A 60,948-nucleotide genomic window follows, 5' to 3' on the forward strand; every position below is an offset into this window, starting at 1 on the left:
CGTCCGTGGCTCGTCCTGGAACGTACGTATTTCGGAATGTCCGCGAGGTGGCCACTCGGACGTCCCTAGGACGTCTGGTGGAAAATAGCTGATATCCCACGGACATCCGCATGTCCGGCTTCGGATATCCTGTGGACAACCGTGGGCTTTTTATTTCCGTCTGGGAGAACGCATGGCGTCTCCGAAGCGGTAGCAGACGCTCCGGCCTGCGCGATGTTGCTCACCTCGATCATGTGATCCTAGGTCCAATGGGGAGCGTCCTCACCACTTGCGTCACATGTGACGCGTGTGGTGGGGCTCATCACGTGCCTATCGTGAAGGCGAAGGAGGGTGTTTCGCGCACGGGAGGTTCGGGGGGCTATTTCAGGCGTCCCAATTTCGGCACGGTTGTACTCATTGTGGGAAAACTCTTTTCGGCCGCCTAACATTCCATACTGACCAAAACTAGAAACAAAGTTGTGGGCCTCTAGACTGCTCCTTTAATAGAAGAATGCAACAGGAATTTGCTTGCGCTTCCTGAGAAGCCGGTTGTGTGTGTGTTGTGTCGTGCGTTCTGTGTTCCATGCCATGTCGTCCATCGATAGGAACCAACTCGATCGCATCAGCGCTCTCTTGGATTACCACAAGACAAGCCTTCTCCTCCCAAAACGGTAAGTTGTCTTGCTATAAGTATTCGTGCCGCGATTCCGCTTAGTGACTTCTTTCTCTGTCTTCATGTGTGTGCCTGATTTGCAGAAGTCACTCAGGCACACAGCGTAGGACGGGAGGAATGGAAGGCGTCGCCCCGGCTCTTCTGAAATCTATTGGGACCAAATTAAGTGAATTGCAAGGCAAACGAAACCATGGAAATAAAATTGTCGACTGAATCTTACACTTTGTGTTCCATTCATGCACGTAGTATGTAAAGGCACGACAAGGGCGCATGGTCAAGCAGCCCGATTTCAGGTTACGCACTAATCCTGCATGCATCTCTTGCTGGTCTAGTCACATTTTTGTCGTTTTCAAATAGATCCACTCGAGTAAAGGTTTATAGCAAGCGAATGCATGCACCGCCATGGATTCAGCATTTCTTCCGAAATTATTCAGGCGCACTCCGTTTTCATTCAGGGATCATCCTGTATTCTATCAGGCGCATATCCGGGTATGATCAGATAAATGGCGAGTTTGTTCCGGTTACATTCAGTTTCGAGTTCAGGACCCATTCAGTCCCGGAATAAATTACCGGAATAGATCCTGATACCCCATTCCTGAATAATTCCTGATCGTCATTCCCGCCCAATTTTGGGTTCAGTCCGGAATCAGGTCTGATCGAAGAAACCTGATTGGTTTCGGATTCAGGAATTTTCGTACCGGTAGCATTGCTGTTGGCGCAAGATGGGCCCTTCGACAAGGGTTCTATAGTCCTGTTCAACTTAAGAAGGAAACGAAATCTAGTTCGTCAGCTCTCAAAGTATTACTGCACGACAGATAGGATGGTTCGATGCAGAGAGGTTACACTGAATCGCTGCGCCAGCTAATGTAATTGTATCTATTTCACTATTGCACTATTGCATCTTATTCTTGTGTGCATTCATCATCTCACAATAAAGTTGTTGTTGTTCATTCTTGTGCGAGAAAACTCTAAGTTTTACTATTGCAGCTCCTTATCTCCAACGGCACATGTCTCAACTCAGCTACGAGATACAAGCATTCTTCTGGATTTAATCTAAATATACACGAGTATCTGTATAGCTTATAGGCATACTGTGGAAAATATGACCTACGTCTCATGCGCATGAGATTTGGCGAGGCTGTGGCTGTGACTGTTTTTTGTACTCCTCACTAGACAAGGTGTATTCAGATATGAGATCTGCCGGCACAGGGCTTGAACTTGCTTTTCAGTGTCTGAGCTCCCAGTTTTTTGGGAAACTGAGAAACACAAACGTAACATGAAAACGGTTAGGAACAACTCAACGTTGGAGTTAGGAGCAACGTTAGGAGCAACGTCATGTTGCTCCTAAAGCATGGTTCACACTAGTGCGTTTTCATGCGTGCGTACGGCTGCGTACGGTGGTTACAGTGGCAACAGGTGTGAATGAGACCTTACGCAGTCGAACGCAAGGAGTTCGTCTGAGCTCAACTTTTTCCAACGCACGCTTCAACCCGCAAGGAGTGAACCAATCACGAAGCCGCGTTCTGGACATGCGCGCTTCTATCCTGCTGATGTTCTCTGTTTCAACATGGCTGCCGTAAACATGGATGCCTGTGTGGAGCGAGTGGAGAATCCACAAAAAGATACGCATGGCTTGCGCAACACAACATTTCGGACACACGAGCTCATCTGCATCGAGGTGGAGAAGCGCCCGTGGCTCTATGACAACTCCCGGAGTGATTATAAAGATACAATCAAGCGCGATAACTCTTGGGAGTCCATCGGTCGTGCGTTGTCAATGCCAGGTAAGTAGGCTTCTGCTTTGTTTTGTGTGTGTGTGTGTGTTTATACAATACAATTTCGCTTGTTATTCCTTGCAGCGTGCGACTGTCAGAAATTATGGAGAGGGATCCGTGACCGGTACGCCCGGGAACTGAGAGCCTCGGAAGCCAAGCGGAGCGGCATGGGCGCAGGGGAAGTCTACCAATCGAGTTGGCCACTGTTTAATCTACCAATCGAGTTGGCCACTGTTTAATCTACCAATCGAGTTGGCCACTGTTTAATCTACCAATCGAGTTGGCCACTGAATTTTTAAAAGAATTTATCAGACCGCGCAGGTAAGGAATCAATCAATGTATTGTGCAGCTGGGCAATGTTGTATATGTACGGTATGTATCGTGTATATCACATGCGTTGCGGAAGGGCATATACGTCGTGAAAAGATTTCGAAAGCAGAAGTGGACAACATATTTGTGCGGTGGTTAAAACTGCAAACGGGCAAAGCGATCTTATACAGCTACCGTTATCCTTTCCTTTCTGTTGAGTTATTGGCTTGCTGTATTACGGAGACAAGAATTGCTCAATCCATGCTGTGTAAAGTATTTTCATTTACCTTACTGCTCATGCGTTATTATGCAACTGCCATAATAAAACGTGGACATTGCCATGGCATTACCCATCAGAAACAAGTGAGCACAACGAAATTAAAGATTAATCTCATAGCATCTGAATTCAAAACCCTCAATTCTGCTCCCCAAATGCACTAGCATGATATTACTATGCTCACAGGTAATTAATCCACCTTATTCTGCTTTCAGGACCAAGAAGCTCCCTGCTCCTTGTTCCTCCACATCAGCTGTGTCCAGGCAGCAACCACCGCCTGCCCCTCACCCAAATGGGGAAGTTGTGCATACACCGTCAAGAGACAATGAAGTGTCTAGTGAGTATACGTAATGCATAGGAAAGTTATGATGGCCATGCCATGCCAGTCAGCAGCAAAGGCTAATGCTGTTGCTGTCGACAACAGTGTAGTTTGTCACCTGTCTTTCATCTACATTAATTTCATTTGGTTTTGAATAGGAATAATAAGCTGCCGTGTTGGTGGTAACCTTTCCCTCCCCCTTCTTTATGCCATTAAATATATCCGCCCCAATACTTTCAAATTCATTTGTTTTGAAAATGATCATGGCACTTGGAAATAAATGAAGATATATTTCGGTCTGATGCTATGTGGGCAGGAAGGTCATTCCAGTTTGATACCATCAGCTGGTGTGGAGAGTAGAGGAATTTTTTGGTTCGCGTAGGTAGAGCAAGTACTTTGTACTGGTGATCAAGTCGTGGAAATAACTTGTGAGGGGGTTGGCAGTAACTGGGGTGGGGAAGGGGGTGACCATAATATAACTTATGAAAGAACGCCAGGCCTGATACCTTTCGTCTGGTAATCAAATCGTCGTCTGCATACAACCTGATTGTTGATTGAACAGAGTCAGGTAAATCGTTTCATAAGTAACATAAATAGTGCATTCACATCATCTGAATTATTGTGTGTCCCTTTTTCTCAAAGAAAAGCTTATGCATATGACACGAAAGCTGTGCTTGTCATAGCAAGCACATAATGCGCTGTAATTGCAGGGCTGTTGCTCTCTTGTGTGGAGAGCCACACGGACAGCAACATTGAAGAGAAGGGCAGCACGCCTGAGGCTTGTTCAAGCCAGGTATGTAGACCGCTATTGTAGTATTACAGTGTTGTAAGGTGCGTCAAGTTTTTTCAGATACCTTTTGTGTAGCTTAAAGCCCCAGGACAGATTTTGTCTTCCGAACGTACAAAATATTTGGGAAACGCGAACCAGTGACAAAACCAAAAGAACGAGAAAATGAGCTGACCAGCCAGCTTTGCGTACATTTAATCGTAGCAGTCAAATGTAATTAACCTGTGGAAAGCATGAGCAAACATTATGCCTTTCATTTGGTATTTTTACCACATGGTAGCTAGTCACTGGTGACTCTGTGAGAGTTCACTTATGATGGCAGTTGTACCAGTTGACCACAAGGAGAACTGCTCAATCTATCAGTAATAAGCAAGGGAAAAGCCTGAAGTTGGGATTCATGGATACCTTGAACAAAACACAATTATAAGCTCAATGTCAAATAATATGCCTTGTCTTTCAGTATGTTGAATAAATACTGCAGTCTTTAGACACGCAACGACATGCCTACGATAATGTGTTACCTAGAGAGGGGTATGGTAGCGATGGCATAGTATTTACGTTTCTTTTATTTGGTAGGGGTATTGCCTTACTCCTTCAAGTTTGTAATGACGCTAGTGTTGCCCTACTTTTTGTGGAGTAGCGGCTAGCGGTATTGCGTTACTATGTTTTGGTAGTACCACACTGCAGCAAATTAAAACTGTATTCTCAGATCCTAACTACAGCAGCAACAATACAATGAGGGATGGTGGAATGAAGTGTGAAGTGTGGTGAACTAAAGCCTACACTACATAGCTAAGTAGCTTTGTATTTAATGTCTTCACACTTATTAGTCACAGGACAGTATGGATGGCCCCTTTCTGCCATCTGAGACGTTTTCTCAGCTACGCAGCCAAGAGCTGCAAAGCTTGGAGATGACACCCCCAGCCGCAAGACCAGCGCCGAAGAAAAGGAAAGCATCTGAGGAAAGCCTCGCTTCGATATTGACACAGGCAACGGAAAATATGCAACTTGGGGGACGGTGCACCAGATCTCATTTGGACATGGATGACGAAGAAACTTTATTTTTATTAAGTCTTCGGAACAGACTACGGTCCTTGGAAGTGAAACAAAAGCGTCTAGCATACATGCAAATGCAGAATGTATTTTTCAATCTTGAATTTGATGAATGAGCGAATTAAATCATTTATGTTGCTTCATAGCCAGTTGCAGTCTCAGTCAACGCGTGAGCCCCTCAGCACTACTCTATACTGCCATGACAGTTCACCAGATGCAGAGCAGAAATACTGTGCAAGTGTGTCACGGACCTCTTTTGCAGATGATCTCGAATGCATATTGGACCCGACTCCCTGCATGTCCCTCAATGCATCACCACTAGCCACACTCTGTCGCCATTGTCCCATGTGCACGCTGCCAGACACATCTTCATAGTCTGAATACCCTGGAGGGCAGTACACATGCCTTCCTTCTGTTTCGTCACAGGTCCTTAGATAGTTGTGCAGACAGACAGTGGCATACACAATAGCATTCACTGTCTCGAGGGAGGCATTGATGGGCTGTCGGTAAATTCTCCAGCGGCTCGAGAGAATCCAGAAAGCATTTTCAATAATCCTTCTTGCTCTGGAAAGTCTGTAATTGAACACTTTGCAAGTGAGTGGTAAGTGTCTCCCAGGGTATGGCCGCATTAGGTTCTTCATTAGCGGGAATGCCTCATCGCCTAGTAGGACACAAGGCATGCTTACAGATGTTCCCGAAAGGCACTGTGGGTCAGGCAGTTTCTCACAGTCGTTCAACAGATCACATATATAGCTGTTGCGGAAGATGCCTCCATCACTTGTCGACCCACACTCTCCCACATCAACCATAGTGAATTAGTATGTTGCGCCACAGACCCACATTTTGCAGGGGCTTGGGTTACTACATGTTTGCCATCCATTGCGCCAAAACAATTTGGAAAGTTCCACAAAGCCCAGAAATCTTCTGTTATCTCTGTGAAAACGTCCTTGGATGGTGTCTGTAATTGAAGGTGCTTGATGTAATGCTACTGATAAATGGGGTACAATTTTAAAGAATAGTAGCGTAATTGTAACATACTGGCAGGTAGATAGGTTGCAGGGTAGTCATGATAGCTTCACAGGTCTCCCGGATGACAATGCTGGATGTGGACCTCCCGATACGGTAGTTCGTTGCACATAACCTTTGCGACGATCCGTGTGCCACGTATCTTTAACAATCATTGTACAATATAACATTAGGCTGAATGAAATGTGTACAAGACAAAATACGTATGAATACACATACTGATGCACGTAGAATAATATGAACAACTCATGCTCACCTCAGTGTTAAACAGAGTCTTTCAGCCGGCGATATTGATTGCCGGAACGATGTATTCTGTCTCTCGATCAGAGGACTAACCAGTGACAGCAAGTGGTCGAACCTCGAATGAAAACCAGCATATAAGTATCGTATCCAACGAAATGCAAGTCCGAAAAGAAATGTGTGCGCGCTAATAACCATACCTCTCTTTCGACATCCGGAAATAGTCACTGAAGTCTTGACCGTCACCTTGGCGCATGTCTCGCACGAGGTGGTGAAATTCACCAAACTGATGCCGCGGCACCAGCAGATCTCTGACCCAGACCCGTCTTCGTCCGCGCTGCTCCAAAAGCAATGCTGCTGAGGCAAACTGTGCAACGAGTGCCCGATCAACTACATCGGCATGTTCTAAATATGCCGTGACACATTCAAGAGCCTTGTTTGATACGCTTTCATTGGAGTCCTCGCTTTCTGTCACATCGCACTGAGACGCGGCTCCCAAGCATTCCGCCATTTTTGCTTGTCACAAACGGATGTGACGCAAGGCGCTCATTGGCCAACGCTTTCTGTGCCCGCATGTATGTGAACAGTCTAGCGGAATGGTCTGTACGTACGCGTACGCACGCAGCCGTACGTACGCATTGAAACGCAATAGAGTGAACCCTGCTTAACCGCTTTCATGTTACGTTAGTAGTATAGACATAGACTGTATAATTTTCGAGCGGCATAAGAACCGAGCGGCATAAGAACCGAGCGGCACAAGAACCGAGCGCTATAACGGCCTCTTTTTTCTAATCCAAGATGGCCGATTCTAAGTCAACACAATCCAGTTCTAAGCCAACACAAGCCAAATCCAAAGCCATCTGATTGGCCGCCATTAGCTCCGCCCACTTCACATGTTGATTGGCCCATGCTAAGCCTACTGATCTTTGATTGGTTGACCGTAGCTCCTTCATGCTAATTAATTGGCTCCGCCCCCACTTCACACGCTGATTGGCTCATGCTAAGCCTTGACTGAGCATTGATTGGTTTACCGTAGCTCCACCCCTTCATGCTAATTACTTGGCTCCGCGCGCGCGCCCCCCACCGCTACTGATCGCGCGCGTGTTGATTGGTTCACCATAGCTCCGCCCCCGCCCGTTTATGTTCATTACTTGACTCCGCCCCGCCCCCACCGGGCTTCACGCTGATTGGCCGGCGCGACCGCTGATTGGTCCAGGCGCGGCGGCAGCGACACCAGCTGCGGCTTTATCTCAGATGTCCAAACTTACCCATCTGATTGGTCCATTCTAAGCCACTCTCCCAGCCCCCCCATCTGATTGGCCGCCGCCACTACCTTCACCGGCACCCACCAGACGGCCCGTTGCGGCCCTATCTCAGATGTTCAAACTTATACCGATTGGCCTGCCACCAGACGGTGCGCGGCGGCGGCGGCTTCAGATGGTTCTAACCTATCTCAGATAGCTCTATGAGATCGAACAGACAGGGAAAAAAATACCTTTCAACTAAAACCTATCTCAGATAGCTCTATGAGATCGAACAGACAGGGAAAAAAATACCTTTCAACGTTTATTGAGTACATGTTTGAGGAAAAGCATGGCAGTTTTGGAGAGGTTGATTCCCTTGATGCTGGGCATGGTTCCACGGAAGTGACGGATCATGTAGACGTCTCCGGGACAGCGGCTGAGAAAAATTTCGTCCTCCGTGAGTTGGCACTTCCGCGTGCACTGGATATCTTCGTAGCTGTCGCTCACGTCCAGCGAGTGAAGGCACGTACGCAACGATCCAGTAGCGTTCCTGTCCAGGTTAATGCCGGACCGCATAGGTACCACGTGCCACTCTCTGATGGCCAAGATGTCGCCGGGGCATTCGTGCGCGTACGTGTGCTTATCCTTCTCCAGCTTGATGCTCGCAGTGCAGTTGCCGGCGTCCAGCGCCAGTGCGCACGAGACGAGCGAGAAGAGAACGAGGTACCACATCCTTCCAGTGACGCAGGTCAAATGACGCTACTCCTACTCATCCTCTGCATTATCTGTGCGGCGGAGGAAAGAATGCCGTGTGAAATCCCGCTATCTACGTCATCCACTCGAGCTTACCATATTCGCAGCTTCCGTACGGGTAGGAGTCCACGTCATTGTAGAGGTACCGTTTGTCGTCGTACGCCATCAGACTTCTTTTCACGTTTCGGATGGTGTACATGCACTGTTTCTTTCCCACTATTGACACCTGTTCGTGCGATACGCTGGCGTGCTTGAATAGGGTATCGCGGTACGTGTCATGGAGGAGGTGTTTGCGCACAATGTTCTGTTTGACCCCTTTAGCTCTTGCAATTTGTTTTCCCCCGGCTAATTTGATGGAATACATTTTGGCTTTCAGGCATATTACTTCCTCGATGGGTACGCTACCCGTTTCACTTTTGAACGCGCCAAGTCTACCGCGATTCCTCTCGCTGTACAGTGGATGATCACGATCGAAGGAAGACAAGTCTAAATGGTCGTCGGCGATCGCGCGTAACTGATCTTCGTAGTCCTTGCAGAATAGGCCGAGGATCAGAGAATCCGTGTCAAAGTAGCAGGTAATCACCGGACAAGTGAGCTTGCTCAGCAGGGTTTCATAATAGAACGAGTACATGGTTAACTTACTCAGTTCTAAAATCGTGAAGCCAATCTGCAGGGGGAAATCGCATCGCACTTTTCTCTTGCGCATTTCGTACATGACACAATCGGGGGACAAAATTTCCATTCGCGCGCATTCCGCCCGACTCCCGAGGCGACTCGCCGTCTCCTCATCGAAGGCTACTCGAATGTCTCGCATATTAAATTTATTTAGCAACGTACGCCCGAAGACCGCATTATTTGAGATTTTATAGAAATTTTTCTCGAACGTCGTGCTCGATGCGACGCGTCTGGCAACATTGTCCTCAATGTAGGGACGCAGGAATGGTGCCTGACGAAATTTTAGAATTCTGTGAATTTTCGTCACCCGCATGCCCAATCTACAATAGAGCGCGAGCAGCGCGTAATGAACGACGTACTCGACCTTGTCCTTGCACGTGAGCAGCAGCTTTTTGCTGTTCGCCGGCTGATACATTAACTCTTCGAGGAGCCCTCGCTGGAATGGTGAGAGCCATTCCTTCGGAACGACAGCCTTCTCGGGAGCCAGGGGGAAGTACCGCGTCAGCGCGTGGATAGATTTTGGATACTCCAAATCGCACACGTACACGTATCCCACGTCCGAATCTGTGGGATGACCCATAAAATCCACGGAGCTAAAATCCTCGACCCATTCGAAATCGCCGACTGGGAGGTGCTTTATCATACTGAATCCGTAAAGATTGTTGCAATCTATGTACGATATGTACACCTCCTCTTTATCGGGATCGTAGCCACTGCACAGCGGGTTGTTAGCCCGTAAATGACGCCTGCTCGCCTGACAGAGTCCACCTCTAACACCCGATTCGATGGTCCGGTACATGTCCTCGGCGATGATCAGCTCCAATTTTGCCCGCGTGTAATTTAGAGCGCATTGCCACGAATAGGATGCCAGCGAAACACAATGAAGCAATTCCAATCCGCGCGCGTCGTAGCACAGGCGCCGGAAGTGCTGCATTACGTCAGCATGTAACAGGGCATCCGTTTTCAGGTACAATGCATTATAATCCCTCAGATTCGAGCATCCAAAACGTTCAAATACGTGCAGCGCGTACTGATAGTCTTCGTCGCTTATATCCTCCCCCGTCAGATCGTTTCGGAAGGCTGATTTTGCCGGCAGAGCCAATTCGTCGTAGACCGCGAACGAGCTAACGTGGCTGTACGGGAATACACCTTTACGAAGCAAAATTTCGTAGTCGTCTCCAAATACCTGCTTCAGGCATTGGAACGCCTCTGCGCCCCCCATGGATTTGACGGTTTCCATGAGCTCTCCCAGCGACGAATTTAGGTACTGCATGGTATCTCTGAATAGGAAGGTGCCAATTTCGAACGATCGGATTTTTTCCATGGAACTGGCCACGATGAAGGGAGCTCGCTTCCACCCGAGAAGGTGAAATTCCCGCAGTAGTCCGGCCAAATCGTAGGCCAGATTGTGCACCATGATGGGCAGTTTTTCCCGCGTCGTGCACGCTACGTTACAGGGGTTGCACAGCGTTGCGATGTAATTTGTCTCGCCAGCGGTACAACGCTTGGAATGGTCGTGGTGCCGGACACGGGATACATCTTGCGCGAACTCCCGCCCGCAGTACGCGCAGTGGGTGGCAGCTCTGTGCCGCACTCGTTGCTCATCATTCAGCACCATTTCCGCGGGGCAGGCGTTCAGGGCGATCATCTCGTCCCGCATTTCCATCAAAGCTCTGACGCACTGCCTCGCAGAATCTTCACCGTGGTGCGTCCTGATGCGCATCACCTTCGAGTCGTGGGTGCGTACGAGCACGGCACAAAAGCTCGAGGTGACGTGACGCTGCATGCCAACACCACTGGGCGCGAGTACGCTCTCCGTGTCCAACGCGACGACGTAGTTGTACTGCTGCTTGTACTGTATTTTAGTAAACTCTACAAAGTTTTTGCCCGGTTCGCAAAATTCCAATATGATTTCGTTTACGTCCGCGCACAGGCGACGATGTTTCGCCATGCTCTCTTCCTTGTTAAAAGAGCGCGTGCAACGCTCGCATACGAAACGCCTGTTGTCTCTCATCAGTAAGCGCTCGAGAGACTTGATTCCGAAAAAATGTTCATCTACAGCCAATAAGTGAATTTTCTTTTCATACTCGAGTTTTGGGGATCGCGACACGTGCACTCCCTGATCGACGTACTCGTATACGTACACGGATATCTTGTTTTTATCTTCGAATTCGTCCAGATCAGAGTAGGAAACGGGGAAGCAACTAGGCCACCAGTACTCCGCGGCATAGTTTTCACATTTTTTCCACGAATTACTTTCCTGCGGGTGCAGGAGGGCAAGCGTATTGTATTTAAAACACTCACCCTCCTTATGTGCCGGTAAATGAATATTCGTCAGCACGTTCCTGCGTTTAGCCAAATGATCGGGAAGTGCCCCTTTGCATCCGAATTTTTTAGTTTTCACCGCGGAAATGCATATTTGAACCTTTTGGACGTCGGTGGACACGGACCCGCTCCCTTCCCGCTGATAATTTTCTACGCGTCCCGTGGACTCCTGAATCGCGTCCATTAGGGTATTCGCGACGGCTCCGTCGCTGTGGACTTCGCGAGCAAACGCCATAAAGTGGGCTATGTGCGCGGTTATCTCCCCCCGAGTTCCAGTGAGGATTATGCGATCCGATGTTTTCTTCAGGGCATGCGCGGAACCATACATACAACACACATCAACTCGTTCCCCCTCACCATTAAAACATCGGAACAAATGCAAAACCTAAAGGGTATTCTTTGCGCTCTCAATATGGCGAGCATATCGTGAAAGTGACTCATTAAATATTGTCGCAAATCCTCTACTCCCTGATCGTGAACAGATGCCAATAGCGTGAATCTTTTGACGATACCTCTAAATGCGGCGTCAGTCTGGAAGAAGGGCAGGAAGGATGTATCCACGTCGGGGTGCGATCGCATCACGTGAGCAGACAGTGTAGGAGGTGCGCCGTCCCGAGAATCGTCGTCGTCGTCCTATTCATCCTCGATATCGTGAGGATCAAAAAAGCAGAACACACACCGAGGCACTGAAAATAAACGCGCATCAGTAAGAAACGTGCAACAAGTAAAGGAGGGAATAACTTACTTGTGAAGCGAGTGAAAGCAGACTGTTCCCCCCCTGAGGCGATCGCGCGGCTTATAAACCGGCATCCACGCTACATGCGCCAACACGTCGGGGCTCGCTTGTTTCCACGCGGTCGTAAATCATGTGGCACCTCGAGGATGAGGCCGCGTTGGGGGCCATCTGTTTAATATCAGAACGCGCGCGCGGCCGCAATGGTGAGCATTCACCGTCGAAGAAAATGTTGCGTCAAGGTAATGTAAATAGGTCTTCTCCGAGAAATTGGGTCACCTTGAGTCGGTTGCATGTTCCAACACGTTGGGGTCGCCTGTTTTATATCAAAATGCGCTTCATGGTCAAAATGAGTTTATACTATAGAACGGTGAGCTTTGTTTTATTCTCGGGGAAGTTGCGTCAAGGTAATGTAACGAGAAATTGGGTCACCTTGAGACAAGCCCCAACACGACGGTGCCATCTGTTTAATATCAAAAACGCACTTCCACCCATCGTGGCGGGCCCTAGTGAAAAAAATGTTGCGTCAAGGTGATGTAACGAGAAACTGGGTCGCCACGTAAATCATGTTTTCCGAGGCCACGCGTATTAAAACCAAAAGTAAACTGTTGTGCTTGATGAGACAAGTCTATCTGAAGGAAAATATCCCTATGAGTCAACCAACTCATTGCCGAAACAAGCGCCAAAAACAAAAGGGTTCGCTTATGCAGTTTCCAAATGTCCTTCGCGCGCGCATCATATATCACATGCTGTTCCCGTGTGATTGTGTAAACAGAATCGCACCACCCTTGCGCTCCTCCGGAGGTGCTTTATATAAAAGTCGCGATATATACAACTCATTTGAGGTCTGTGAAGCCGTCGGTCGACTCCTCGTGAAGCGCACAACGAGAAAGGTATGTTTCACTATTGTCTTCAAGATGAGGAAAGTTAGGTAATAGTCGTCCTCATTTTCAGTTCATTTGGCGTGCGTAGAAACTTGCACTGAGAGATATGTCATCTGTTGTCGAGAAGCTGGATAAACTAAAGAAACCCGGTGATGGAGACATTCAGAAAATGAGCATTGTTCCAAACAACGAAAAGCTCGACGTGTTGGACTTACGCAAAGTGGACACTATCTATGGGGAGTCCGTGTACGTGGAACTCCTGATGAACAACGATAAACGCGTGAAGGTGTACCTACCCAGTCGTTTTAGGCGACTCACGGATGAAGATTTGCAAGAAATGCGAGAATTACCAGATCTGAAACTAGAGAAGAAGGAGAGATTCGGGGATGGTAAAAGAGCCGCATCGCCCGACATCATCTTTACTCACGCGAAGAAGAGGTGACCGCGACGAAAGTCCGCGTCCCATATGTAATCAGCGGGAAAAATAAAAATACATGTATTTCTGATTTTAAATGTTGCGTTGTTGTGATGGATTAGGAAGATAGGCTGATATGATGGGAAGCTCTATTGATAGAATGATATGATAGGGAGCTATAGCGCGTATTCATTGACTAAGCAAGTGTAGTTTGTGGGGAGCTATAGAGAATAAAGGACGCCAGGCGTTTTTAAGCGACAAACAACTTTTCTAGCAGCTTTATTGATTTTAGGTCATTAGCGGCGAGATTATCGGAAAACAGGGATACAATGCTCTTCAGTGATTTCCCTTTCGCCAACAATGTCGCCGCGATACAACAGTACACACCACACATTGGAGAATACAGGCTTTGGATACAGACATCATTATATTCGTCGACGGTGAGGCGTTTCAGCTCGGGTTCGATGGGCGGCAATCCGAAGGAATCAAAGTAGATGAGGTCATCCTTCATTTTCGCGTACAAAATCCAGTGCTCCCCAGCTTGCTGTCGCCGATCGGTGTTCACCACGATCATACCCGGTCTATCCAGTGCGGGCAGACGGTCGTCTCGAGCGTATACACCGCGGAAGAGTGCCGAAGTGTAGTCGTTGTATTTCAGGAGTCTCTCGATATCTTGCTCGAACATCGCTAATCCAGTGTGACGTTCCTGTTCTTATCGATGGACATAATTCGCACACTCTCGGACAGTATCAATACGGTTGTGGGTTCGGCTAAGGCACGTCGGAACTTGAGCTGCAGACGAACGTTTCCACGCCTGATCGGTGACAGGTGGACGGAGGATTGATCCGGATCCAGGTCGTAGTACAGTAGGAACTTGTTTCCAACGTAGTGGTCGTATTCGTAGGAGACGTGCTTCTCACACAGCTGCTCCAGGAGGTTGAAGTAGCTTCGGTGGTTCAGGTTATTGCTGAAGTCGAACGTGTCTATTCGCTGCGTCCCGTTCACGGTGAGCGTCGCCGACTCAATGTCGCAGTTCACGAATCGGTACGGGTCCCGATTGAATGCTCCCTGGTAGGCTGGTAGGCTGGGCACGAATGCGACCACCACCTTAGACGGTATCTTCTCAGGAAATAAATCTTCCAGGCATGCATCCAGGTTGCCAACTGGTAGCGAACGAATACGCGATTCACTTCCGGCCAGTGTGTAGAGAGCCTTGCGCTTCTGCAATTCCGTTTCGTGTCCGAGGAATAGGCTGGGAGACACGGTGATTTTCTTTATGTACAAGGTGGCACTCATGATTTCCACTTTATGCGCGTGCTGCTCCTGATCGGTCTTCATAATGCGGAACGCGTCGGAGCCTTGATAAAAAACAAGCCTAATTTCCACTCCCGATATGAGTAGCTTAGGCTGCAGGAAAATGTCCGAGTTGATCTTGGAAACCAGGTCGATGGTCTTGCCGCCGCGTGTGAGGTTGTATCGTTCGGCCGGTCCACGAGCGCGAATGTTGTTTTCCGTTTGACGCGCTCCTTCTTGCGTGTACAGACCTGCTTTATGCACGGTATTTTGCTCCGTGGTGCTGGCGTGAAGCAAAATATCCAAGTAGCTTCTATAGCTATACAAATCATTATTCGTAATCATGGTCTGATTCAAGAAGACGGCTACGTTCTTGAAAAGCGAGCTGGCGAACGCATTGACGGGGTAGACCTCGTCGTAGGTCGTCCGATCGCCAGCCTGTGTTTCCGGTAGCGAACCATCGTCACGTACGATGCGGACTTTCGTCACTATGTACGCGGAGTTCAAATCGAGATAGTGGTGCCCCAAATTCGAAAGCTGGAACTCTATGACGGAGGATATGTCAGCGACCGGGTAGAATACCTCATATTCCCCCTTCAGTATATGCCACTGCGTTCCCGGCACGGAAAATAACTGTGTTTCCGACTTATCCAACAGAGGAGTGTCGGGATGTACGACGTTAATCGTGTCCATCTCGCAACTAAATTGTGGCCGCGCAACCAGCGTGATTTATGCCGTCGAAGACGTCCGGTTTTCTCCTCTTTCTTCGCCCGCCAGCCCCTCCGAGGTCGCGGAGAATTTCACGGCCCGTATCTTTCACCGATCTCTTAAGCGCACTTCGGAAAGAGTCTCCCTCCGACAGATTTTTGGCCACGCGCTTAGCGGCCGCAACAGCCGTCTTTTTTAAGTATGGCGATACGCGTTTAAAGAGTGGAATAGCGAAACGCCCGAGCTGAGAAAAGAAATTGCCTCCCCTCTGGTACAGGTGCGACCTGTATACCGTCGGAACGCCAAATCCGTAGATTGGTACCGCTTTAGTGTACATGCTTAAAGTGCAGCGTCAGCGTCGATCTACCGCGATTTTGTAGCGGTAGCTTGCGACCCGTGTCGTCGCGTATAGAGACGGTGATTGAGGAAATTTCGCGCTGCACTAACTTAAAATACTGAACGGGTAGAAAGCTGAAACTCAGTTGTTCTTTCGTTCTATCGTATACGAATGGAATTAATTTCAGTATCGGATGCCGCCCGTTTCCCACTACGGAGGGCGTGACGAGATCCGTGTATATCATAATACAGTTAATGGGAAGATCTATGGTCACTTCGTCGACGCCCGTATCGTTTTCCGTAAATACGGTTTTCGCGCCGAAACCCAGTAGGTACGCAAAGTAATCAGATAATGTAAGCGACACGTTTTCCCGCAAGCTCAACGAACACTTCCTCGCCCATGCATCGTACGTGAGGGAAGCCTCCGGCTGCAGACGCTCATGGATGGCGCTCACGAGAGCTTCGGGTGTTTCGTAGTAATTCGGTGGAAGTGAAATGCGCCGACTTTCCGTCTCTCGAGTGTTTATGTGGACGCGGTACGTCTTCACTATGGGATTACACGTGATGTGCTTTCGGGATCCTTCAACGTGGATGTGCTTCACCTGAATGAGGTCCAGGAACTCGGTCGACAAGTTGAAATTCGTCGGGAGAGAAAGCGAGTAAGTGTTGTCTTTGTATTCCACCCGTGATTCTGTATCGTTCGTCGCTCTGAAGAATTCGTTGAATGTGTCGGTAATGAGCGATCGGGGTTCTAAAATTAGATCGTTATTGATCACTATCACCCGGCGAACTCGCATCATAACGGCTCTTTCCTCCGCGAGCGGTAACACGTTTGGGACGGCGCGTACTTTACCGCCCTCCCGGTGATCTCCATCGATGTCGACGATTCCAAAGGCGAGATGCAGCGGTCTGTCGATTAGTTTCGCCGAGCGCACGCGCGACGGTAGCTTAAACACGTAGTGATCTTCCTCGTAAGTCCACTCTATCCCATATTCGGGGAATATTTTATTCAGTAGCGTGTCCGTGTCTTCGAACGTGAGCTGTTTTGTTTGCCACTTCTCCGTTGATAGCGTTATCAGGTTATCAGGCGCTTGGTTCACGTTCAGGAAGCTGTTGGGAATGGAAAATCCCTCTAGACCGACGACGTACGAATCATCCAGGTGTAGTGGCTTATCTAACGCGATCGTGAAGTCATTCAGCGTATTGGACGGGTACAGGTCCATGCTAGCGTTCGAGAGCAGATACACGTAAAATTCATTTTCTGACATCGCTGGCGGGCACCCAAGAATCGTGATCTTTGGCGTATCCGAACCAACGAACCCAGTAGTGCAATACCCCGTTAATTTTCTTCTTTCTAATCACCGCGGATATGAGTCGCTTATCGTACGAGGAAAGATGGTGGGCGGGCTGCAGCTCCTGCTCGTAGAATGATCCCAGTATTTCTTTTCCCGTCGAATCTTTCACGTACACTACGGGCGGATCGGTCTTTCTCGTTCGCGACACCTCGAACACTTCGGCCGTCCACCTTTGATCGTAGCCTTTGGCGAACACGCCGCGGTCTAACGCGAGCCTCACCTGGTCCCCTGATTTATACTTGCTCTCGCGCGGGGTCGTCTTACGATTCAATCTGTTGAACAGAGCTACTTCATTTCCGGCGTTCACGTTTTTCGGCTTTTCGCCCGTGACGGAGTGTACCGAGTCGTTATAGTCGGCCACTATCTTCGGCAGCGCGTTGATATAATTAAACTTCCCCGTACTAGTGAAATGCCTGGCTATTCTTTCCCTAATTGTTCTCTGCACGCGTTCACAGGAGGCCGCTTTCATTCCGCTTTGTGTGCTATAGTGATTTAGTAGCGACTGAAAGTACTGACGAACGGGGGAACCCCAAAATTCGCTCCCGCGATCCGTGAGCAAATTCTTCGGAATTCCGTGACGGAAAACTCGTTGGAAGGCTTTCTTTACGTCTTGCGGGCGCTTTGTGCGAATGGGGACCATGTACAGGTACCTCGATAGCGTATCTATGACCGTTAGGATGTACCTGAAGCCCTTGTTAAATTTCTGATATTTGCGCATATCCAGAAGGTCTGCCTGATATAAATCCCGCACGTGAGTTGCGATGATGGAGCGCCGCTTAAATTTTTTCTTCACTGGCTTGTGAAGGGTGTAAGCATCTTCTTTTTTCAGCTGTTCCACGGCTTCTGCGCGCGTGAGCTTGTGATAACGTCGGTACCGATCCACTCCACCTAACCCTTTCTCCTTGATCTTTCTATAGGGCCCCATATTTGCTCCAGCGAGCAATGCGGTGTATTTTCAGAGCGCTTATAATTTTCGATACTTTTTTGTACCAGCGGGGTTTCTTGATGAGCGCGCTACGACGTGCTAAGTAGCTCACGAGAGCCACACTGTTTGAGCGATTGATTCGCTTCCCTCTATATACTAGCACATTATCCGCCTGCCAGGTGAATACTTTCTTCAATTCTTTTAGCACAGATTTCGCGCGTGCTTTATCAACGCCGGAGGGCAGAAGATTAAAATCGAATGGATTGGGTTCTGGTTCAGGCTCCGAATGGACAGGTTCCAGAGGAGGAGGAGGAGGAGGAGGAGGATGATAGTGAGCTCGCTTCAGCAAGTAATAGAGGGCTTCCAGTATTTTGCCCACTTTTACATCGTCCGAATCGTTAGATTTCAGAACTTCACCTATTTCTATTCTATGAGCCATGACCGATGGCTTTGGATATCGCTCGCCCGGCGACTCCCGCCACGAGACTTGATAGCCCTGAGAGGAGCAGTGGAAGTATGGGAATGAGACCACCTCGTTGTCCCCTAATATATTTCTTCAACTGCCGGGGGCACTTATGAAGTGACTTGTAGGCGAGGAAGCGGAGGATTTTTTTGTGTTTCTTCAGGTTTTTATGAAGTTCCCTCGAAAGTGGGATATTTCCGCGTAGAATGTTCAGACAGATTTCCGAAAGGATTCGAATGTCGTCGCAGCTGAGCTCTTTAAGTAACTCTGCGCGGTGCGTCGGTTTGCTGGCGGCCAATACTTTGAGGAGCGTGAGATGTCTTCTAAGATCGGCCGTCATTTCGCGGGCGTAAACAGGAACTGCCGGTCGTGCGGTAAAATACCCGTTCGCAGGCTACGAGAGGGAGGTGTTTGCGCGTGCAGATCCACAACTAAATAACCGTGCGCCTTCTCCGTCGCCTGGTTATATGTGTCGAGAAAATAGGAGAGCCCCTGTTTCCCGAATACCTGACGTCCGAAGGTTTCGATCTGTTGTACGGACCGCGCGTTCCGGAACAATACGATATAACTGGCGTTCAGCGATATCGTTCGAAAAGCGGCATTGTGATAGAACAAGGCTTGTGTGATCAGGATCACGGACGCATTCTTATGGTGGCTACCACGTACAAACAGCGACTCTACCTCCTATAGAACCCCCTTTTCCGTGATTTGATCGTCAATAACTATGAGAGTGGGATATCGCTCATCCCAATCTGCGGGTATCCTGTCCATAAACTCCACACCGTCGAAATCCTTTTCCCAACCGGCTGCATACTTTCGTACGTAGAGTATCTTCTGCGGTGGAATGCTAAATAATTCGGGGTGTCTCATTATATTCTGCGTGAGCACCGTCTTCCCACACATGGACGCGCCGGAGATGAGAATTCGAGCAGGGTGCTGGAACTGCATGCGCATCGTGGAATAACTCGAGCAGACTGTGTACCGAGGTGTGATGCATCTTTATTTTCATCCATAGCTCCTAGAGCGATTGATGATCGTCTCCAGGACTCTTATTTCTTCCTGACATAGTTCCTGAAGCTCGCGCAGTGATTGCTCCCTGTAAGCCGACTGGTACTCGTCCAAGATTTCGCGTATGATTTCCCGCAACTTGCTTGCGGTGATACGGGAGCGCAATATGTGGCAGCACATCTCGACGAAGTTCTCTCGCTCGTGTGACGCCTCGAAGCGGAACCGCGTGGAGTTGATGCACCTGAGTCGCGCCATCTGGTGGCACGAGGTAAGTTTGGTTGTATGAGATAGAGACATTGGGTTAGAACCATCTGAAGCCGCCGCCGCCGCGCACCGTCTGGTGGCGGGCCAATCGGTATAAGTGTGAACATCTGAGATAGGGCCGCAACGGGCCGTCTGGTGGGTGCCGGTGAAGGCAGTGGCGGCGGCCAATCAGATGGGGGGGGCTGGGAGAGTGCGCGGACCGGCTTAGAATGGACCAATCAGATGGGTAAGTTTGGACATCTGAGATGGGGTCGCTCCCGCCGCGCCTGGACCAATCAGCGGTCGCGCCGGCCAATCAGCGTGAAGCCCGGTGGGGGCATGGGTGGAGTCAAGTAATGAACATAAACGGGCGGGGGGCGGAGCTATGGTGAACCACTCAACGCGCGCGATCAGTAGCAGTGGCCAATCAACGGGCGCGCGGAGCCAAGTAATTAGCATGAAGGGGTGGAGCTACGGTAAACCAACCAATGCTCAGTCAAGGCTTAGCATGAGCCAATCAGCGTGTGAAGTGGGGGCGGAGCCAATTAATTAGCATGAAGGAGCTACGGTCAACCAATCAAAGATCAGTAGGCTTAGCATGGGCCAATCAACGTGTGAAGTGGGCGGAGCTAATGGCGGCCAATCAGATGGCTTTGGATTTGGCTTGTGTTGGCTTAGAACTGGATTGTGTTGGCTTAGAATCGGCCATCTTGGATTAGAAAAAAGAGCCCGTTATAGCGCTCGGTTCTTGTGCCGCTCGGTTCTTATGCCGCTCCAAAATTATACAGTCTATGTCTATACTACTTACGTTTGTGATTCCCTCATCGTGGGCCCCTTGACAGTGTTTCTTCTCTTTTTTTGTTTCCCATTTCGACGTATCTATTCGCCATGTCAAGTCCCAACGGGGTGCAGCACCTTCCCCAGTTGCTCCTAACCGTTTTCATGTTACGTTTGTGATTCCCTCATCGCGGGCTCCTTGACAGTGTTTCTTCTCTTTTTTTTGTTTCCCATTTCGACGTATCTATTCGCCATGTCAAGTCCCAACGGGGTGCAGCACCTTCCCCAGTTGCTCCTCACCGTTTTCATGTTACGTTTGTGATTCCCTCATCGCGGGCTCCTTGACAGTTTTTCTTCTCTTTTTTTGTTTCCCATTTCGACGTATCTATTCGCCATGTCAAGTCCCAACGGGGTGCAGCACCTTCCCCAGTTGCTCCTAACCGTTTTCATGTTACGTTTGTGATTCCCTCATCGTGGGCTCCTTGACAGTGTTTCTTCTCTTTTTTTGTTTCCCATTTCGACGTATCTATTCGCCATGTCAAGTCCCAACGGGGTGCAGCACCTTCCCCAGTTGCTCCTAACCGTTTTCATGTTACGTTTGTGATTCCCTCATCGCGGGCTCCTTGACAGAGTTTCTTCTCTTTTTTTGTTTCCCATTTCGACGTATCTATTCGCCATGTCAAGTTCCAACGGGGTGCAGCACCTTCCCCAGTTGCTCCTAACCGTTTTCATGTTACGTTTGTGATTCCCTCATCGTGGGCTCCTTGACAGTGTTTCTTCTCTTTTTTTGTTTCCCATTTCGACGTATCTATTCGCCATGTCAAGTCCCAACGGGGTGCAGCACCTTCCCCAGTTGCTCCTAACCGTTTTCATGTTACGTTTGTGATTCCCTCATCGTGGGCTCCTTGACAGTGTTTCTTCTCTTTTTTTGTTTCCCATTTCGACGTATCTATTCGCCATGTCAAGTCCCAACGGGGTGCAGCACCTTCCCCAGTTGCTCCTAACCGTTTTCATGTTACGTTTGTGATTCCCTCATCGTGGGCTCCTTGACAGTGTTTCTTCTCTTTTTTTGTTTCCCATTTCGACGTATCTATTCGCCATGTCAAGTCCGAACGGGGTGCAGCACCTTCCCCAGTTGCTCCTAACCGTTTTCATGTTACGTTTGTGATTCCCTCATCGCGGGCTCCTTGACAGTTTTTCTTCTCTTTTTTTGGTTTCCCATTTCGACGTATCTATTCGCCATGTCAAGTCCCAACGGGGTGAAGCATGTTCCCCAGTTGCTCCTAACCGTTTTCATGTTACGTTTGTGATTCCCTCATCGCGGGCTCCTTGACAGTGTTTCTTCTCTCTTTTTTTTTGTTTGTTTCACATTTCGACGCATCTATTCGCCATGTCAAGTCCCAACAGGGTGGAGCATCTTCCCCAGTTGCTCCTAACCGTTTTCATGTTGCGTTTGTGATTTCCTCATCGCGGGCTCCTTGACCGTGTTTCTTCTCTCTTTTTTTTTTGTTTCCCATTTCGACGTATCTATTTGCCATGTCAAGTCCCAACGGGGTGGTGCATCTTCCCCAGTTGCTCCTAACTGTTTTCATGTTACGTTTGTGATTCCCTCATCGCGGGCTCCTTGACGGTGTTTCTTCTCTCTTTTTTTGTTGTTTCCCAATTCGACGTATCTATTCGCCATGTCAAGTCCCAACGGGGTGGAGCATCTTCCCCAGTTGCTCCTAACTGTTTTCATGTTACTTTTGGGATTCCCTCATCGCGGGCTCCTTGACAGTGTTTCTTCTCTTTTTTGTTTCCCATTTCGACGTATCTATTCGCCATGTCAAGTCCCAACAGGGTGGAGCATATTCCGCAGTTGCCCCTAACCGTTTTCATGTTACGTTTGTGATTCCCTCATCGCGGGCTCCTTGACAGTGTTTCTTCTCTTTTTTGTTTCCCATTTCGACGTATCTATTCGCCATGTCAAGTCCCAACGGGGTGGAGCATCTTCCACAGTTACTCCTAACCGTTTTGCTGTTAGGTTTGTGATTACCTCATCGCGGGCTCCTTGACAGTGTTTCTTCTCTCTTTTTTTTCTTCTTCTTCTAGGCACCGTCCTCATCATTGGCATAGTATTTAAAGGGTTACCTAACCCTTTAAATACCATGCCAATGACGAGGACGGTGCCCAGAAGAAGAACAGTCCCTGTTCGAAATATCAGCGGCCCTTGTGCTGAGGCATTCCCTTCAAACATCAGCAGTAGTATTGCAGAATGATTATGCTTCTACAACATATGCTTCACCATACCACGTTGACTCAGCTGTTACATCAGGATCTCGAGGTGCTGGTGTGGAACAGCGGATATCGCCAAAGGACGCCAGTTGCACACTTTCAGCTGTGCTCGTCCCTGCACCAGAGGTGGGCAAAAGTCCTGACGGTCTTTGCCCTCACCCCAGATTTTCCGAACGGAGCTTTGTCCTCACCTCACCTCAGAAAAAATTTTGGAATTTTTCCTCACCTCCCTTCACCTCAAAATACAGAAGCCGACACTGAAGATTTTTGTTTAAGTTTAATTTGTAAAAATCTTCAGTGTCGGCTTCTGTATTTTGTTTATGTGATCTACAGGACTTGACTCCCCTCTTCGTATACACCTCCCCTCACCTCAAAAAAATTCCAGAAATTTTTCCTCACCTCTCCTCACCTCAAAAGTCTTTAAAAAAAAATTCCTCACCTCACATCACAAGGGTTTTGAAACTTTTCCTCACCTCACCTCACCTCAAAACTGTTTCAAAAGATTTTTCCTCATCTCATCTCACCTCACAAGGCTTTTTGAAGCTTTTCCTTACCTCACCTCACCTCAAATATTTTTCAATTTATTTTCCTCACCTCACATAAAAACTTTTTTAAATATTTTTCGCATCTCACCTCACCTCAAAAAAATTCAGAAGCTTTTCCTCACCTCACCTCACCTTTTCTTCAGGAAGTTTCTTCCCTCACCTCAGAAAGTTTTCTAAAAATGTCCTCACCTCCAACACCTTATTTGAAAATCTACCTCATCTCACCTAAAAAAATTACTGCAATTTTCCTCACCCCAGCCATTTTTAGGATTTTTTCAGCTCTCCTCAGAATATTACCTGAAATGTTTGCTTGCCCTCCCTGAAGGTATTCACCCAATAGTATCTTCAGCCTATTCAGGTCTCAGTCATGTACTGAGAACGTTTTTAACATACAGGCATAACTTTATTTTCACCCAGAGAATATAAACAAAAGAGCATGAAAGTACACAGTATGAAAGTACATACATATTGTTCTCTGCTATTGGAAAATTATCACAACGTGAAGGAAGCTTTGACAGCTTGAAACCTCCCGTGGTAGTTCAAGGGCCTTTCTGACTAGGCATTGCACTCTTAGATAAGTATCTGCTCATGTCTGCGCACGATTCACTGCTCGGACCGTTATGGAACTTGGAGGCGAGCTTATATCCACGGCCTCATGTTTTCTATCGAGTTGACTGGCCAGTCATCTTATGGGAGCTTTCAAACAGTCAGAATGCCGAAGCAAATAAGACTAGGAGAATGGCAGCTAGGCAATAAAATAAAGGAAAGGTGGCAGACATACATTGTACCTCCTGTGTGCCACCAGTACTTAATACTTGATACATCACAATACTTAATATATCACAACAAGGTTTTCTCCATGACTTATGAATAATCAGCAGTGAGACCTATGTATTGCTCTACTGCAAAGGAATCGTGCTGAGTTTCACTTCTGCCCCAAATTTCTTGAGATACTGGGGATCCTATGCTCCCAATATAAGAGCATTTCTGCAACCTTAGCAATTGACAGGCTCGCCCTCCGCGCTCTCTTGAGGGACCCTGCGATACAAAAGAGCCTCTCAACATCGCCTGACGACGCGGGCAATCCCAAGAAGCATTTTGCGGTCTTTGAGAGTGCTGGGAAGCGGGGACTGTTTTTCTTCCAGAACTGGAGAGGGTCCGCATTTTGTGGGGGCGCTTGAAGATACTGCTCTACCTCTGTTTGACAACTGCTCATGGGTCGTGCAACTTCATCCAAGAAAGCAAAGATGCTATTTGCCGACGGTGCCTCCATTTCTTCTGATGCTAGAACGTAGTTCAACGAAAAACAGTTAACACAGCTCGTCAAATCACTGTGTGGCAGTCTGTAGCTTAGATTAACAGACCCATGTCGTAAGCTCAACAATTCACCCCATACCTGAATTTTGGTCGTTCTCGCAGTCCTCAGCATTGAACTTCTCAACTGCCGCAGACAGGAGTTGCTTTGCGAGCTCGCTCGAGCACAGTTGTGGCATGCTGGGGGTGAGTGTCTTTCTGTCGAACAGCCGTGTCTTGATATTTGGGTGGAGAAGAGCTGACACAACATATGGTGTTTCTAGGAGAACATTTCCAAAACGTTCTTTGACTTGCGCTTGAAGCTGCTGTCGAAGGATCGGGAACCTCCTGTCGTCAACTGCCTGGATCTTCCGCAGTGCTGATGGTGCAAAGTGGAAGATTAGTCCAGTGCATACTGTTTAAATTTGTGCACTGCACTGCACTTTGGTAAAGAAATGTAAACAATCTATTGCAAGAAATGTCTTTCAAATAAGCTGTGCAGTAGTGCACTTAGGACGCACTTAAGCCAATGACGGAAAACGTGCATATCTGCTCCTAACACACATGAACGAGCTTAGTGCACTTTATATAGCATGGTAAATTTTCCAGCTGTACCCAGGGTTTTCCTCGTCATTCTAGGCTCAAACTAAAATACTGAATAATGTGTGGTAATACAGTACACAACAGTAGCACAGTGTACACAGGGCTTGACTTTTGGGTTTAACCGGAATCCGCCTGATATTTAGCCCCCAAACGAAATTTCCAAATATGGGTTTAGCCAGAATTTACCCCAGAACAAATTCCTTAAACTGGCTTGTGTGCCACCGTACGGAACGAAAATTGCTGAAAAATTAAAATTACAATTCTAAAAACGATGGAGGAGCTGAAATCTGTGATGTTATTGTTAAAAAATACGCGTGACAGAGCGTTCGCATGGTTTTCGGAGGCCATCGGCTTTCCTTAAGGCGGCTTCACCGCACTACGCCGAAGCATTAGGTGAACCCCACTTTAATGCACCGGCGGGGTTGCCCGATTGTGTGTATGGTTTCGTCTGATTTCCAATCGACATGCTATTGACGGCAGCGCTAATCTGGCTTCAATGCCATAATGATCCAGTTTAATATTACGGGGATTCTATGTACTTCACTTGAGCAGGTTACTTTTAAAACGAAGTTGCTATCAGCAAACAGGCAAACATTTTTTTCAAAGATACTTCACTCAATGTGAGGTTCATTTTATACAATAATGGTGGTGATATCAACTGACCTGATACAATGTTGCCTGCAATTGATGTAAGCAAGGCGTAGTGTGCTACATTTTACTGTGCAGTAAGTGTCAGTGACAAACACTTACTGCAAAGACCCAAGGTTCATTGTGACGGATAATGTAACAACAGCTAAAAATCATAACTTTGGCTGCAGATTTGCATGCACCATTGTGCTCTTGACAGCTACTCCAGTAGTCAAGTGAGTGTAAGGCAAATATGCCAGAATTTTCCCAATTTCCGCTCACGTTGTGTGAACTTACAACGAATATAACCGGAATACATCCAAATTTTTAACTGAAAATATCACCCAAAATTTACCCCCGAATTTGGCAAGAAATATAGCCCGGAAAAAAGTCAGGCCATAAGTATACAGCAGGACGCAAGCAGGGTAATCAACCCAATACGCAACAATGTTTACAAGAAATGCGTATGAGATATCTGCTTCCTATCACAAGTGCGGAAAGTGTTTCTTGAGATGCTAGCAAACGCGAAAGAAATTTTGCCGCTGGATGAAATTTGGGGAGAAAGTGAAATTATTGCAAACACGAAGCTGACTCGGGGGAACTGTCGGGAATCTGGTTACTTGCATCCCATCTGTTATGTGAGCATAACAGCAAACGGGATAACAGCAAGGTCTTGCAACCTTCTGCAGAATTTGCATAATGTTTCTGAATAAACTGCTACCTACTAGAAATAATCGTGATCAACACCAGGCACGAAGTGGCCCCATTTCCTTGCAGGATGTTTGTTGCCTCTTCAACTGGTTTCAGGCATTTAACAAACCCTCTGATGCTCTCCTTGTTGAACGAAGATGGGAGGTCAATTTTCTTTTATGTCTGTGCAGCCCTCTCTTTCAAAACGCTGTCGACAGCTTCGTAGACATCATCCTGCATTTACAATGTCGGCAATTAATAAATAATAACTGTCAGGTATTACCTGCACATACCTCTACAAGTCGTTCTGCTGCATGGAGGAAGGAATTCCATCTTGTGATGCACGGGAGGAGAAGGCCTTTGCTACACTTGCTTCTAGTCAGCAAGAATCAAACAGTAGCACTTTTCTGTGCCCTTGAAAAGTATGCGAAAATGCACTATCGTCAAGCGTTGCTCGAGTTCCGCGGCCGCTTTTTCCTGTCAACTGTCAACCTTTGACAACACTGACATCACGCTGTTCATCAAAGCATGGAGCACCGCTTCTTCCTAGCGTCCTGCGAGGCATCATTGTTTTTCTTTTGTTAAAATCTGGTAGAAAGTACACACTTATCGAGCAGCAGAATCGGTGATTTTATTTTCGTCCTCCCCGAGGTAATACATTGGTAGTTTTATTGCGTGACATATATCACATCAAATTGCGAACTGTCATGGGAAGTGTTCAGCAGATCAAACGAGATAACGACGGAATGAAAATCAAAGACGGAATGTTTTATCATAACGTAGACTGAGAAGCTGCATCACTAATTCCCCTCACGCTTGCTTCTGGGGAGAAAGCGGGCTGTTTCATGACTTCAGGCACAACCTGATGCCAGTTGAAAAGGTGTGACACCGAGACGGGAAGAGGAGAAATTGCCGCAAAATCTGCACAGTGCTCAATTATTTTGGATCTTCGCACATTTTTTACTAGTGCACAAAAATACGCTGTGGTTTCGGTTCTTGTGAGGTAGACACTCGAGGGTTGTACTTTCCATCTTTGCAATTACGCAGTCAACGGATTCTGACTAATTACAAAGATTAATTATGAAAATTAATTAATGGCTGCGCTATTTGCTGGTACACCACAAGCATTGAGTCTCAAGCATCTTCCGGAATATAGATATATCCAACGACTTTTGTGAAGAAAAAAAAAAGGTCAATAGCGGATTTAATAAAATTTAGTCGGTCTTACGTCACGTACCCTGGATTTATGACAAAAGTATTTTAAGCATATTCATTATTTTGGTACCTAGAACGAGTTAACCCGTAAGGAGATTACGGCATTGCACAATGCTGAGAACGAAAGTTTTGGCGAGTTCGGAAATAAAGGAAGTTTAAGCCACATGTCCGAAATTCATGCTAAATGATTGACATGTATTTACACTGCGAGAAACACGCGTGGTAGTTTGTTCATCTTAATTCTCTTTACCATTAGAGCGCGTCAAAGTTGACCCGCATAATAGGTTCCGTCGTCACATCGATCTCGAATGAAAATTTCATCATCTACATCAATCAATCATCTAGATTGCAACGAACACGCGCGGCACTGTGCAAAAACGTGAATTCCTGTAACGGTGAACTCGGTCGGAGTGCAATCGAAAGTAATTTGCTATTCTTATATCAAGTGCACAGGCGATAGCAGAGCATTACCCCAAACTAAATCAGACCGAACGGCATGCAGTATGACAGAGAGCCAGTACGGCATTATTAATCGAAAACTCTGGCGCTCTCGCCATGCCGTTACTCTCATAACTCTCTACAAAAAGATAAAAAATAACAAGGTATATAAAATGATATATATATAAACTAAGCAGACCTCGAAAGCTGTGCAACCAACATCCTCACCAGTGGCAGTGGGCCAACACCGCCCGTTGCTATCACTTTCAGGAATAAAGATACAGACGCTTCGCAGGTCACACTGAGCTTCTCAACACTTCTACTTTTGTCGTGGGAACAACATTGGGGCGGCCCACACTTGCGCATAAAGTTGAAAAGCATAATAGACAACTTGCCTATCGTGTCTGACATGGGCATTTTCTGTAGATCCGTTTGTTTTGGCCAAGTAACAGAAAAATAGCACACCAACGCATTCTGCCGCGAAGCCAACACGGCGAAAATAAGATGGGTAGAAATCCAGCGAACCGGTAGAATGTAGGAAGGGAGTTGCCTCAGGACAGAAGCCGCCGACATTTCGAACAGAGACTGTTCTTCTTCTGGGCACCGTCCTCATCATTGGCATGATATTTAAAGGGTTAGGTGTGACGTGTTTAAAGGTTCATGCGAATTGTGGGTCAACAGCCCGGAGGGAAGAAAGGTTCCGTACGGGCTTTTACGGCCGGAGTGAATGGCTGCTTTGTTAGAGTGTGGAGCGGATTATGTGAACGTAGTGATCTAGGCTACAGACCGGTTACAGAAAAATGGAAGGTTCACGAACACGTCGACGAAACGGGACAACAGGCAAGAATTGGCAAGCATAGCGAAAGATAAGGAGGTTAGTGGTTACGTGGGGAAAATTCCAGAACCAGCAAAGGTTTTATATATATATATATATATATATATATATATATATTTGTAATGCAAAGTTGTGGCATGCAATAAAGAAAGCAAAGTGGCCATGCAGATGATAATGGAGGAAGACCTCCTATCATCTACCTCCATTATCATCTGCATGGCCACTGCTTTCTGCTTTCTTTATTGCATGCCACAACTTTGCATTACAAATATATATATATATATATATAAAACCTTTGCTGGTTCTGGAATTTTCCCCAAACAACAACAACTTTATTTTCGGTCTTGGAGAGTGGGGAGTTTCATCGCAACAGGCGATACTCTACCCCAGTGCTTGGTGGAATGGGGGGAATAAAATAACGAGCCCCTTTACAATAACGATCGAAGTCCGATGGTGTCCAGAAATGTCAGAAGAGCTTTGAGCGCAGAGCGTTGCTGGGCTGGATTGGGCCAGGGACCAAGCAATTTCGGTAGGGAGAAAGGGCCAGAGTCCAGCTGACGAAGAGACTCGGAGAGTGTGATTCGGGAAGGTTCGTAGTGAGGGCAATGAAGAAGAATGTGCTCCAGATCCTCAAGAGCACCACAGTGGCAACAGGTGGGAGAATCAATTTGTCTCAAGCGGTAACGCCACTGAGCTGTAAAGGCCACATCGAGGCGCATGCGGTGGATTAATGCAGCATCCTGACGAGATGTGTTTCGTGGCATGCGGAAAGCGAGCATGGGATCAACTCTGTTCAACATAGAGGGGGGAAGAATGTCGGTTGTCCGTTGGCGGGAAGCCAGGGGTGTCACTAGAATTGAACGGCGCAGAATTGAACGGCGGTCTCCTCTGAGCAGAACAATACGGGTCCGGTTCCGAGACGAGAGTGCTGCTTCTGCGGCGCTGTCGGCCTGCTCGTTCCCCACGACACCACAATGGGCTGGAACCCACTGGAGAACGAGCCTGTGGCCTGCGGCGTAGATAGTGTGGTAAGCCATTAACACGTCGGTGACTAGGGGTGCGGATGGGCCTCGTATGCCGGAAGTTTCAATTGCTTGAAGTGCAGATTTGGAGTCTGTAAAGACTGCCCATTCCCGGGGTGGAAAATCAGCGATGTGTTGTAGAAAGAAAAGGATGGCATAGAGTTCCGCAGCTGTGGAGGAGGTTGGATGTGAAAGGCGTCTTCCGTGCACGACGCCTTCGGATGGAATGACGAAGGCTGAGGCGGACTTGTTGTTTCGGGATGCGCCATCAGTATATGCTGCCGTAAACGTAGAAAACTTCTCGTCTACCAGAGCATGAAAATGGGCTCGGAGGACTTGAGGGGGGACCTGATCTCTTCTTTGCAGAAGGTTTGGGAGGCGTACAAACGTGGGCGGTACCGGGAGAGACCAGGGGGCTTCCGGCGGTATAGTGTCCTTAGTTATGAAGCCAGTGAGAGTCTGGCGTGTCCTCTGCGCTACTCGGTAGAAGTCGCTTCCAGGGCGGTATCGAATTTTCCTGAGTAGCGGGTGGCGGGGAATGTGAGCACGCAAACGGAGGTAGTGCCGAGCCGTTTCCCGTTCACGGAGAACTTCGAGCGGGAGCTCACCAGCTTCAGCCAGTACTTGTCGTGTTTCAGCCATTCTTGGAACTCCGAGGCATCGACGAAGGCTTCGAGCAAACAGGGACCGAAGCGTATTTAATGAAGTTGTTGATATCCTGTGCAGAATAGGAAGGCTGTAAAACACAGTTGCCCTCACCAATGCCGCGTGAACCGCGAGCAGGGAACGCTGATCACAGCCCCATCCTGGGCCAGAAAGATGTTGGATTGCGGGGAGCCATCGCTGCACTTTAGTTTCAAGGTGTTTAATGTGCCGAGCCCAGCGCAAGTCCGAGTCGATTACCACGCCAAGGAAGCGGTGAAAGCGTACTGGTTCTAGCTTCTTTGAGCCAAGCCAAAGTGGGAAATTGGCCATAGCTTTACGCGTGAAAGGGAGCTCGACACACTTTTCGGGTGAAAGGTCCATCCCGAGGTGCGTCAGGTACGTATGGATATTGTTTAAAGCGAGCTGCAGGCGGCGCTGGAGAGCCGGGCGTGATTTTCCTACTGTCCAAAGGGCGACGTCATCTGCATACACGGAGAACGACACTTTGCGAGGAATTACTGATTGTAGGCCGGCCATCACCACGTTAAACAGTGTCGGGCTGAGAATGCTTCCTTGGGGGACTCCTTGGGGAACAGGATGCTGAGGGCTTTGGCCTTGGGACGTACGGACAGCGACAGTTCGGTCCGTAAGGAAGTCGTGGAGCCAGATGAAGAGCCGACCGGATACTCCAAACGAGCGCAAGGCATGCAGCACACAAATGTGCGAGACGGTATCATAGGCGCGCTTGATGTCGAGGAAGACCGATCGGACGATCCGTCGATGGGCTCGAGCATGTTGAACTGTAGAGACTAGGTCGAGAACTGGATCCATGGAGCTTCGGTGGCGACGAAATCCAGCCATTTCGTGAGGGAACGCACGTCGTTTTTCGAGCCACCAGTCGAGGCGATGCAGAACCATTCTCTCCATCAGTTTCCCCATACAGCTTGTCAGGCTCACCGGGCGAAAGGAGGATAGGGCATTTGGGGGCTTGCCTGGTTTCAGGATGGGAACAACCAAGGCCTCCTTCCATGTATGTGGTAAAGATCCTTGTTGCCAAGACGTGTTATAGACATGAAGGAGAGCTTGGAGTGACCGCTCGTCAAGGTTTCGGAGGGCGGCATAGGTGATTTTATCGGGCCCAGGGGACGAGCTGGCGTTCACAAGCTTCAACGCTGCCTTTAGCTCGATTAGTGTGAAGTCGCGGTCCATAACTTCCGGGGGACGGGGCCAGTCGTGGTGAAGTTCAGCCGTCAAACTGTGGACAAAACTGCGGTGTAGGGGCGTGGTCGAGGCAGCCGCCGGAGTCGTTAGTACCACACAGAAATCCGTCGCAAGCGTGTTCTCGTCTACACGCTGAACGAGAGCCAAGGCCGCGAGAGGATTCTTTTGAGGGGGCGCCTCCTTCAGAGAACGGATTGTCCGCCAGATCTTCGTGGCCGGATCGAACGGTGAAAGGTGGTGGCAAAACTTACGCCAACGCTTCCTGTCCTCGTTTTTAAGTTCTCGTGTTACTTTAGCTTTCATCCGGCGGTATTCCACAATGTCCGTAAGTTGCCCTGTCCGACGAGCCGTTCTTTCTGCTCGGCGACGTAATGCTCTAAGGTGATTAATAGCGGGGGAATGGCCGATATGGCCTGTTACCCTTTTAGACGTGACCACCGCGTCCTGAATACCGCGGGTAATTGCTTGAGAGAGAGCCTCTGGAGACATACCGGTGTGCACAGATGTTCTGAGGCCCTCACGAAAACGTCTCCAGTTTGTGAAAGAAATCGGTCCAGCAGTGGCTGAGAGGGGCAGTCTGTCGTGCGAAATATATAGAGGAAAATGATCGCTGCCTCTAGTGTCGACGTCCGTAGCGCACGACAAGTGGCGAATCATGTCGGTTGAGGACCACGAGAGGTCCAATACATCAAGTGACAGTGGGGATCGCATGTAAGTGGGCTCGCGGTTGTTCAGCAGGCACATGTTATTATTCTCCATTGCCTCTAACAACCTCCTTCCCCTACTGTCTGTCCTTCGGCTTCCCCAGGCCGAGTGATGTGCATTGAAGTCCCCTAGCACAAGCGCCGGGGCTTCCAGAGAACCAAGTAAGCGTTCGAGGTCACTCCACGGGACCTGTACCGCGGGACGGATATAGATACTGACGACCGTTAACAGCATGGGGCCAAGGCGGATCCTGCATGTGACGTAATCATAAGAGCGATGACAAACTGAGCCGATGGGTGCAGCAACGAGGTCATTGCGAACGTATAGCGCTGCTCTACTCTCAGGGGAATCATGAGAGCGATAGATTGTGTATCCACTAACACGATGTGTACAATCCATGTCGTGTTCGCATATAGCTATGAAAGGGAACTTGTACTGTTGGAGATGTAATTTAAAATCTGGGAGCTTGTTACGCAGGCTTCGAGGATTCCACTGCATGGCCAGGGCTTTTTTATACAATTCCGTCATGCTGATGCGAAGATAATGCCTCCAGTGCCAGAAGCGCTTGAACCTCGGGCAGTTGCGCCGCACCAGGAAAAGCAGAGACAATGGCCTTAAGGGCAGCGAGTACCGCTGAGAAAAGTCCCAGAGGAGGCATATATTGGGGGGCTGATGAGGGTGCTGGTTCCGTCACACTGGCGTAAGTGTTTGTAATCTGTCTCGATGGACGAGGAGGCGGTGCGCTTGTGATAGGCGTAGCCGCGACTGTGTTCAGCGACCCTCGTTTACCTGGTGCAGATCGAGGGGGTAGTGCAGGAAATTCTTGTACATTTGTACGAGACGGGAGTGTGGCACTAGCATCCCTAGGAGCGTCAGACGGAAGTCGTAGGGTTCGGTCTTGGTGCCTCTTGGTGGCGGCGAATTTTCCCCACGTAACCACTAACCTCCTTATCTTTCGCTATGCTTGCCAATTCTTGCCTGTTGTCCCGTTTCGTCGACGTGTTCGTGAACCTTCCATTTTTCTGTAACCGGTCTGTAGCCTAGATCACTACGTTCACATAATCCGCTCCACACTCTAACAAAGCAGCCATTCACTCCGGCCGTAAAAGCCCGTACGGAACCTTTCTTCCCTCCGGGCTGTTGACCCACAATTCGCATGAACCTTTAAACACGTCACACCTAACCCTTTAAATATCATGCCAATGATGAGGACGGTGCCCAGAAGAAGAACAGTCTCTGTTCGAAATGTCGGCGGCTTCTGTCCTGAGGCAACTCCCTTCCTACGGCGAAAATAAGTCCTCCAGGAACAAAACTGTGACGTTCTTGTGCTTTCACTCCACTTGTACGCCTTCGAGGGGCCTCTCACAGCAACACCTTCGTGAGGGCGTTTCTTTCTAATACTCAGGGTCAGCAGATATTCTAACAAAACCTGATGGAATGCATTGCTTCAATAGAGGGCAGTGAGTACGCCGGTCAAGCCAACTTTAAGAAGCTGTGCCCTGCACTTCTGGGAATGCTTTGGGAAGTTGTCATCAGTGTGTGCAGTATAATTACGTGAACACGCACCGTTGTGTTGCCAAATGTTCTTAAAACCGAACGGCAATTGGCGATAAACATAAAGTCTACTGCTAAATTTTTCTCAAATACGTTAAACAAAATACAGAAACCGACACTGAAGATTTTTGTTTAAGTTTAATCTGTACAAGCTTTCGCGTGGAGGTCCACGCTTCCTCAGGTACAAAGTGAAGTGGTGACACACACTGTGTAAACATGTTGTAAACACGGTGTAAAACATGCTCAGCAAATGGTATCTGATTTCCAAAAAAGAAATTACCCATTTGAACTCATCCATGACTCTGTTGCCAAATCACCTAGCCTATCCAGGGAGTCCTTATTCACCCCGAAACGCAAAGAAGACTTAAGTAATGTAGTTTTATCCACTACATATCATAAATCACTTGCCAATACCAATTCCATTCTTAGACGCCACCTCAATATATTACATGCTGACGAGCAATTAAAAGTTTTTCCGACTCCCCCATTAGTAGCATTCCGTAGATCCAAAAATTTACGCGACATCCTCACGTCATCATGCATCATGAAGCGCTCGCCGGGTTGTTATCCCTGTGGTAGTGCACGGTGCCAGACCTGTAAGTTTATCGCGCCGTCCACCATTGCCCGTAGCACTTTGGGTGACTTCTGTTTGAAAATTCGTCATTCACTCCACTGTAATTCACCCAATATTTGTTACTTGATATTCTGCTGCAAGTGCAATTCACAATACATCGGTGAAACCTCCAACACAATGAGAAAAAGATTTTACGGCCACAAATTTGATATCCTAAATGCCCGCCAAACTCCTGTCGCCATTCATTTCAATCAACCTAATCACGATTTTGAAACTGATTTGAAAATTATATTGCTAGAATCTGGGTTCCGCACAGACATTAAACGTAAGAATAGGGAGTCCTACTTAATTTCGCAATTCAAGTGTCTCACACCAAATGGTCTGAATCTTAGTCCTGGCTCGTTATATCTGCTTGTGTAAATTTAATAGTTATATATCTATATTTATTTGTGCACAATTCTTGAATCTTCGCTTCAGTCATCGTCTGGCACTCCGTTAGATAATCCGTAACCTTCCCCTTTGTCCATTCTGGGCCACTCGTTTCCCATACTCCTGATCCCCCCTTCCGCGAAACTGGGTTGGCAAGCCTTTTTGTTCACAATAGCACCTTTTACTGTTCTTAAACGGTTAGAGGTCACTTATCCGTATGCCCAGCTATTCATTGTACACAGACATGTGGCACCATATCTCCTTCCCCTTCCCTTTCTTTGTGCAGCAGTATGTTTAGTCGTGTATATGGCTATACTATATATACTTATGTGTGTCACCACTTCACTTTGTACCTGAGGAAGCGTGGGCCTCCACGCGAAAGCTTGTACAAATTAAACTTAAACAAAAATCTTCAGTGTCGGTTTCTGTATTTTGTTTATGTGATCTACAGGACTTGACTCCCGTCTTCGTATACGATTCAAATACGTTAACACAAACGAATTCATCGAACAGCGACATCTTAGTAATTAATATGACAAGAGATAACACTTCAAAATTCGTGTTTTCCCCGCAGGTGCATAATCTACCAATCATGCTCTCAAAATTCTATCTAACTCAAGAACTGAAGTCAAAATCAGTTACTAAATCCAAATATGCAGCGAAAAGTTTAACACACGCATAAAGGTAACTTCCGTGCTATACGCCGCTGCAACGTGGAGAACCACTTTGACTGTTTCCGAAATTTGGCATCTGGGCTAAGTTTGCCGCCCAAGGGAACCGCAGACGATTGAGTGACTCTGGCACTCCTTCCAAATGTTGAATCTAGTGGTACCCTACAACGCATATCCACGGGAATATTATGGTGCATCCTACATTACCAGAGATATTAAGCGATGAAATCGTCTCCTGTGTGAAAATACCCATACCTCCCATGTATTCACGGTCCGAAAAACAGGATGTCTGGGGAACCAAAGGTACTTCATGTATAGTGATATTTTTCGTTTGTATAGGCTTAGAATATATGTCAGAACGTGCATCCTCGGGAATATTACAATACCTTGGATAGAACAGCTGCTACAGCACTTTTCTATTGTTTTGGCAGCAAGTTTCACTCAACGGCCGCGAGAGGTCGCAAGGCGTCGCTGTCCACGAAAGCTGCGAATGGCCTTATTGAAGCACATCTACTGTACAATAAGCCTAACCGTAACATCCTGGAGTCTCCTTTAGTGACGAGGTGCCTGATTTCGCCATACTATGGGCTCGGCAAAGGAGAGTCCTAGAACACCAGGATAATCACCAAGAATGCAAGAATGTAGTCGCAAAGTGGAGAAGTTATGCTCCTGCTGAGCGCCGCTCACACGGTAGAGCAATGCTACGTTGTTAGTCAGCAGCTTGTTCATCACAAGCTGCACCGTTTCTTGAATTGAGTTCCCCCCCCCCCCCAGTCCGGACAGCATCTCAATCTGAAAAGAAGATTAACAAGTAAAATTCGTTAGACCGGAACTATGCATCCCAAAACCACCAGAATAGCTCACCATATCCCAGCAAACCAGATACATCCAGCAAATGTCCCTAAGATATCTCGCCGGAACGTTTGGATATCCAGTGGAGTTTGCCACAGATCCGTTTTACATCCATGTGATATCCCAGCGACTAGCATTTCTGCCATATTTGTGGATCCACTGGAAGCCCCTGCGACATCTCTCACGGATATTTGGATATATATGGGGAGATTACGAATATCCTACATATTTTGCATTTAAAAATTCTGTGCATGAGACATTTAGTGTTTGTAGAGTGCATCTGCAACTGTGTACCAGCAAATAATATTTATTGTGTGCTTTAACCCATTTGATACCATTGTTCCCGTTTGGGAACAAACACATTACCTTAGCATAACAAGATTCATCACAGTACAGCAACACCGTGGGACCTGCCTGCATAAGAGCCGAACCCTGTCCGTCTCACTTGGACCACTTGGAATAACCCGCACTAGCCTCTACTTGCGAGTTGGATGGAACGTATACTGAAATACAAATCGTTACACACACGTTCGTTAAAGGAGCATTAAAGTGGTATCTAACATGGCCAAAAACTGCTGTGATCTTGTAAAGCAGTATGTGAAAAGCATTCCCACAAAATATTTCTGTCCAAACTTGTTTCAGCACGGTGCAATTGATTTGGAAAATCGCTGCCGCGGTGACAGGCCGGAGCGTTCCAACTGCAGACCACACCCACTCTACTGTGACGTTGGTGGTAGAGAGCACGTCATTCGTTCGTAGGAAATACCGTCTGCTACGAACATTGCGAGGTGTTTCTTGTTGACTTCTATTCTTTATGTGCTTTATATCGCGTTTTCTAAAAAAAAGCATATATGCAGCCTGAGAAAATAAGATTACGATCACAAGAGTAATATCTCCGTAGCTTCTGTGCAATCTCAGAATTCACAGTAGCAGAAAGCAAGCGATGGCGGCGGTATTGTGGCGCCACCTGTTAGCCACTGAACCAACTGCGCGGTGAAAACGTTCGGACAGGCTGCACACTATCAGGAAGCACGGGGTTTTCGCTGTACAAGTGCAGTTAATTTCGGGCTACACCACTCGTTCTTCCCGTGGTGTCTGCGGTCCCAAAAAATTGTGGTTGTGTCGTGGACAGCCTTCAAACCCTCCGTTTCGGACATTACGTAGCCGGAGAACGCATGGCGTCTCCGAAGCGGTAGCAGACGCTCCGGCCTGCGCGATGTTGCTCACCTCGATCATGTGACCCCAGGTCCAATGAGGAGAGTCCTTACCACTTGCGTCACATAGTGACGCGCGTGGTGGCGCTCATCACGTGCCTATCGTGAAGGCGAAAGAGGATGTTTCGCGCACGGGAGGTTCGGGGAGCTATTGCAGGCGTCCCAATTTCGCTATGGTTGCACCAATTGTGGGAAAACTGTTTTCGGCCGCCTAACATTCTATACTGACCAAAAACAGAAACAAAGTTGTGGGCCTCTAGACTGCTCCTAGGGTAGCGTGGCGTAAACCCTTTGTAACGGTGACGAGACCGGTCTATCTTCGCAATTCCTGTGTATCTGGATCAACTCAGAGTATACCCAACAACATCCCTTCCTATCAACTACTGTGTTTTTAGTTGCCGTCTCTATAAGGACAAACAAACCTTTCCTGGATCTCCCATAGATATCCCTATGATCTGCAGAGTGCCTGTCATGGGACATTCAAACATCCAGAGCGCGATATCCTTCCAACATACCAGGGACATCTGTTGTTTACTGGAGTAAGCCAAAAACGCAAAGGAATTGTGCGATATCCCATAGATATCCTATGGATGTCGAGATATTCAGGACATTCGCGACCTTGTAGGGATGTCCCAGGGATATTAATGGTCTGCTGGGATGTGCCCTGCCTTTGGCCTCTGCCAGTACTGTGTCAAGCTTGAGAAGATCGCCTTCAGTTTTCACAGGGAGGTCCGGGATGTACAAAATGGATAACCAAATTTCGCTGGCAGTACGTTTCATTGAACTACTGCAACGCTTGCAGACGCTGTTCCACTGACTTCACTGTTTTTTTTTATATCAAGTAGTACGGTGAGTATGTTTCTATCAAGACCTGGAAGACATTGTCGTAACACGGCTACGTGATACAATAGAGCAACATGCCAATAAGCACCTTGAGCTGACCTTGCAACACTGCTGTTACGATGCTGTCGTGTACGCAACACAGATGTTAGCAAAAAGAGAAAACGAAGAACTTACCTGAATGTTTACCTGCGTGTTAGGTATGTTTGCCTTATGGCAAACATATTTTTTTTTATTTGGCGGTTGACATCGCGTCTGGCCAACGGACACCACAAACAAACTAAAGAGACGCACAAAGAAAATTAGAGGAGAGTGAAACAAATACTCACGCATGCGCGGAATGGTACGATCACATGCGCGCCGAGGGCCGGTAGCCATCCAGTGGTGTGCGGCGCAGAGCCCAGACCGTCGGATATAGCCCCGTTACCTGTCGAGGGTCGACGCTACCCTCCTTACTAATCTCTCGTTTCTCTCCACCGGTGCCCAAACGGGATCGTGCTGGCTCCCGGTACGCGGTATTGACCAGCAGCGGCCCGGTTGCCCCGATGGGACCCCGACCCTCACCCGACATATTGTGCTGCTCGGGTCGTTAAATAGACCATCAGGAGACCAAACAAAAGGGTGAAAGTGCTACTCCTGCGGATATCCACTGGAGGTAACTTGGATCCGCACAAAACTCCAGTGGATATCCAAATATCCATGGCGGTATACCATCTGGTCATTTGTGGGACATTGGTGGTTTGCTGGGAAGCGTCCAAAGCAATACCCGCATATATAGATGAAGTTTTGGGGAATTACCTCCGTGTACGCACAAAGTAAGTAAAATACTGTGGAAGCTGGAGTAAAACGAGTCCACACTAGACTCTGACAGAAAGAGAAAACTGTGTTTAATGCGCGGTGCAACTTCGGCACTGCCCGAAAAGAACTGAAAGTCTTCGATGAGCGTGACCATCGTTAGATTGCGGTGGCGCTACAGGCCCCCCCCTCTGGAAGCACGGAGAGCGAGCACAGACGCTGCTGAGACGTGCTGTTCTGTCTAAAGGTGGAGGAAGGTAGGCGGTTTCGAGTCCCAGTGGACATTGCGAGTCGTTGACGAAACCGGGGTGACGGGGGAGGGGACCGAAGAGACGAGTGCCAAGAGCGCTGAGGTAGATGGAATGTCCATGTGCGCGGGCTTAATGCAATCCGTTGAAATCACATCGGAGTGCCCGTTGATGAGGAGGGTGAAGGACTTCGGACGGCGACTTTGGACAAGGTAGGGGCCGTCGTATGAGTTCTGTAGGGGCTGACGATGACCGTCGTGGCGTACGAAAACATGTGACGTCGTTGCCAGGTCGGGGTGCACAAAGATGCTACGATTGGATGAGGGTCGGTAAGACGGCGCCCGCAGGGTGGCACAAAATGAGGAGAGCCGGGTGGCAAAATCTTGTGGGTCGGGCAGGGGTTGACTTTCGCCGGGAGCTCATCATTTCATCATCATGTGAGATCATCATCTCACAATAAAGTTTTTGTTGTTCTATTACAATAGTGATCAGTGGTAAATTCCGAGATAGAAATTTCGGGACATAGTGAAGAAGAAGAAAAAAATGGGTGAAAAGAGTACATATGCCAAAAATAAATGAGTTTGTTAAACCATCTGGACTGCAAAGTCACCCGTTGTTCGACGCCCAGCACATGCGTCCAGTAGATGTCTTCTTGGAGTTACTTCCAGATGATTTTTTAGATGTCGCGTTCCAGGCAAATCCCAACGCGACGCAACTTTCACCGCTTTTCACCGCTAGGGGGGGATACTCTACCTCTATGCTGGCGGTAATGTGGTGAAATGAAATAACGAGTCGCCTTGCAGTGAGGACTGAAGTCCTACGGTGTCCAAAAGGTTCAGGAGTGCTTTGAGGGCAGAGCGTTGGTGGGCTGGATTTTGCCATGGACCAAGCAAATTTCACACAGAGAAAGGACGAGAGTCCAGCTGATTTAGCGGGTAAAACTTCGGTGTCGCTGCGGGTGCCGGGTAAAACGCGGGTGTACCCACAGTGGCGTGTGCGGTTAGTGCGGGTACCGTATTACTCGCGCCCACTAAAACTGACCTTTTGCCCCCTAACTTATTCAATAATTTTGACATTTCCCCCAGCTCAGCATTGAGAAAATCACCTGCAAACGTAAACTGTATCGCATACCGCATAGTCATTTGACCTTTCACTGCAGCACCTTTTGCCTTAAGTAGTTGACAAGTTCGACATCGACCATTAAGCGAAACTGCACGTCTTCGTGGAAGTTCCTTTCCATTCAACTCAACTCTATCTGGCAACATACGAGCTCATCATCTCACAATATCCGGTCAGATTGGGTCAGTCGTCAGTCGTATTCCCACGCAAACTCTAAAAAGAGAACTTGGCGGGCGCCAAACTAACCGTCATTATGGATTATATCGTTCTCCTCTTTGATTCGTTTCGCATGTGTTAGCAAATAGAAGTTCAGTGACGGTGATGGCTGCTGGTAAAATGTGGGTGTAGCAGCACTGCGTCCGCGGGTTGCGGGTGCGGTGCAGGTAAGAATTTACTTACCCGCCCTCATCTCTACTCATTATTACGCCATCCACGGTGGCAGCAACTCGTGACATTGTTAAAGCACCGGAACATGCGAAATTTTGTCCCACCCAGCAATGGATCTTGGTCTGACTCGAAAGCCGCGCTACGAGGTATGGACTCCGATCGCCAAATTTTTCGTTTTTTCACACTGCTAAAAAGTTGACCACTACTTATTTTTGGATGGGCGTGATATAATCTTTCAATGAGTTCGTGGGCACACAGTGGCATCGCAGGAAATGAGACAGCGCAGGTTTGGATGTGAATAAATCCTGTTTACCCATATAGATATGCGATCCTGTTCCTACAGTGGTTTCCTACAGACAAACTGGATCAGTATCGTCGATCTGTGTTTGGCTGCTGTGACAGGGGTATTAGCATATCCAGTCTGTCACACGTGCACACTTCAATGACCATTGAAACCAACGGCCATTGAACATCCGCGTAGCGACACGAAGCTTATCGTGTGTCAACCTCCCAGAGGGCATTAGATCCAATGTTCCCAATGAATAGACCTCTCCCTGTTTACAAACAACCCAGCATCCCACAGATATCCCAGAAATATCCCAGTAACATCCCGACGTGGATGTTCGGATATCCTAGGGATTCGTCCAGAAAGCCCGTTGAAATCTTTTGTACATCCATAGGACTAACAAAAGGCCCACTTTTGTACGTTTCAGGAACGTCCATTAAATATCTCCCACAAGATATTCGGATGTTCAGAGGATATCCCCGATTGCATGCTTCTTGTTAATATTTTTTTGAATATTTGTAGTGGTTTATGCTGAAATTCACCCAAAATGCAACAACAAACAAATGTAGCATTGCTTTTATTGTGCCACACACAATGCATTTTTGCAGCGTATCATATAACATTTTCTTCGGACTTCGGCATAACGGGTGCACAAACTCAAAACCTGTCACGCTCAGCTTCTCACTTCTCCGCTCGAAACGAGAATTGCCGTGTTGCCGTTTTATTGCAACAAAAGCGAACGGGAAGTGAATCGGGTGATTCACTTCCCGTTCGCGTTTGTTGCAATAAAACGTAACTATAGCTAAAATAACAACACACAAACGCTTCACATAAGCATTTTGAAAATATGAAAGCAGGATCGTGGGAACCTTCGTTAGAGCTAAGGTTTCGGAATACAAGCATCATCTGCCTAGCAAGCTCACACACACACAATCCAAAGAACATTTACATTATTTGCTGCAGGATTCATTCTTGTTTGGCGGAAACGGAGACGGATTCTTCAAAAAGCAGAGAAGCACAACCACGAGCAACAATGTATGTACATACCGCTCCAAAGCAGTGGAGTGGATTGTGGTACATCGGATTTTCGCTTCGCGGCCGTGACTGCTCCCTTCACGACGGGTGATAGCTTTCGCCCCTAGCCTAATAAAGTGTGAGATAAGCCGGTAAGCGACGGCAACTGAGAATTTTTTGTGTACTCTTATGTAATAAACTTACCAACACACCTTGCAATCACGCAATCGGCTATATCGGGCACAGCGCCTCAGCGTTACGCATAGCTAACAGTGGCACTGGCACTATCGACGTCATCATAGTACAATGGTGACCACGCAAACTGGAATGAACACAAGGTTTCACTGGTTAAGTGCAAATGGGTCTTTAAGGAGAGAAGAATGGACTACGGAGGCCATCTCCAGTCAATTTGCGTACAAATCTCTCAGGGTTTGGCTGAAAAAAGGTGTCAGAACTATATCGGCGATTCTCAGAAAAGAGTGTGACGTGCATCCTCTTTCTCCCCAGCAAACCAGATACATCCAGCAAATGTCCGTAAGATATCCTGCCCGGGACATTTGGATATCCAGTGGAGTTTGCCACAGATCCGTTTTACATCCATGCGATATCCCAGCGACTAGCATTTCTGCCATGTTTGTAGATCCTCTGAAAGTCCCTGCGACGTCTGTCACGGTATCAAGGTGTCACGGTGTCAAGTATAAGGGAGATTACGAATATCGTACATATTTTGCTTTTAAAAATTTTGTGCATCACATATTTGGTGTTCGTAGAGTGCGTAGAGAACACTGCAACTGTGTACCAGCAAATAATAGTTGTGTGTTTTAACCCGTTTGATACTATTGTTCCCATTTGGGGAACAAAATATTACCTTAGCCTAACAGGATTCATCACAGTACAGCAATACTGTGGGACCTGCCAGCATAAGAGCCGAACCCCGCCCGCCTTACTTGGACCACTTGGGAAAACCCGCAGTAACCTCTATTTGCGAGCTGGATGGAACATATACTGAAATACAAATCGTTACACACACGTTCGTTAGGGGTAGCGTGGCGTAAACCATTTGTAACGGTGATGAGGATGTATCTTCGCAATTCCTGTGTTTCTGCATGAACTCACAGTATACCCAACAACATTTCCAACATCCCTTCCTATCAACTACTGTGTTTTTAATTCAGGTTACCGCCTCTATAAAGACAAACAAATCTTTCCTGGATCTCCCATAGATATCCCTAGGATATGCAGGCTGCCTGTCATGGGACATTCAAACATCCAGAGCGCGATATCCTTCCAACGTACCAGGGACATCTGTTGTCTACTGGAGTAAGCCCAACACGCATTGAAATTGTGCGATATCCCATAGATATCCTACAGATGTCGAGATATTCAGGACGTTCGCGACCTTGTAGGGATGTTCCAGGGATATTAATGGTTTGCTGGGTCGACCACAGGAAGGTCCAGTAGTATATATGTTCCAACACAGAATTCTCTCACCACTGTTGCGCATGTACCCAGGCATAACACTGTACATAATTCACTGTACATAATGCAAAATAAACAATTCTTATTCACCATTAAAGCAAACAGATATCCAAGGGATGTTTATAGGACGTTATGAATTTGGAACGCCTGCGACGTATATATGAGATCATATCATGGATGTCCCCTGGACGTGCGGACAACATTGCGATATTCGCGACGTTCGCGCCATATTCTGGACATCCATGGGATATTAGTGGTTTGCTGGAAACCAGATATGTCTCAGAAACGTCCACACGATATCCCACTTGGGATTTTCGGATATCCTAGGGACTAGACTGAATAGCCCGTTGACGTCTCTGGGACATACAGAGGACCCGTATTTCTTCCGTATTTGCTGATCCAGGGAAGGTTCTAGGAATGTGTCTCAGGGATATTTAGACATATAGATGACATATACAGGATGTATTATTATTATTGCATTTTGCTGCTTTTTTGCAATTTTTACTTATTCTAAGGAAAAAACTACTCTGCAACAGAGAACATCGTATCAAGGAACTCTTGCTTATTGAACACAAACCAAGTACACTGATGTCTGGTACGTGCACAGTAAAAAAACGCTATTTCTAATAGTACAAAATATTATATTACAACATAAATAGGCTGATAATTAAAAATATAGGGCGACACTGATAAGACGCGATGCTGCTGGCACATTCGATAAATAAAACACCAAAATCCTGAGATGAGTATTCTCGTATGACTAGTACTGCTGTCACAACAGCTGTAAGTGCACTTAATGTCTTCTCTCTGTGAATAATGACCAACATACATAAGCAACGACGAAGGCATACCTTGAGCTTGAGGGAACGATAACACACGAAGAAGTAGACAAGACGAGGCTCAAAGGGGACTCAAAGGTTCGTGTGTTATCGTTCCCTCAAGCTCAAGGTATGCCTTCGTCGAACCTTCACCAGCTCGCTTGCCTACTCACCCTTCCCACAGAACCAGTAACCGCCCCTGGACAGCCGACAAGGGTCCAAGCATCCGCAGCCTATAGTGAACATCACTTGAACGTCTCCTAGACGCGTTTGTTGGGATGCTCCAATGAGTATACAGCAGCGGATGTCCCACATATATCACTCTGTGGACACCGTGCGCACCCCATCCGCACTCTGTCCACAAAGAGCGGTTTGAGCACCCCTTTTCGCTTTTCACCTTCCGTCTCGTTCTTCTCTCCCGCTCTGTCGTCTGACTGCGTCGCCGCCAAAGGAGAAATCTGCGCAGAAGGCTTGTTTTTTTCGCAACGCGCAGAAGAGAGAGCCATAGCCCGTTGTGCGGATGATTTCAAACCCCGCTGGAGAGGCTGGAGAAACATGGCCGCATCTGTAATGGCTTGGAGTAATACGGTAATTTTCAACGCGAACAGCACCAGTACAGCTTGAATTTTGTGAAGAGTTAGGTGCACATGCCTTGTAGGTAACGGATTCTCCATCGGGGGCCACTATCTATGACCAGAATACAGGTAAACGGCCGTGGTGCCTTTGCTTGTTAGCGCTCGCGTTTTAGATTCCTTTGTTCTTCAAGTCGTTTTAGCCCACTGGCTAGTGAAAAAAAAATCCAATCAATCCTAGCTGAGCTTGTAATATAGGCATATCAGCACTTGTATGCTACTTTTATTTTGTGGTCCACTCACTGTGTTCTTGATATTCTTTCAGGCATAAACGGCTATACCGCTCAGCATCGGCCATTCATTGCTGTGTGCGTCTCAGCGTCTTCCAGATAGTGTTGGATGTTTTCTCTATGAGCAGTCTTGGAATTATTTACTGTCCTATGCGTTACAGGTAAGAATGCTAGGTAACCGGGAGGTATGGCCAAACGCTGGTATGCGTATGTGCCATAGGCAGAGACCGATGTTGCCTGTATTATGTCTCTCGTTGTTATCAGTGTGCCTCGGCGGGAGAACTTGGCCAGTGAGTTCCAGAGTCCGGAAGACACAGAAAGGAACAATTTAAAGAGACCGGTAGCCATTCATAAGGCGTGAAGGAGCGTGAGGATACAGTTGCGTCGATTCCATGCAAGATGCCACCTAATTATACGGCGAGTAACATGGATGTTTTTTTTCTTGTTTACATAACGTGGCGATATTGGGACCACGACCTGTATGAGCGGGAATGATCTGGATATGACACCTTGTCACGTCCTTTCATTATCTGTACTGCTTATGTGCCGGCAGGCATGTACGAATGCACATATAAATACTAGTCCACAATGAAATAAATTATTTTGGGTGCACACTTGCGTCCTTGTATTCATTTCATGATTAAAATTATGATATTTCCATAGGCGCGCGATACCTATGGGACTTGGATAGAGATCCTCCACAGGCCCCTCGAAGATCCGCATCGGCGGTCCTACGACGTCCATTTCGCATAATTTTCTCTTGATTAGCACGGTAGTACGGGTGTAGTTAAAACGTAGCCGGGAGCAAATGTGTACGTTCGTGAGACGTACTCAGCATCCACAACCCGACGTTCGCTGGATGCTGATGGGCGGTTAATGGTTCTGTGGGTTATTTCATACATAAGCAAATTGGCAGCCGGCATGGCTGATAATGTAACGTAATATGCTCCAACTTTTCATATGATTATAAAGCAATATGGCTGTGGGACCCAACAACGTGGCCGTCTGATTCTTCCAATTCAATTGCCTTATATATATATATATACATAGGGGAGAAAAGACACTATCTATATCCCTATCTATATACAACATCCTGGTCGTTCGAACCTCCATTTTGTAGCGTATATATATATATATATATATATATATATATGTATATATATGTAAGTGCTCAAACGTCGCCACGCAAGTACTGGACAGCTGTTTCGGCCTTCTTGGGCCTCATCAGCGGTACGCAGGCAGGCAACGTTTGAACGGATGGTGTGAGAAGGTCACGTTACACGTGATTCCTCCCGTCACTGTGAGCTACCTCACCACTGAAAGCCCAGTGCAAAACAAGTGTATATTAGGGAAAAAAATAGCCGTAGCTCTTTGGCTGCATGCATAGCATATGCTAGAAGGCCGAAACAGCTGTCCAGTACTGCCGTGGCGACGTTTGAGCACTTACAAACATAGGCTATGCGTGCAGCCAAAGAGCTACGGCTATTTTTTCCCTAATAAATATATATATAGTGTATATATACAAAGAGAGAAGTGAGCGTATGGCTTTACTGCGTATGGTACTCGCTGGCTTTGCACTGCGGCCTCCAGAGGTGTTCTTAACACCCTGGAACATTGATGTCTCTCAGAGACACACTGTTGGTTCCTACCCTAGAGCGTGTCACATCCCTACGCTGTCCCGATGAGAGCCAAGAAGCTCGAAACGGCCGTCCACAGCTGGGATGTGACACGCTTGAGTTATAAACACACACACACACACACACATATATATATATATATATATATATATATAATTGTTAACATAAATACACGAGAGGAATTCGCATGCAAGGGAGACACACTCACCCAGTCACACACGAAATGTAGAATCAACGCTGAAATAACATTGCAAATCTACAATACTACCGTAGAATCCGCGATAGCGTGCAACGTAGATTACGTAGAAAATCTCCGCTCAAAAACAGGCAGAATCAACATAATTTTGTAATGCTGTTTCTACATTGACATTTGTTTTTCTACGTTGATATGACATTTATCTATTGTTGTGAATTACTGTTTATTCTACTCGTACGTTGTCTTGTGTTACCTCTTCCTACTATGTTACGTTAAAAGTTCCACTTCTACTGCCGCAAAAGTGCAGGTATATCCCGAAACCTAAATGTGTCCAAATACAATACTACAAATGTGTAATAGCGGCTATTCAAGAAGCAAATGAGGGGTATGTCCTTTTATGTGCACGTTTATTAAAATCTAAAATCAATTAGTGAAACATGTAGAAAAAGATAATCACTGATGATGGTCATAATAATAATCACATGACTGGTACGCCTCTTCGGAACTGTCATCCCTCAAAGGTAACCAATAGCATAGTTTCTTCCATCTATTGGAATAGCAGCTCAAACACTGCCATAAATAGGCATAAAGAATAGACACTCTGCAACAAGTAGGAACAAATGCACAGCAGTGACTTACCAGTAGTATTATTGTATGTCCTATAGCCAAGAGTTCCTCTAATCCAAGGGAAGCCTATTCTAATGCAATTCTAAGCCAAAATCCAGTTCCAATCCAACACAAGCCAATTCTAAGCCATCTGATTGGTCGCCATTAGCTCCGCCCACTTCATGCCCATGCTAAGCCTACTGATCGTTGATTGGTTGACCGTAGCTCCGCTCCTTCACGCTAATTAGTTGGCTTGCCTCCGACCACTTCACGTTGATTGGCCCCTGCTAAGCCTACTGATCATTGAGTGGTTGACCGTAGCTCCGCCCCTTTATGCTAATTACTTGGCTGCGCCCACTTCGCGATGATTGGTGCATGCTGATCGCTGAGCACAGCTCCACCCTTTTATGCTAATTAACCGTTTCCACTAATTGGTCCATTCTAAGCCTACTGACAAAGCATAGTGGTGCTATGCGGTGAAGCTCAAGAATGTTTCTCTCACTGACGCTCCGACGCTTATTAAACAAAGCGATTGAGTAAACCCAAAGTGGTTGGTGCTATGCAGTGAAGCTTCGCACATACTCAATCTTAAAAAGATTTCAGACTTCCTTCAGAGCTCTCCCAGAACACTCTGTGCGTGCACCACAAGCATAGCCAGCGTATATTTCACGCGACACACCTGCGAGTTCCTTCTAAACAGAGCACTACTGAACAGTAAGAGGCACCAATATTAGAAATATAAATTTAGGATGACCACACAAAATGTGCAATGCTCGTCGCATTATGAACAAGTCCCCCCCCCATCTCAGGAAAAATGTTCTCACCTTAAGAGCATCACACTTACAAATATGATGCACATAGATTCACAAACTTGTCACGCGAGGGGTACAGCAGGACGGGGAAACACGAATTTCGGGCGCGTGGACAGCTCACGCGATTTTCCATGCCCGCGCAGTTTTTCACCTCACACACCGTAGCTACACACAGGCTCAACATGCGCCGATATTGACACATCAAAATATCGGGCACCCTCCAGGTTCACAAATCTACCCCCATGTCGTCAAAGAATAGCTCAACTTACCGTGGTGAATGCCAGCCGCACAGAAAACTATATAGCTGGAACACATGCGCGTAATATAGACCTCTTCCTTGTTTGTAAACAACGCGCCGCATTTGCGCATGCGCGGAGAGCAGACGACGGCTGGTTGGCAAAACGAGCCGTGTGCACGTGTGCATTACACGTGCGTTGCTCCGTCGGTTGTAATCGTTCGCAATGGCAACGTATTTTGACGGCCTCAGCGACGCTGAGAAAGATCGTTATCGGAAAAAACTGCACGTACATGGTGTTGTTTACGATGATCCGTACGTAATTCGGAAAGAAATGTAGCTGGAAGGTGATGACGCCGAGCAGCAGTGCCCAGCGGTGACCATGCCTGCCGTTGTGGTGTACCTATTGTTTTCCAGCAGCGAATTCACTCTGGATACAGTAAAAGCGTATAAGTCCATGGAAGCGTACAATTACTTCGAGTCAGGTTGGTGGCATTTTCTTTGAGTACATTAACGTTGTTTTGGCCATTAATGGTGTTAGCGGCCAACCTTTTCACGAAGTTGTGCTTGTCATAGGTCTTGTGAGGAGCTGTAGACTCTGGTTACCAGACAGGAAGGTCAGCTTCATCAGAGCAGAAGTAATGCCATCACAACGTGTCACCCAAAAGGGCCATGACGTGTGGGTCTGCATTGACTCTCTCACTGAGCAAGTGCTTACAGCTCACTGTCAATGCATGGCAGGGTAGGTGTGACAACGGTTCTGTTTCTCGATTTAGCTTGTAGACATCCTTAACTAATGCCTTATCCACACCTCTCAGCCTCAGTACTGTGTGCAGCCATGTAGCAGCAGTCCTTTTTGATGTTGAGTATGCCTCACAAAAGCGTGATGTTTCATGCACGTCGAAGCAATGCGTCTGGAACAAGGCGACGTCAAAAAAGGTACACATAACCTGGCATGTAGCATGCGTGGAAGTGGAGTAAGAGCAAGATAATTTCGCATCTACGTCGTCGGTAGATCATCGTAATCCCCACTGCCTTAATCCTGTTTGTATTGCATGAATTGTGGGAAGCTGTGCACATTCTAGGGAGAATGCTTGGCAAATGAGATTTTGCGTCATACATTTTATTGCTTACATGTGTGATCTGAGGAGGCCAAGGATGCATCACCCTTCATCATTAATTCCCAAGCTCTTTCTTTGCCCTGCTCCAATACAGGAAAATATGGTAGCTCTGGATGAATTGGACTTGAGCAAACCACGAAAAGCAAAAAGGCTAATACCACCATACACATTCGAAACCACCATACACGTTCGAACAATATTCAGCTACGGACAAAAATATCTTCGATGAGTTAAAAAGGATTGCCCCAGGTGCCGTTGTACTCCGAAGTATCCCAAAACTCGATCCAGAAGACACTGACTCTGGTTCAGAAGACGAGCAATGCTATACACTACTCAGGTATGTCAGTCATCCATATTCGCAACTGCAAAACCTTAGTGGACATGCTGAACTGCTAGGCCATATTCATGACAGTGTGCGCCCAGATATTCGTCACTCTTATGCCATGAAGTGAAGATGTAGCCCTGATACTCAGAACAGGCTTGGCTAACATTGGTGTCTAATCTATAGTTGCAAAAATGATGCTTTGCTTCAAAGGAGAGCCCAGAAGACCAGCAGCACGCGGGACACCTTCATGGATGACATGTTTGTGCCTCTCAAAGAAATTGAGAGGATACAGAAAGCTACGAGACAGCAAAGCAGAAGCCATGAAGTGAGGCCTCGACAACGAAAGCAATGCAAAGCACCACTATGCTAATTACACGAAAACATGTCACAGGAACTTCCGTCTGTACGATGCTGGCTTCGTGATTGACCCTGTGGTAGGATTGTTTTGCATCACTTTTCGTCTTAACTAGCGTTCTCAGAGCAAAGGGCAGTGCATGTCACTTCACAACTTATGCTAAAGTATGTTTGTTCACGTATTCGGAATTGCTGTTTTCTTGCCGTTAGGACCACTTCCTCGGCGCCTCATCTGATGGTGTCTGGGCATGTGATTGCCATGGTGTCGGCTTGCTGGAGATCAAATGTCCCTTCTCTCTGAGGTAGCCAAGTAGGACGACAGGTGAAGCAACATGTTTGACCCAGAATGGCAACGTAGACAAGAACCACCCTTACTACACACAGATTCAGACCAAGCTGCATGTGTGTCAAAAGGAAGTGTGTCATTTTGTTGTCTGGGTTCCTCATGAATTCTCTGTAACAATTGTACAGTATGATCGAGTATTTTTCAGCCGTGTCCTGAAAAAAATGAGGGCTTTCTGGAAGGAGCATGTCCTACCAAGGTTGCTGTAAATAAATTTTGACCATGGCTGGTGGAAGCATTGTTGCACAATTTGTTGTTGAGAGATATTTATTAACACGTGGCTATCAAGCACAACTTTACACAAGTGGTTTCTTCATGTTTACAATTGCTGAACAAATGATCAGAATGTATGTAGCATGCCTCAACAGTGTGACAGGAAGCCTGTTCCTGAGAATTCGAAACACCTTCATCCGTCCTATTGCCCGCTCCACATGTATCCTCACACTTGAAATTTCTTCTCTTCGCGCCTCTTCTGCTTCCCTACCTTCAAGCTGCCTCTTTCCTCTTGTGAACGGAGGTATTACTACCCGTGCACATTTCTTTGGTATTTCATTCTTAACGTGAAAGCCCCGGTCTGCTAGGACCACATCTCCAGGTTCCAGCTTGTCCAAGAATCCACTTGACTCAGTTACTTTCTTATCAGAAGCTCTTCCTGCACAGGCCTTTGAAATGAAGCTCACAGCACCTCTTGGGGTTATGCCCACAAGAAACTTGATCGTGTTGCTTCCTTTGTAGTTTGAGTAGCTTTGTGCTCGTGCTTTAAATGCCAAAGGACGCTCAACATGACACTCCGTGCAGTAAATAATGACCCTACAGTCCGGGTACTGCCGGCGCACATGGGTTGGCAGCCTATTTTGTACATCCTCCCTTGATGGCCACACAATAAACCCCTTCAGTTCATTCACAAGAGCTGGCAAGTACGAACACACGATGCGAGACACAGTACTCTCGGCTGTACCAAAACGAAATGCAAGGTCTCTGTTAAGAAGTGCCAGCCGTAACTTCATTAAGACGATACATACAGTATCATGGACACTCAGCCCACGTGGGAGGTAGATGTTCTTTCCACTGACCAAGCTTACAACAAAGTTGAAAAGCGCCATAGACTGCACACCAGTGTAGAATTCTACTCAAGTGTCGTTGAGGCTCGAGGCAGAGAACGTTGTTACCTCCTTCACTGAAATGGCAGTTCTGAGCACAGCATTGTCCCTCTCGAGATCCTTAATGGTGTTTTGTAGTTTGCTGATATTATTGTTGAGCTCCTGGAAGGTGGAGGCTGAAAGGAAGATGCTGTCAGAGAGCTGAAGACTATTCATAGTACACCGCCTACTTACTGCACATATGGCAGGGAACAGAATACGCCATGTCAGTTTCCACACATTGTTCGCATGTTGTCCTTTCATGATCATCAGCCATGTTACCTGGAACGGTATGAACTGTTACTGGGTTGGGGGCCCGCAATAACTTTCCAATTGAAAAATTGCCACATTGGTAACCATCAGTTTCTCAGTGCTATCATGAAAGAATGTATTTAAGAAAGATATGGACAGATAGCCACAGGGGAGATGTATGCTTGTGATCACGGGAAGGCTTACCCTCCGGCTGGACTTCCTCTACACAATCGTTGGCCACTTGTTCCTCAGAGTCCGCGGGCTCACCATCACTGTGTTGCTCCTCAGCGCGTATCCTTTTCTGAGCTCGCTGATATCGTTCAACGGCAGCGGCGGTCCTCGGCTTTGTGTACACAAAACGGACGGCACGGAGTCTGGGTGTTCTGGATCATCTGACGCCTTTCCTGTTTAAAACAAGAACAAGCTTACTGCCAGCACAAGGTAAATTAACCAGCTACGGATCGGTGCTAGCTTGACTTACCATGCACAAAGTGGAGGCCGCATATGCGGTCATAATCGGACGGCGTCCAATTCTTCCGCTTTACTGAGTTGATCCACAACAAACGTCTGTGTGCTTCCTTGGGAAACCTGTGAAAGCTCACAGGGTTGTCTTTCGTATAGCGCATTGCACACCCAACAGCTGCACAACTTTGAGGCATGTTTGCTTGCGCAAAGAGTCAAGCTCAGCGCGCGCGCTTTTTGCCAACAAGACCCAAACAACACTGACGGCAGCGCCGCCGCTTCGCGTGACGTCATGGACTGAAGCTGGTCTATACCCCTTCCTGTACGTGTCCCAACATGTTGGGGCCATCTCTTTTATATCAATGCTCGCTTGTTTCCGCATGGTTGTAGATCACGTTTTTCGAGTCATCGGGCTTGTGAGGATGAGCCGACTGCATGCCACAACATGTTCAAGTTCTTGTAACTTGTTCATGTTTTATATCAAAGCTTCCGCAGTTTGGGGTTGTAAATCATGTTTTCCGAGTCATCGAGGCCACTCGTATTAAAACGTATACCAAAAATAAGCTGTCCTGCCTGATCAGAAAACTCTATGCGAAGAAAAATATCCCTATGAGCCCACGTCAAAGCAAACCACCTCTTTTACATCATAGCCTGCTCATTTCCATATGCTGAAACAAGCTTTCTGTAACCAAAAACAAAGGGTTGCTTTTGCAGTTTGGTTTCGAAGAAGTTCCAAATGGGGTTATCCAAGTCCTAGTGTTGTAAATAAAGGACACCGTGTTTTTATGCCACAAACAACTTTTTCATCTTCTTTATTGATTTTAGCGACGAGATTATTGGAAAACAGGAAGAGAATGCTCTGCAGCCGCAAATCAGGAGTGAAAAATAGCTCATAAAGTTTGCACACACAGCCATGTCCATACTAATCTAAGGATTGTACAACGCTTCGGTGAAATAAACGTTTTTTGCATAAAAAATCTATCGATGATCACTGACTCAATGTGCGTAAACAACACAGATTTCGCGATGTTCATATAGAACAACGTCTACCTTCCTGGCTATCCAAGCTGTTTGGACAGTTTCATCAGCAGGTTGCGCATGGTGTTTCAAGCGGTATGGCATCAATGAAAGCTGCAACGAAACCCACAGAAAAAACGACCAAGTGCAACCAACTCGAGACCGAAAGCGCCGCGCTAAACTACCACGTGTTAGGACACTGATATGGCTGCTCGCTTGCGTCCTGCAGAAACAGGTCCTTGCTCTCCGGGTCGTGCGCACGGCGTGATATCCTAACAAATAGTCAAAGGGGTCGCTCCATTGCCGCCATTAGTTCGCGCGAACGTTGCGAACGTTTGTCACAAAAAGGCGTACACTAAATCATATTCAAATATTTTTTTTAGTATGGATACTGAATAAATACACGAATGTGTGCGCACACTTTATTAACTATTTTCGCTCCTGATTTGTGGTTGAAGAGCATTCTCTCCCTGTTTGCCAATAATTTTGTCGCTATTTTATACACGTTTTATATTTATACAACGTTTATATACAGCCCCGGTTGTGGGACGTAAGTATTTTTAGACCATGACGTAAACCAGCTAGCACGTGCGAGCGGGCGCATGTTCTACAATGCCGCAGTGAGTTAGCAATATGGCCTCATGCAAACAGTGGGGTGCGCCAAACGGTTTCGTAACCCCAGTGGAACTCCTCGTTAACGAAACTCCAAAAGCGTGGGGAGTACATGCCATTTTTTTCTCTTTTTGTTTACAGATAGCCTCCATCGTTCGAGAATGCAGGAACAAGCTACGAACAGGTGGCCAGCATACACACGGCTTGACGCTTGCAGAGGGGTTTAGCAGTTTTCTTCTTTTCATTGTGTTCGGAGACATGTTCGGTGATGCAGAACAGTTTTACTTTTTTTGGTATATGATACAAGAAATAGGTTGCGCGGTTGGGACATGCATGTTTGAGAGTGGACTCGTGGTATCCCGAGACGACGCGCGTGTATGCTGGCCGCCTGTTTTATATAGCTTGTTCCTGCATTCTCGAACGATGGAGGCTTTCTGTAAACAAAAAGATAAAAAAATCGCATGTACTCCCTAATGGTTTACGGGGAGTTCCACTGGGGTTACGAAACAGTCTGTCGCACCCCACTGTTTGCATGAGGCCATATTGCTAACCCACTGCGGCATGGTAGAACATGCGCCCGCTCGCACGTGCTAGCCGGTTTACGTCATGGTCTAAAAATACTTACGTCCCACAACCGGGGCTGTATATAAACGTTGTAAAATATGTATAACTCGTTCGAGATCTGCGCTTCAAGAAGCTACTTGTCTGAGATTCCTGAGCCGACTCCACAAGTATCCTTCGCGCAGAGAGCCGGGAAGGTGCTATTGTCCTCATCGTGAGGAAACCGAGCTAATATTTTCGATTCCAAAGAATGCAAAGCTTGACTTGCGCAAGATCGAAACGACGTACGGGAAGGCGGTATACTTAGGACTCCTGATGGAAAATGATACGTAAAGGTGCCCAATCGTTTCAAGCAGTTAGCAGATTTGGAATTAAGAAATGCGTCAGCTGTCGAATCTAACACTAGAGGAAGGAGTGATTCAAGGATGGTGAAAGACTCGCGTCCCCTGACATAATCAGCAGCAGGGTTGTGGAGTTGCCACTCCGGGGTTGGAATGATTCCGGAATCATTCAAGATTTAGCAGAGCCCGGAATGGAATTGGAATGGCATGGCAGAAACTCTCCTGGGAATGGAATGGGAACGGAATTAGAAATTTTTCGCAGGCGGAATGGAATTGGAATGTAATGGTCTGGGTGCTATACAGTCAAGGGCGATGGTTTGGCTTTAAGAAAAAATAAAACCGAGATTTTGGCTTCACTAGTGTGAGGCCCTAAACCCCGCATCACTTGAACCAGTTACTTTAGTGGAAAACTCCTGTAATGATGATGCCAATGAACAGGAGGAGAGGAGGAGGGCGAAATAACCTTGTCTTTGTGCTTTTTCTGTGCTGGGTAATGTCAATCTCCTCTATAGCACTGCTGGGCTAGCTAGTACGGTTACCGGTCCTAATTATTTTGTTGGTGGAATTAAAGGAATGAGGAATGGGGTTGCCAAGCTATTCCAGGAGTGGGAATTGACCATGCCTTTTCATTCCTCGGAATAGAATTGGAATGGAATGGGTGATCCCATTCCGCAACCCTGATCAGCAGTGATGAGCCACATCTTCAAAAGTGTGAAGGCTGCGAGCGATTACCCGTAAATAAATACGTGTATTTTCCAATTTAAAAATACAGTGTGTCGCGTGAGCGGATTAGTTGGTATGTAAACGCAGACTTGCAGCGCCTAAAAACTTTTTAAATGGACACGGAGAAAAGAGTGATTTTAGTGATACTTTAAGAGCTATTCCTACGCGGAGTACCTGTTAAATAAGACATTTTGAGATATAAGTTGGAATTGTTTGAGCGCTATGTGGAAGAGGAGAACCCGTCGACGAGACAATCAGCCGGATCCTCGTGATGCGTGACTATGCTAGAAAAAGAACCACACGACGTCGCCGATGGAAAGGAACGAGTTGTATCTACGTTAAAAGGCGTGCTTGCTAGAGTGTCGTAAATAAAGGACACCGTGTTTTTATGCCACAGACCACTTTTTCATCTTTATTTATTTTAGCGACGAAATTATTGGAAAACAGGGAGAGAATGCTCTTCAACCGCAAATCAGGAGCGAAAATAGTTAATAAAGTTTGCACACATATTCATGTGTTTACTCAGTGTCCATACTAAAAAAAATCTGTGAATATGATTTAGTGTACGCCTTTTTACGACAAACGTTCGCAACGTTCGCGCTAACTAAAGGCGCGAACTAATAACTCATTTGTTTGGACATGAACCAGCGCGCACGACCCAGAGAGCAAGTACCTGTTTCTGCGGAGGGAGGGGGGGGGGGGGGAGAGCAGCAACATCAGCGTCCTCACGCGTGGTAGTTTAGCGCGGCACCTTCGGTCGCGAGTGGGTTGCACTTGGTCGTTTTTTCTGTGGGTTTCGTTGCAGCTTTCATTGATGCCATACCGCTTGAAACACCATGCACAACCCGCTGATGTAACTGGCCCGGAATGACGCTGTGTAATCTTCGCTGCAACCAACAGCTTGGATAGCCAGGAAGATAGACGAAACTTTTGTAGTAGAAACTTTTGGGCATCAAAATCATTGCCATTGCCATCACCATCAAAACCATTACCATTGGGCATCAAATCTATTTTTGATGCAAAAAACGTTTATTTTACCGAAGCCCCATCACCACCACCACCACCACCACCACCGAAGCGTTGTATAATCCTTAGATTAGTATGGACATGGATGTGTGTGCGAACTTTGTATGCTATTTTTCACTCCTGATTTGCGGTTGAAGAGCATTCTCTTCCTGTTTTCCAATAATCTCGTCGCTAAAATCAATAAAGAAGACGAAAACGTTGTTTGTGGCGTAAAAACACGCTGTCCTTTATTTACAACACTAGAACTTGGATAACCCCATTTGGAACTTCTTGGAAACCAACACACACACACACACAAACATTGGATGGTGATGGGGTGGGCGATTCACCGCCGCTGAGGCGGTACACTGCCCTATTTCGCGTTGGGAGAGGACGGAGGGATGATGATGGGGGCTTTCAAAGAGCCGTCGCCAGACCGGTGGAGCACAAGTACTCCGCCAGAAGACGATGGCCCTGCGTCTGGTGGGCAGCGTTCGACCACGGACCGAGGATCTTCGCTAGGTTGAACGGCCGCTTGTCAATGCGTTGCATAGAGACTTCCATTAGTGCACGCTCGTGGTGGTATTGCCCACAAGCCAGGATGACGTGGCTGAGGTCATTAGCGAACACTGAATATGTGTGCGAAATATCTTGGTCCAACTGTTCGTAGTTTTTTAGAAAACATTTTTTTTAGTTCCCACGCCCGCCCGTCAGACGTCGGTGCGCACGGGCGCACCGACGTCACTGCTCTCGGTTTATCTGTCTTTGGCTTGGCATGGACTCTTGGCTTGGCCGCTTGGCTTCTTTCGTTTCGTCCTCTGTGCATCGTACATAAGCGAACAGCTGTTATGTTATTGCTAAGCCGGAAACAAAGCATGTGAATATTTTTTTTTGTACAGCTTTGTACGTTTGGAAAGTGCACTTCCTTGTTCTGACCTTGCCTTTTATGGGCTGGAGCAGTATGATACGTGATATGCCACGGCGTAGTTGTCGAGAATGCGACGGTGCTACGCTGTTAGAACAATTCATCGGAGCATTCAAGTGTTGCCTATCGGTACGAAATCGTCTGATGAAAATCTGAGATGGCCGACACACAAATTTTGAACTTGGCACGGCAAGTTCAAAGGCATATCAAGGCAAAAAACAAGAGCGAAAAGGTAAGTCGAGGTTCAGATATAAAAATAGCAAGCTTCATGAATCGATTGTGCAGCTGTCCTACAGCACTTACTCTGATATAACCACGATTAACGACACAACAGTATTCATAATCTAGCTTGTGAATTACCACAGGTGCACGCTGAAGGCGGAAATGAAGCAGGATTTGGCTTGCATCTGGTTCATGATGAAATTGCTGACACGTTAGTTGCAGTCTAGCTGCCACCAACAGGTATGACAATGTGATGTTATAATTTGAGTAGTCACCTAGTCACCTATATCTTCCGCTTTTCATGGGCGCTCTCATGCAGACAACTTGACACCACTCTTAAATCTGCCATCAACGTTACAACCTGTGCTTTCAGGGTGGAAAACAAAGGTCGCCATTCCGATTAGCTGCTATCTCCCAGTTCAAGCACTTTTACTGTCTGGACACTGGTTCACTGTCTGATATAAAAGGTATGTTACATTAGTTCAGTTAATTTGTCTTTTGTACATTTTTGTTACTGTTACCTGGATTACTGTTGAACATACAATCCTTTCTGACACGCAGAAGCTGATGTCGTCTCTGACAACGTTTTAGAATTTTCACTGTCATCAACGTCCATTGAGGAAGGTGGCTTTACTATCTGTGAGTGTTTGATTGAAGAATAACCCAGAATTCATGTTAACATTGTCTACTCTTATTAATTCACTGTCTCTGTTCGAAGAGCTAAGAAAAATGGGAACTATTTATTTGTCACAACTTCACACTGGATAGTGGTACTGGATTGGCATGTAAGCTAAAATACCTGAACTCTACAATACTTGTGTTGAACTTGGTGCATTACTGTTTGCAATGCCACATTCTTTACATTTTTAGTGGGTCAACTGCACAAATACTGTGTGCATACTGCATACATGCTGTTCAATAGGCAAAAATACCTGAGCAGTGCTGTGTAGTCTCTTTATCCAAAGTCCATAATCTTACTGCAAACTCACAGTGCATAGAACAGCAATGTGCTGGTATCCTGCGATAGAGATTCACGACAGAAAGAAGACTGTTGAGAGCATCTAAATTTTAATGAGACGAGACTTTCGTGCACAAGGCTGCTCTTGTTAATGTCTAACGTGAAGTTACAAAATCCCAGAATATATAAAACATGTTGTAAGGTAGAGAGCGAGGGTTGGTACAGACATAAAAATAAATATACAAACATATATAATAAAATAAAAAGGGGGTACAACTCTATCAGTTTCTAGCCGGCAAGGGATGAGTTGACAAGACACTGTAGCACTGTTTCCCTGAATGTGTCGCCCGTAAATGCCTTTTGTACTAAATACTTATCTGGCCGCCGTGGTCATTCATGTATTATGCTACACAACTCATCCCTTGTCTGTTTGAAACTGATGGCATCATACCCTCTTTTATTTTATTATACTATGTTTGTATTTTTATTTGTATATTTCTACCAACCCTCGCTCTACTTACTCTCTACCTTACAACATTACGTATATAATGGCAAAAGGGCAAGGGTGCAGGCCAGCTGGTACACGGTGAAAAAAATTTGGAACCCGAGAAAAGGACAGAGGAGGGACGACACGACACGTTCTCGACGTTCTCGGGTTCCAAATTTTTTTCACCATGTCTTATATATTCTGGAATTTTGTAACTTGATGTTAGACGTGAAGAAGTACAGCCTTCTCTGCGAAAGTCTTCTTTCTGTTGTGCACAATCATTATAAAGTAAACATGACTATCCATTTCTTGTCAATAAAGCCTTTTTCTTTTTTTTTTCTGCAGTGGTGAGCAACCGTAGGGACACATGCAAGAAAGGGATGTCTTTGGGATGACAAACCCTCATCACCTCAAAAGGATACAGTGGTTGATGAATGGTTCATGTTCTCAAGCACATGGAAACTTCAACAAATAATTCATGAAAAAGCCAGTCAGTGCTAGCAGCAGCAATTGAAGGTGGACCGTCCTGCTATCAGTCAGGGATGTTATATTTCAGGCACTCATTGACTTTTGGTGAATTACTTGTTGACTTTGTCCCAAGGTGGAGCTCGCCAGAGCGCATTTGCCTATCTGTTAATGTTGCGGCGTGTGTTGTGTTTTCCTCTTTGTGTGTTCCAGACTCAGAACGGTTACCGTATTTTCACGCGTATTAGCCGCGGCTTATGCGCGAATTTTTTTTTTCGCGGACGCTCTGCGGCTTATCCGCGGTGCGGCTTATCTGATGA

At 46.9% G+C, this 60,948-nt stretch overlaps 4 protein-coding genes across 4 annotated transcripts in view; 2 read left to right on the forward strand and 2 right to left on the reverse strand.

Annotated features, from left to right (window-relative positions):
- LOC135398396 (uncharacterized) overlaps positions 1–5,288 on the forward strand; it is a 7,526-nt gene extending 2,238 nt beyond the window's left edge. Inside the window, exons 2-4 of the mRNA XM_064629806.1 lie at positions 3,229–3,350; positions 4,043–4,125; positions 4,950–5,288. Coding sequence (XP_064485876.1) covers positions 3,229–3,350; positions 4,043–4,125; positions 4,950–5,288 — 544 coding nt within the window. The remainder of the gene's footprint in view (positions 1–3,228; positions 3,351–4,042; positions 4,126–4,949) is intronic.
- A 2,703-nt stretch (positions 5,289–7,991) lies between these two features.
- LOC135396469 (uncharacterized) lies at positions 7,992–9,676 on the reverse strand. Its single transcript, XM_064627457.1, has 2 exons — positions 8,532–9,676; positions 7,992–8,467 (listed from the first exon to the last, which is right to left on the reverse strand). The coding sequence occupies exons 1-2, from the start codon at positions 9,523–9,525 to the stop codon at positions 8,448–8,450; spliced, it is 1,014 nt and encodes a 337-aa protein (XP_064483527.1). The 5' UTR covers positions 9,526–9,676; the 3' UTR covers positions 7,992–8,447.
- Positions 9,677–24,319: 14,643 nt separating this feature from the next.
- LOC135398397 (uncharacterized) lies at positions 24,320–41,393 on the reverse strand. Its single transcript, XM_064629807.1, has 3 exons — positions 41,384–41,393; positions 24,791–25,066; positions 24,320–24,678 (listed from the first exon to the last, which is right to left on the reverse strand). The coding sequence occupies exons 1-3, from the start codon at positions 41,391–41,393 to the stop codon at positions 24,320–24,322; spliced, it is 645 nt and encodes a 214-aa protein (XP_064485877.1).
- Positions 41,394–49,698: 8,305 nt separating this feature from the next.
- LOC135398398 (uncharacterized) lies at positions 49,699–51,231 on the forward strand. Its single transcript, XM_064629808.1, has 3 exons — positions 49,699–49,801; positions 50,606–50,774; positions 50,973–51,231. The coding sequence occupies exons 1-3, from the start codon at positions 49,699–49,701 to the stop codon at positions 51,130–51,132; spliced, it is 432 nt and encodes a 143-aa protein (XP_064485878.1). The 3' UTR covers positions 51,133–51,231.
- Positions 51,232–60,948: the final 9,717 nt, after the last annotated feature.

This window comes from Ornithodoros turicata, chromosome 6, assembly GCF_037126465.1.
Source record: "Ornithodoros turicata isolate Travis chromosome 6, ASM3712646v1, whole genome shotgun sequence".
Classification (NCBI taxonomy): domain Eukaryota; kingdom Metazoa; phylum Arthropoda; class Arachnida; order Ixodida; family Argasidae; genus Ornithodoros; species Ornithodoros turicata.

What these genes read in the sequence shown, in the direction of transcription:
- LOC135398397 (XM_064629807.1), bottom strand. An exon ending in CGAGAACGACCAAAATTCAG is followed by an intron (nt 24,679 to 24,790) that starts GTATGGGGTGAA and finishes ACTACGTTCTAG; the next exon opens with CATCAGAAGAAATGGAGGCA.
- LOC135398398 (XM_064629808.1), top strand. Translation starts at nt 49,699, where the DNA reads ATGCCTGCCGTTGTGGTGTACCTATTGTTTTCCAGCAGCGAATTCACT. An exon ending in GTACAATTACTTCGAGTCAG is followed by an intron (nt 49,802 to 50,605) that starts GTTGGTGGCATT and finishes ACCACCATACAC; the next exon opens with ATTCGAAACCACCATACACG. An exon ending in CAATGCTATACACTACTCAG is followed by an intron (nt 50,775 to 50,972) that starts GTATGTCAGTCA and finishes TTTGCTTCAAAG; the next exon opens with GAGAGCCCAGAAGACCAGCA.
- LOC135396469 (XM_064627457.1), bottom strand. Translation starts at nt 9,525, where the DNA reads ATGTATCAGCCGGCGAACAGCAAAAAGCTGCTGCTCACGTGCAAGGAC. An exon ending in GTACGGAAGCTGCGAATATG is followed by an intron (nt 8,468 to 8,531) that starts GTAAGCTCGAGT and finishes TCCGCCGCACAG; the next exon opens with ATAATGCAGAGGATGAGTAG.